Source organism: Zea mays, chromosome 6 (genome assembly GCF_902167145.1).
Source record: "Zea mays cultivar B73 chromosome 6, Zm-B73-REFERENCE-NAM-5.0, whole genome shotgun sequence".
NCBI lineage: Eukaryota > Viridiplantae > Streptophyta > Magnoliopsida > Poales > Poaceae > Zea > Zea mays.
Genome location: NC_050101.1, coordinates 119,193,605 through 119,265,693, shown reverse-complemented (window position 1 = coordinate 119,265,693; position 72,089 = coordinate 119,193,605). Strand labels below are relative to the sequence as shown.

At 44.1% G+C, this 72,089-nt stretch overlaps 2 protein-coding genes across 14 annotated transcripts; one reads left to right on the top strand and one right to left on the bottom strand.

Annotated features, from left to right (window-relative positions):
• Nucleotides 1-14,636: 14,636 nt before the first annotated feature.
• LOC103629871 (exportin-7-A) lies at nucleotides 14,637-37,797 on the bottom strand. 13 transcript variants are annotated; one of them, XM_020539441.2, is made up of 30 exons: nucleotides 37,542-37,733; nucleotides 36,620-36,649; nucleotides 36,031-36,340; nucleotides 35,286-35,446; nucleotides 32,669-32,734; nucleotides 31,633-31,750; nucleotides 31,452-31,561; nucleotides 31,249-31,344; nucleotides 29,734-29,857; nucleotides 29,319-29,386; nucleotides 26,311-26,397; nucleotides 26,065-26,217; nucleotides 25,878-25,973; nucleotides 25,199-25,258; nucleotides 25,010-25,131; nucleotides 24,840-24,927; nucleotides 22,477-22,581; nucleotides 22,150-22,251; nucleotides 22,033-22,085; nucleotides 21,887-21,950; nucleotides 21,664-21,798; nucleotides 21,469-21,581; nucleotides 21,292-21,385; nucleotides 20,837-21,056; nucleotides 19,766-19,896; nucleotides 16,244-16,390; nucleotides 15,986-16,114; nucleotides 15,774-15,872; nucleotides 15,625-15,663; nucleotides 14,638-15,262 (listed from the first exon to the last, which is right to left on the bottom strand). In XM_020539441.2, the coding sequence occupies exons 3-30, from the start codon at nucleotides 36,278-36,280 to the stop codon at nucleotides 15,125-15,127; spliced, it is 3,168 nt and encodes a 1,055-aa protein (XP_020395030.1). In that variant the 5' UTR covers nucleotides 36,281-36,340; nucleotides 36,620-36,649; nucleotides 37,542-37,733; the 3' UTR covers nucleotides 14,638-15,124. The 13 variants fall into 13 exon arrangements, with proteins under 13 accessions (XP_008649184.1, XP_020395030.1, XP_020395027.1 ...); XM_020539438.2 differs by having other exon boundaries at nucleotides 36,031-36,371; nucleotides 36,496-36,649; nucleotides 37,542-37,699; XM_020539439.2 differs by having other exon boundaries at nucleotides 36,496-36,649; nucleotides 37,542-37,699.
• A 27,947-nt stretch (nucleotides 37,798-65,744) lies between these two features.
• On the top strand, nucleotides 65,745-68,866 carry LOC103631328 (uncharacterized). Its single transcript, XM_020540014.1, has 8 exons — nucleotides 65,745-65,790; nucleotides 65,877-66,076; nucleotides 66,173-66,527; nucleotides 66,735-66,979; nucleotides 67,060-67,272; nucleotides 67,638-67,730; nucleotides 68,320-68,424; nucleotides 68,507-68,866. Exons 1-8 carry the CDS (start codon nucleotides 65,745-65,747, stop codon nucleotides 68,864-68,866), a joined length of 1,617 nt encoding a protein of 538 aa, XP_020395603.1.
• The last annotated feature ends 3,223 nt before the right edge of the window (nucleotides 68,867-72,089 follow it).

Sequence of the window (72,089 nt, the reverse complement as noted above, 5' to 3'; positions counted from 1 at the left end):
CTCGCGAAGAAGGCCTTCAAGCAGAACTCAACCAATGATAATCCAGAAGAAATTGTCTTTACTCGATCAAAGTAAAAATTAATTCAAACAAGCGACGAGAGTGGCAGGTTGCTAGACATTTGCGTCGAGCCGAGAGAGTGATGAGTCTCTTGTTAGTGGGTAGATCTATTTGTAAGATCTTGTGAACAATCGATGAACCAACCTTGTTTTCCTTGCTAGCTTCTTCTTGAATCTCGGGGCGAGATTCCTGTTAAGGGGGTTAGATTTGTAACACCCTGAATTTAGGGGTATAAAATTTCTTTTCTAATATTCACCAAATTCAGGTGTTACCCTCTTCTTTACCTGCTTTTCTTCTCTTTTTCTAAATGATGGAGAGTTATTTTATTATATATATATATATGAGTTTTTGGCGTAGTAAAATAAAATCCTAGAGAAACTTTGATTGTTGCATTCATGTCGTTGCATAGTGTTTATGAATGCAAAAGTTTTTCAAACTGTATTGAATTATCTTGACCATGTTTTTGGAATTTTTCGGGAACCTTTGAAACGTTTCTTCAAGTACTAAAATATGAATTTTAGATTTTCTAATAATAATTAAACACCTAAAATATAGTATTTGCGAAAACTACAAAATCTTGGAAACTCGATTATATATATGTGTGTTCCTCTCGTCGAACTCGTCCTATGTTTTGTGTCATTTTCGCGAGGTCGTCAAACCGCATTTCCTCCTCATGAACGTTGTGCTGCTCGCACACCTGTTACCTCTTTATTTCATCTACCATCGCCTGCCTCTGCCTAACTCAGTCTCCATCGTTTACTGTATCGTGCAACTCGTCGCGCAACCGTTGCTTTGGCTCGGCTAGGACGCAACCTGCGAGAAATTTTACAACCGCCTTCCACATCCTCTCTTTTCTATAAATACTGCTCTAGCCGTCGCAAAACATCCTGTCTTTCCCCAGATCCAGATCACAGGCGCCAATGGACGGCCTGGCACGGCTCGCAGCGCGCGGCCAGCGGCTCGCAGCGCGCGGCCAGCGGCTCACTCCCCTGGTCGAGCCCCATGGCCGATCCCCTCTCCTTCCTTCTCCCCCATGCCGTTCCATGCTCTTTTTCCTGAGGTTGAAGACGGCAGGAGAAACCGCTCCCTGTTTGTGCGGTTCGTGCGTCAAGGAGGAAGAAAAAGCTGACCACACCCACATTTAATCCTATCCGTCAAGATCTTTTGTGATTGTGCTCCTTGTGACCCTTTGTGTGGTAAGTGGTCGGCCATTAGGACTACGTCACGTCATCGTTAATCTGCTATTAATAAATATATATTGACTTTCGCGTTAAATATTTGTTCCATTTTGTTTCGGCTGCATTAAATTAGTAAGGATGCCGGGCACACGTTAAGAAATATCATTATGTCACGACACATATTTTATGCATTTAATTAATTGCTAATTTGTCCATTTGTTTTTAAAATATAGTCAAAACCAATCTATAGTTTTAAGTCACACTTTTATAAAATTACGATAACATGAGTAATACCAAATTAAATATCTTGATTCCATACCTGCATAGTGTAATAGTGATGTGTGTTTAGCAGATCGCGTATATTATGCTGTTTATAGTCTACAAATTGTCGATTATTCAATGGGTTATGCGTCATAAATCCATTTTGATTCATTTCAGTCGCGTCATCTTCGTATCAACATCAATTTAGTGCTAGTAATATTACTTGGTCGCGACGCGTGTATATAACTAATTAGTTTGTTTGTCGCGGCACTGGATGTTAGTTAGTTATTCTTGCGTGTCACGCGTGCCGATTTCGCGCGTGTCGCGCATGCCGTTTTCGAGCGCGCGCGCCATTCACGTGTGTCGTTTGCGTTTGTGCATGATAATAAATTGTTTTCGCTTATAAACACTCATGCTAATACGTTAATTCGCCAGGTCGCATATTTTAGATAGTTAATTTAAGTTTTCTCGACTAATAATTATTAGATTGATATTCTAATTAGAGTAAATGTGTAGTGTTCAACTTGCGCTTTTATGATAAACATTAACATGGCTAATATTAACCGAACTACTTATTTAATAATTGTTTAGCATAAACGCGTCACCTATTTAGTCTTTCTCGCCTGTCGCGCGAGTTGTTCCGCACGTGGTGTCATGCTGGTTCGTGTGTCGTTCGCGCTGACCGCGCGCACTATTTTCGTGCATCGTCAGCGTGCCATATCGCGCGTGTCCGCGCGTTGTTCCGCACGCTGTCGTGCTGTTTCGCGTGTAATGTACTCGTTGTCGTGCTGTTCGCGTACGTAGATCGCGCGCTGTCGCGTGCGTTGTTTCACGTGTCGTCTGCACGCTGTTCCGAAGTGTCGTGTGTCGTCGCGCGTCATTCGTGTGTTTCGCGCGCACCGCTTTTGCGTGTCACGCGCATGGCCGCGCATACCACGTGCTGTCTGTGCGTGATATTAAACGGCTCGCTTATAATCACTCATGCCAGTTGATTAACTATCCATTCAGTCGTCCACTATTAAAATATTAAGATTGGTCGAAACTAAGTAGTAGTTTTAGTTTACATTTGATATCGGTGAATTAAGATTGTTATGTCGAATTGAATGTTCTAATTAATACCTATTTAGCGTAAACACGATAGCCTCTCGACCGTAGCCCCGACTATCGCGCTTCCTTTCCTCGCGTGACCATAGTAGCGCGCTCTATTTCATTTTGCATGTTTTATTATGTTTTTATTTGAATGATGTAATGTTCTTATGCATATATATATATATATATATATATATATATATATATATATATATATATATATATATATGTTTGTTTGTTTGTTTGTGCCTGTTTGTATTCGTTGTGCGTCACGAATAGATTGTGATCCGGTTCCAAGCTTCAAGGGATCAAAGATCAAGCGTAGGCGACCAAGTGATCTAGCTCTTCGAGTTCTACAAAGTTGAAGACCCTGAGCATCTGTTTGGTGAAGGCAAGTGTCCTCTGACCCATTATGTCCCATTCACTTATAATTCACTATCCCGCATTACTTAATTGAAACTTAAGGATTGATTAGCTTTGTATTTACCTTGTCCTTGATTAACTTTTGGGTTATTATGGTTAGCTTCATGCTATTGCTTTACTTTAATCAATGAACATGATGTGATTACTTATGATACGATGATGTTATCCTGATGGTGGTCCTGTGACACTTTAGGGGACTCAGGCTGTTTCCTGAGTGCCTCTCCGTAAGGACCTGTTCGGGGAGCGACACCCCGGGAAAACAGTGCAACCATGAGGGTGGTATGGGATGCCCTTGGCCAAGTATTTAGGGAAGTCTTATGTTGGGTGCTGTTTTTGGTCATTGGGAAACGGAGGCATCTGTTATGGCTCCTATATTCTCGCTCAGGGATCTGGGTACGGGCATCGTCCCATGGCTTTTTCTTGAGGGCAGAGGTATAGGTTTTGGGACGTCAGATGGACTTTATGCAATGGTCATTTCCAACATTCGCATAGTGAGGACCCTAGAGAAAAGCCACGTAGTGAGACCCTGCTAGTTCACCTTGGAAGTGATCAATGGGGAGTCGCGATCCTCGGGCAGAAAGGGAATCACGGCTCATGGGTAAAGTGTGCAACCTCTGCAGAGTGTTATGAAACTGATATATCAGCCGTGCTCACGGTTATGAGCGGCCTTGGGATCCTCTTTGATTAGAGATACAGATGATCTGAGATTCAGTGGCTCTATTGATGGTTTTGGTTCGATGATGATAATGATGTTCCTCGATGAGGAAATGATTCACGGGTTGGTTATTGCTAAAACTTGGCTTCCATTAATAATAAATATCTGACCAACTAAAAGCAACTGCTTGAGCTTAACCCCACATAAAGCTAGTCCACCTCAGCCAAACGGGACATTTGCTGAGTACGTTGATGTGTACTCACCCTTGCTTTCACAAAACACCAGGTTGCCTTTGGTGCAATCTATGCTCAGGTAAAGAAGAAGGCGTCGAGGCGGATCTCCGGGAGTTTCAGGACTTCGGCGAGTTCGAGGATTAGGCTAGCGACCTCCCCCAGTCAGTTGCCTGTGGTGGGTTGTTTACGTTGGCTACGTTTCGATTCTGTGTACTTTGATTTATATGATGTAAATGACTCTAGTCTTTAAAATTATTACTTACTCTTTATTGTAATTCGAAGCATTGTGCTATGATGAGTCATTTATGTAATCGCTGTGTACGTGAATTTCTGATCCTGGCACGTACATGGTTCGCATTCGGTTTACCTTCAAAACCGGGTGTGACAAGAGTCTTTGGTAGCAAATGCTTTATTCTTGTTAAAAGAGGTAGAAAATCTAAATTTGCTCCTAAGACTGTAGAAGGCTTTTTACTAGGATATGATTCAAACACGAGGGCATATAGAGTCTTTAACAAGTCCTCTGGACAAGTTGAAGTTTCTTGTGACGTTGTGTTTGATGAGACTAACGGCTCTCAAGTAGAGCAAGTTGATCTTGATGAGATAGGTAATGAAGAGGCTCTGTGTGTCGCGCTAAGGAACATGTCCATTGGGGATGTGTGTCCTAAGGAATCCGAAGAGCCTTCAATTGCACAAGATCAACCATCCTCCTCCACGCAAGCATCTCCACCAACTCAGAATGAGGATGATGCTCAAGTTGATGAAGGAGAAGATCAAAGAGATGAGCCACCTCAAGATGACGGCAATGATCAAGGGGGAGATGCAAATGATCAAGACAAGGAGGATGAAGAACCAAGGTCGCCACACCCAAGAGTCCACCAAGCAATACAACGAGATCACCCCGTCGACACCATCCTCGGCGACATCCATAAGGGGGTAACCACTAGATCTCGTGTTGCACATTTTTGTGAGCATTACTCGTTTGTTTCCTCTATTGAGCCACATAGGGTAGAGGAAGCACTACAAAATTTGGATTGGGTGGTGGTGATGCAAGAGGAGCTCAACAACTTCACTACGAACGAGGTATGGCATTTGGTTTTACGTCCTAACCAAAAGGTTGTAGGAACCAAGTGGGTTTTCCGCAACAAGCAAGATGAGCATGGTGTGGTGACAAGGAACAAAGCCCGACTTGTGGCCAAAGGATATTCACAAGTCGAAGGTTTGGATTTCGGTGAAACCTATGCACCCGTAGCTAGGCTTGAGTCAATTCGAATATTACTTAGCTATGCTACTTACCATGGCTTTAAGCTTTACCAAATGGACGTGAAAAGTGCCTTCCTCAATGGACCAATCAAGGAAGAGGTCTATGTTGAGCAACCTCCCAACTTTGAAGATAGTGAGTACCCTAACCATGTGTATAAACTCTCTAAGGCGCTTTATGGGCTCAAGCAAGCCCCAAGAGCATGGTATGAATGCCTAAGAGATTTCCTTATCACTAATGGCTTCAAAGTCGGAAAAGTTGATCCTACTTTATTTACTAAAATTCTTGACAATGATTTGTTTGTATGCCAAATTTATGTTGATGATATCATATTTGGGTCTACTAACGAATCTACATGTGAGGAATTTAGTAGGATCATGACAAAGAAATTCGAGATGTCGATGATGGGGGAGTTGAAGTATTTCTTGGGATTTCAAGTGAAGCAACTCCAAGAGGGCACCTTCATTAGCCAAACGAAGTATATTCAAGACATTCTAAACAAGTTTGGAATGAAGGATGCCAAGCCCATCAAGACACCCATGGGAACCAATGGGCATCTCGACCTCGACACGGAAGGTAAATCCGTCGATCAAAAGGTATACCGGTCGATGATAGGCTCTCTACTTTATTTATGTGCATCTCGACCGGACATAATGCTTTCCGTATGCATGTGTGCAAGATTCCAAGCCGACCCTAAGGAAGCTCACCTTACGGCCGTAAAATGAATCTTGAGATATTTAGTTCATACTCCTAAGTTCGGACTTTGGTACCCTCGGGGATCCACATTTGATTTAATTGGTTATTCGGATGCCGATTGGGCGGGGTGTAAAATTAATAGAAAGAGCACATCGGGGACTTGCCAGTTCTTGGGAAGATCCTTGGTGTCTTGGGCTTCAAAGAAGCAAAATTCCGTCTTTCTACCGCCGAAGCCGAGTATATTGCCGCAGGTCATTGTTGCGCGCAACTACTTTGGATGAGGCAAACCCTTAGGGACTATAGTTACAAATTAACCAAAGTTCCTCTTCTATGTGATAATGAGAGTGCAATCCGCATGGCGAATAATCCCGTTGAGCATAGCCGCACTAAACACATAGCCATTCGGTATCATTTTCTAAGGGATCACCAGCAAAAGGGAGATATCGAGATTGCATATATTAACACTAAAGATCAATTAGCCGATATCTTTACCAAGCCACTAGACGAACAAACCTTTAACAAACTTAGGCATGAGCTAAATATTCTTGATTCTAGGAATTTCTTTTGATATTTTGCACACATAACTCATAAATATACCTTTGATCATGTCTCTTCTATATGCTATGACTAATGTATTTTCAAGTGGATTTCAAACCAAGTCATAGGTATATTGAAAGGGAATTGGAGTCTTCGGCGAAGACAAAGGCTTCCACTCCGTAACTCATCCTTCGCCGTCGCTCCGGTCAACTCTCCAACTTTGGTATAATCTTCACTCACATTTTGTTTGCCAAAGGGGGAGAAAGTAGTTGAAAGGGCTTATATTTCACTCAAAGTATCCGTTTTTGGCGATTCATGCCAAAGGGGGAGAAAGTATTAGCCCAAAGCAAAAGGACCGCACCACCACCTAATTTTAAACTATGATTTTCAAATTGGTATCTCATTGTGTTCAAAAGGGGGAGAAAGTAGTATTTTCAAAAATTGATATCTTAAAACCCTCTTGAACACTAAGAGGAGGAATTTATTGAGGGGGAGTTTTGTTTAAGTCAAAGGAAAAGCATTTGAGACAGGGGGAGAAAATTTCAAATCTTGAAAATGCTTCTCGAAATCTTATTCATTTACCTTTGACTATTTGCAAAAGGACTTTGAAAAGGATTCACAAAAGATTTTGCAAAAACAAAACATGTGGTGCAAACGTGGTCCAAAATGTTAAAATTTGGAAAAAAACAATCCATGCATATCCCATGAGAATTTCTATTGGCTCAATTCTAAGTAACCTTTGCACTTACAATACTTGCTTTGGTTTGTGTTGGCATCAATCACCAAAAAGGGGGAGATTGAAAGGGAATTAGGCTTACACCTATTTCCTAAATGATTTTGGTGGTTGAATTGCTCAACACAAATAATTGGACTAACTAGTTTGCTCTAGTCTATAAAGTTCTACAGGTGCCAAAGGTTCACAATAAGTCAATAAAAAGACCAAGAAAAGGGTTCAAACAAAAAGGAGCAAGGGACAACCGAAGGCACCCTGGTCTGGCGCACCGGACTGTCCGGTGCACCACCTGACAGTGTCCGGTGCACCAGAGGACTCCAAGCTAAACTTCTTACCTTCGGGAATTCTCTGAGGCGCTACGCTATAATTCACCGGACTGTCCGGTGCACCACCGGACAGTGTCCGATGCCCCAAGGAAGAGCAACTGTGAACTCGCCAGCTTCGGGAATCCGCTCCGCTATAATTTACCGGACTGTCCGGTGAGTCACCGGACAGTGTCCGGTGCACACCGGACTGTCCGGTGTGACAGCGGAGCAACGGCTACTTCACGCGCAACGGTCGACTGCAACGCATTAAATGCGCGCCTGCGCGCGCAGAGGAGTAGGGCACGCGCGGGTGGCACACCGGACAGCCTACAGGGCCTGTCCGGTGCACCACCGGATAGCCAGGCGGGCCCACAAGACAAAGCTCCAACGGTCGAACCCCAACGGTCTGCTGACGTGGCTGGCGCACCGGACTGTCCGGTGCGCCATGCGACTGCAGCCTTCCAACGGCCACTTTGTGGTGGTTGGGGCTATAAATACCCCAACCACCCCACATTCATTTGCATCCAAGTTTCTACACTTCTACACCTTACAAGAGCTATAGCATTCAATACTAGACACACCAAATAGATCAAATCCTCTCCCAATTCCACACAAGGCTTTAGTGACTAGTGAGAGAGATTTGTTGTGTTCTTTTGAGCTCTTGCGCTTGGATTGCTTCCTTTTTTCTCATTCTTTCTTGCGATCATCTCAATTGTAATCAAGGCAAGAGACACCAATTGTGTGGTGGTCCTTGCGGGAAGTTTGGTTCCCAAATTCATTGAGAAGAGAAGCTCACTCGGTCCAAGGGACCGTTTGAGAGAGGGAAAGGGTTGAAAGAGACCCGGTCTTTGTGACCACCTCAACGGGGAGTAGGTTTGTGAGAACCGAACCTCGATAAAACAAATCCGTGTGTCACACTCTTTATTCGCTTGCGATTTGTTTTACACCCTCTCTCTCGGACTCATTTATATTTCTAACGCTAACCCGACTTGTAGTTGTGATTAAGTTGTTAAATTTCAGATTCGCCCTATTCACCCCCCCCCCTCTAGGCGACTTTCATTTGGAGCCTTTGATCATGAGTTCAAAGCTCACAAACTTTCCTATCACTTCCTCGGGAGACATTAGTTTATATCTTGGATCACCACAAATTAATTGAACTTGAGTAGGATTAAGAAAAACGAGTGATCTAAGAATAACCTTGACCATCTCATGGTCATCCCATTTAGTGCTCCCGAGGTTGCGCACTTGGTTCACCAAGGTCTTGAGCCGATTGTACATGGCTTGTGGCTCCTCTCCTTGGTTGAGCATAAATCGACCGAGCTCCCCCTCGATCGTTTCCATCTTGGTGATCTTGGTCACCTCGTCTCCTTCGTGCGTGGTCTTTAGTACGTCCCAAATCTCTTTGGCACTTTTCAACCCTTGCACCTTATTATACTCCTCTTGACTTAGAGAGGTGAGGAGTATAGTAGTTGCTTGGGAATTGAAGTGTTGGATTTGGGCGACTTCGTCCGCATCATAATCTTCATCCCCCACGGATGGTACCTGTGCTCCAAATTCAACAATGTCTCATATGCTTGTGTGGAGTGAGGTTAGGTGATATTTCATCATTTCACTCCACCTAGAATAATCTTCACCATTAAAAGCCGGTGGTTTGCCTAATGGAACGGAAAGTAATGGAGTATGTTTGGAAATGCGAGGGTAGCGTAAGGGAATCTTACTAAACTTCTTGCGCTCATGGCGCTTAGAAGTGACGGACGGCGCATCAGAGCCGGAGGTGGAAGGCGACGAAGAATCGGTCTCGTAGTAGACCACCTTCTTCATTTTCTTCTTGTCACCACTCCGGTGTGACTTGACGCGGGGAGGTGATTCCTCCCTTTTGTTGCCGGACTCTCCCGATGGAGCTTTCCTGTGGCTTGTGGCGGGCTTCTCGCCGGTCACCATCTCCTTATTGGCGTGAGCTCCCGACATCACTTCGAGCGGTTAGGCTCTAATGAAGCATCAGGCTCTGATACCAATTGAAAGTCACCTAGAGGGGGGGTGAATAGGCAAATCTGAAATTTATAAAGTTTAAGCACAACTACAAGCCGGGGTTAGCGTTAGAAATATAATTGAGTCCGAAAGAGAGGACGAAAACAAATCACAAGCAAATGAAAGCGCATGACACGGTAATTTGTTTAACCGAGGTTCGGTTCTTGCAAACCTACTCCCCGTTGAGGTGGTCACAAAGACCGGGTCTCTTTCAACCCTTTCCCTCTCTCAAACGGTCACCTAGACCGAGTGAGCTTTTCTCTTTAATCAAACGGGACACTTAGTCCACTACAAGGACCACCACAACTTGGTGTCTCTTGCTTTGATTACAAGTGAGTTGAGAACAAGAATGGAGGAAGAAGAAAAGCGATCCAAGCACAAGAGCTCAAAAGAACACGGCAAAACTCTCTCTTCTAGTCACTAATTGCTTTGAGTGGAATTGGGACTTGGAGAGATTTTGATTCACTCTATTTATGTCTTGTATTGAATGCACTAGCTCTTGTATTGATTGTGTTGGCTGAAAACTTGGATGCCTTAAAGTATTGGTGGTTGGGGTATTTATAGCCCCAACCACCAAAGTGGTCGTTGGGGAAGGCTGCAGTCGAAGGGCGCACCGGACAGTCTGGTGCGCCAGCCATGTCACCCAACTGTTAGGGTTCGACCGTTGGAGCTTCTGACAACTGGGCCACCGGACAGTCCGGTGGTGCACCGGACATTCACTATTCACTGTCCGGTGCGCCTTCTAGCGCCTGCTCTGACTCTGTGCGCGCTGTCCGCGCACTGTTCACTTTTGCAGACGACCGTTGGCGCTGATAGCCGTTGCTCCGCTGGCACACCGGACAGTCCGGTGCGCCAGACCAGGGCAGCCTTCAGTTGTCTTTTGCTCTTTTTATTTGAACCCTTTCTTGGACTTTTTGTTGGTTTGCGTTGAACCTTTGGCACCTGTAGAACTCATAATCTAGAGCAAACTAGTTAGTCCAATAATTTGTGTTGGGCAATTCAACCACCAAAATCATTTAGGAAAAGGTGTGAGCCTATTTCCATTTCAATAATGCATAGTAAAACCTTCGTTGTTGTGTCATTTGAGTTTATCTTCCTCCAAAATTGTGGTTGCCTCTTAGTGTTGGTGGATGGCGAAAACCACCCTAAAGATTCTACATATGACCACAGGGGGGTTAAACTGACCTTGAGGTTGAATGTGTTTGTCTTCGGCTTGATATGGGTTCTGAATACTTGTAACATTCCTTGCGTCCCTTTCGAAGCTCATGGATACTTTGGTGTACTTGTGGGCTTTCTACTGTCGCTGCCAATAATCATTATCTACCTTGATATAATCATCCATATTAGGAAGCAACTTTTCAAGAGTGTGAGGTGGATTTTTAGCAAAGTATTACGATGCTAGCCTTGCCTAAAGCCCCTTGATCATGGCTTCAATAACAATGTCATTTCAGATACCATGTTCCTAGGCACAAATCTCTTCAGGCTCTTGAGTGCACTCAAACACACTTGAGCAGTTATTGGCTTGGTCTGAAAACCTTGAAAACTTTGTGAGCAATAAATCCATAAGTTTCTGTCAAGTAGTGATTGATCCTGGCCGAAGAGAGGAGTATCAAGTCTACACAACGCTTCTTGTTGCCATGACGAAAGAGTTCTGCTAACATTGTTGTATTCCCCCTAAGGAACCATTGGTTGCTTCCTAGCTCATCAAGAATTGCTTGGGGTCAAATTGACCATTATATGTGGGGAGTTGTGGAGGCATGCAACTAGCCATGGTGTTGTTTGCATATCAGCTGACAATAGGAACATGCTATCACGGACGAATGTGACATTATTTTTCTCTTCTGGACGAAGGTCTCTTGTGTCATAATAGCTTTGATGCTACACTTGCCCTTATTCTCTTCTCAAACAATACAACTCTTCTGATGCTTCATCAATTTGTCGCCGAAGAATGGAAACTCAAAGCATCTTTTGTTTTGTATCTCAACTTACCTCTGGATTGCCTTGAGATTCTCGATTTCTTCGTCAACATCATCTTGTAGACGTGGCTGCATTGGAGATTTTATTTTCTTCTGTCTTTGGTTCATGACTTAGGGTGGATGAACAGCTTCGAGATGCTCTTGACCTTCTTGGCTGAGAGTGGGCGACATTGCTAGCCCCAATTCTCTTCGGAGGCATAGTGGTTTGTGAATTCACCGGAGGTGGATGCCAAATGTTGGTCACCTGCTAAAGTCCTTCTGAGGATCCGCAACAGGGCAACACAATGTGATGAATCCTTCTCCCCTTATCCCCAAGGTTTCAAAGATTAGGGAAGAAGGGAAAGGATAACAAAGAGAACAACATGCAAGAATCATTAGAATGATAATGCGACAATGACCCATCAACTATTGACTTCTTTTTTATTATTCCCTTTTGAGTATGAGTACCTAGATAGTAAATTACAACATGATAAATACAAATATTTTCGAAGGTCTCTTAGGACGCTCGAAGGGGGTGGTTTGAGATCGTGCTTCGTAGGCAGAGCTCTTTGAAGGTAGAGCGGATCTACAGGTGCGGGTAATTATCGATCCCTATAACAGGTATTGTTCATGTATTTATAGGAGCACGTCGATGTGTAGCTTCGTACAAAATTACATAAATATCCTAGTTTCTACATACAAGATATATACAATCGCTAGAGTATATCTTTGTCTCTTCACAGACAAAACATGGCATGTATGTCTTCTCCTATCCCCTTCGTCCCTTCGTCTTTTTACGGGTCCGAAGGTGATGCTCCTTCGGCGATATGACTTCATCCCACCCTAAACATTGTTTCATCACTTGAAACAAGTGTTCGAAGTCCTCATAAAATGCTTTGTGAGACAAACTTAAAGTAGGTTTCATTATTTGAGGACCTCGTCAAACCTTTCTTCCCATCAAAAAATAACACTTCTACTATAAGCTTAAGCTCAAACAAAAAATAATGTATGATAATATATGCTAACATATATACAAGTATAATGAAGTATTATAGTATTACATTGTACATCCATGCTCCATACTCTACTATACATACATCCATAATCCAGTATTTGACTATCCAAAGTTCCAAACATCTAATAAAGACGAAGATTGAGAGTCAAAATAATATTAATTCAAAATTTATAAGGTCTAAAGTATAAGACATGAAATATTATAAAATTAATATAAGTTTAAGACCAACAACTTTGACGCTTTAGTCTCACAAGCCAACATGTGATCTAGCTCTTTAACTATACAAGTATTGAAATACTAATTTAGCTCGTTAAAAAATATAAACAAGTCCAAGAAAACCATTAACGAATAAGTCAAAACAACCTATCGGTTTTAAATCCAATCATCATAGGCATGATTATAAAATCTTAGCTGTAAGGATATCTTCAGCAGCTCTATCACATTCCTTATCGCACCTCTATTTTAAACTTCACTCTACAAATAGTGTTATCTACTGTACAAAATATTGTTCTGCGTGATATGTTGAACATAGCCTAAGTCTTCACAAGGTACAATAAGTTAGGATACAAAATATTATTTGTAAGCCTTTGTCGTACATATAAGAGTTGGTTGTTGGTAGTCAAATGCGTTGCACAAGTCAATTGGAAATGATCTAGGATACATTCAACAATTACAATGAGTTGTTTGGTTCGGCTTTTTTCTGATGAGTTTTTTTTTTTTTGAGAAGTTGGCTGTAGAGAAAAACTGACTGTGGAGAAAAACTAGATGGTAAGAATCTAATGACTTTTTTTGCTTTTTAACCCTTTTTGCAAAAGATTTTCACAACTACGCCCTTTTCGGTTTGAATTTAGGAAATGGACCATTATTTTCTGAATTCAAACTGAAAAGGATGTAGTTGTGAAAAATCTTTTGCAAAAAGGGTCGAAAAGTAAAAAAAAGTCAAAAGGTCAAAAAGAGTGTTTGGCAACGTGGTTGTGGAGAGAATATGCTGATTAGAATCTATGTATTTGACTGGCCGGGTTATCAGATATCTAGAGAAAAAAATAAAAACAAAACACTATATCAAACATCCATAAATACAACGAATAGAACTATATTTACCGTAGCATAGAATAGTACTTTATTTGTAACATGAACATAATACTGATTAAGTACGATAGCAGGACTAAATATACCAACAAACTTGAATATGTTGGGTTTGTTTAGGAGAGCTCCCCTTCATGATACTCTAGCTCCAAAAGCTAATTCTCTAATAAAGTGATTTCGAGTGATTCTCTAGCATAAGTAAATCTATTTGACGAAAATCATTTAGCAAGTAGTATGTAAAGTGATTTTTTAGGGATTAAAGAATAGGGAGCAGGTTGGAACGGAAAGCAGGTTTTTTAGCTTCCACCTAATACAAAACAAAGAATAGATTCACTCTGCTCTCTTCGTAGAGCAGTTCATTTTTTGTCATTTAGCTTCGTGGGAGTGATTCTCACTAAGAGCCGTGAGAGCTCTACCAAATACCCCTTAAATAATGCAATCCATGAATACAGCAAATTATTATTATTATCCCATGCAAGCACGGAGTATTGCATTCAAAACAGCAACGCATCGGTGATGGCAGATCAGTCGCGGCCTCACGGGTCTCGTTTTCTGGTGCTGCGGAGAGAAGTCGCCCAGCTTCCCAGGCAACAGCTGCGTAGGTGCTTCTCGTGGACCGCTGCCGCCAGCTTCGTGGGGAAGCGCTTGAAGAAGCCGGGTGAGAAGTTGACTGTTTGGTTCGGCTTCTAGCTTCTGGCCGCCACAATCTCCAAAGAAGCTGATCCAAACACAGCTGTCTCGTCGAATAAGTGCAAACATCAAAAGACCTAATTGACTGGGTGATCTGTTTTTACACCACCACCACCCGCCGGTCAACAGCAAACAGATTGCATGGGGTTTAAAGAGCATCGTAAAAACAAGAAATCAACATAATCAAACAAACAAAACATGACGATCTGACTATTACTCGTAAACACAGGAATGGCAATATGAAACCTCCACAGCTGGGGCCCTAGGCTCAAGAAATTCTCTGCTGCATTGCATGTCTGCACCTCCAGGTAGGCCAGTACAAGCTCCGGCAAGCAACAAGACCACTATCTCCTACCAGCAAGCAGCTACAATGCGCAGTGCCGCATTGCAATTGCACCACACAACCTGCAGAGTATCAATACCAAACAGAGACAAAAAAAAAAGAAATTGTTATCATTAACAGTTCAATCTGCACAGCGGATGCAACTGAGCCATCCTTCTTACTGTTCAACTTTCATATTCAGCAAAGCCAACGGAATCATTTACATCCTTTACCTCGTTGACTTCTTAACAAATGAATTATATCTGAGATGACTGCCTCCCACTTAACAAATTGGGCAAACAGCCACCCCTGTTCTAGCACCAATTTTGCTGTACATGCTAAAGGGATGCAATATAAAATAAAAAACAAAAGAAACAATCTCCACCTTTCACCATTCTGATTAAAATGACATGCTATGAAATTTACAGCTGCTTTCACTACCACATGCATCAACAAGACCATCTTCAGCCAATCCAAGGCAAACCTAAGGACAAGCTCTTCTTTTCTCAACCCACAGAAAGGTGGTTCCAAAAAAGAAGGTAACTGGAGTATTTACATCATGCAGGAACACCTTCAAACTGATAGCTGGTACCAAGGAGCTGTTACTTCAGTCGAAAATCACGTCTAAATGCTGTCAGGTTTTGAGTGAATCTGTCACGATTCTTAGGTTCCAAGTTCCTATTGACATCCGTCATCAGCTTATCGAAGCACTGTGAAAGGCGTTGTTGCTGGTCCACAGTCTAAATAAAAGATGCATTAGATCTCTTTAAAATAATCACCCATTTTGTAAAGCTAGTTGGGGCATCCAAAAGAAATAGGTCCAACAAATCTCAGCCTTCATTATAATTATATTGGCATTCTTAAGGTAACACGATTCAAAACCGTTAAGATTGCTAAATGCTAATGGAGGGGGAAAAAGCCCACTTAATATGTTCTTTCATATAAAGCCTACATTCCGAAGGTGATATACAATATTATGACACTAGCCCAATTTGTACCATAGGAGCAAAACAAAAGAACCAAGCAAATTATGATGTCCCGACCAAAAAAAAAATTGTAAGGCTCTAATGTAATATGGAACTTCAAGCAGGACTGCTCTAACCTGTGATGCTAATATGTGCGCTCTGAGTTCACTGAACATCTGTACAAAAAGCAAAACCAAATCAAAATAATAAACAAGCTTAAAACCATAAAGTAGAAAAATCAGTGTTATTAACTTATTATATTAAAATAAAAAATAAATGAAGGCACCTGTTCACTGGTCATTATCAGGCTCAGTATTGGTCGACTCAGACTCCACTGATTACCAGCATCCTCAAAGAGCATGATCTCAAAAAGAGTCTTCAGTATCTAGAGAAAAAAAGATTGTCCCAAGCAAGTTCAGTATCAATCACAAATAAAATACTACTATCTTATGTTACTTTGAAACATTTCATAATATGGTAAACAGAATCCAACAAAACCTGAGGAAACAAATTGGGACACTCTCCAATATGTCGTGCGAGATTTACTGAAGCTGGTGATGGAGGTGAGTCACCAGATGTAATGTTATTAAAGTAAAAGGCTGCCAGGTTGTCGATGGCAGAAGCGCACTGCCGATAAACATGATATAAATCAGCCCAAATAATATAAAAGCCAATACAGTTTCAGCCTAACTACTTCACTAAACAAATATCATATAATATAGCTTCATCATTCAAGATGGAATATTTGAGACAAACCTGTGATGATATCCCTGCATCTAGACCTTTTAAGCCAGATTCGAGTGAGCTGACAATATGTATGAATGTGTTTGTGTCCAAATTGAGAACAAACTTGATATGGTTGTTGAACAGAACTTCCATATACCCAAAGTACGCTTTCGACAGCTGAAAAACAATAACTCATTCTCACTAAGGTCAACAGCTGAAAAACAATAACTTTTCACTGATGTTACAGAAGTACAGATGAAACCAAAAAACAAGTGTTTTAAGTGAACAGAAGTGTGGGTTGACATAAGCTCTGGCTCATATTTTTCAGATTGCAGGTTACTATTTGACCAAGATTCTAGGAGAACAAGACTTGGACCAAGCAAAAACTATCCTGCATAGAGGTATCAGCATTAAGGCATAATAGTCAAGGGTATTAGTGCAATCTCTAGCATCTCTCATGTGTCCCTTATGTACTCTCCATATAATCCCCACTAGGCCTCAATAGCATTATCCAATTCAGTCTATTATACGTAACATGGTCCAAAGCTTTAGATCCTGCCACCACCCTCCCCACTGCCCCCCTCCCCCCGGAAGAATCCATCTCCGCTCCCAGGGGCAGCCTAATCTCGTCCATTTTTTCCTCCTCTCACATGGCTCTTCAGCGACAGTGCCACCATGGCTCGTAGTCCGCTCATCGAGGTTCCTTCAGCCCCATCCGCATTGTCTCCATGTCATCTGCACGTGTGTCCACAACTGGGCGCTCCCGCCCGCCCGCAGTCTTCAAGCACTGAATGGAAGCCCCACCATGCAGATACTCACCAGTGTCTCCCGTAAACAGCCACGACCGTGTGCAGCTCATCGTGCCTCTGCCCGCCCGCTCGTCATCGCTCTCAGCGGACAGCTGCGCCTGCCTCCACCCATCCTTGCCATGTGAGCCCTGCTCGTTGAGGTTCCACATCGGATCAATGTGGGGGCCCGCGGGGCCATCTGTCTTCCTCAGTGCAGAATCGATGCAGACGCCCAGGGCCATCTGTCTTCAACCGCACAGAATTGACAGTTGTCCATTAATGTCTCGTCTCCGTCCAGCCTGTTGCAGATCTGCTTGGCCATCATGCGGACTGGTAGCGACCTCACTGTGCCATCCGTGTGGCATCTGCGCAGAATTCTCCATGGTCTCGTTACTCCGCAGGCGGCTCCCTCCATGGAGGAATCCTATGCAGTGCTCGTCCATGCCACCTGTGTACCCGTCTCTGCCAGGTCTCAGGTCTGTGCGCTTGTGCCCACAACCATCCGTGGGCAAGTTGAGCTCCGTCCTTGATCCCATCCTCTTTCATCACAGACTTGATTCTACCATGGATTCTTCATCTATTATGTCAGTCAAGTAGAGGCAGCAGCAGAGAGTCACATTGTCCTGCTGCCATGATGCCTGTGGGGCTGTGGCTCCTTCCCTGCTGCATGCTCGGTCTGTTGTTGTGCTGGTACACTACACTTTGCGCTGCTACTTCTCTGTCCATACTGGGTGTTGTTCTGTGTATATTGAGGCCTATTTCCTAAATTCCATTGCATCCATGTCCGATTCTACACAACAGTTTGTCCATGCCATGCGTGTCTGACAAATTTATTGTCAGGTAAGCCAAGTTTTTTCTCTTTGGTTAGCTGAGTCTCGTCCATTTAGCAAATCATCATTGATGCAACTATACTCTCTTGGTCTCTTTTGTAGCTATTTTGCTACACTTCATGATCAATGGCCCTTTACTTGTCTTGGTCACATCACCATTCTGTCCTACTACTTGCCATCTTGCACCAATACTTTTTATTCTTCCTTTGGCTTGAATTGACACATCTCTTTATTCTCATTGAGTTCAAAGTCTCCAAAGCAAGGTTCATATTTGAAGAGTTTTTTCGAACAACGCAGGAGAGCTCCGTGCCATTTCATTAAGAAAGAAAAACACCACGTACAAAGGGAGGAGCAGACCTCCCTGAAGTCACAACAACACTTACAATACACCTCTAGAAAACGACCCTGCCCAGCTACCTAGCGGCTACGGGACAGGCACATTCCATGAGAAGATGCTGCAGCCCAGAGGCCCCGGCTAGACACCACCAGTGACTCTACAGCCACCTGGGCAAGAACCCTTTGTGTCTGAGGCCGGAGACCATCAAACACACAGACATTCCTGTGCTTCCACAATTCCCAGTAGACTAGGAGGACCAAGGAATTGAATCTTTTCCGCAGACCTTTTGTGAAGAGTTGAGGTACTTGCTGAAGCACGGGCTGTGAAGGCAGTATCCTCTTATAGAGGAGATGATTTTCTACAACAACATTGTTTAAGAGTTTTGGATAATGCCAACGACATTGCATTCAGACTACATTTGAGAGGGGGTGTTAAGGTATAACAGTCAAGGGTATTAGTGAATCTCCAGTCTGGGGTCTCTCTCGTGTGTCTATCATGTACTCTATATAGTCCCCATTGGGCCGCAAGAGGATTATCCAATTCAGCCTCTATTATCTGTAACAATCAGATGGTAGTTTCCTAGTCCTAGGGTTTAGCCTAAATAAATAAATTATTAAAAGAATTGAGCTATCGATCCATCATAATTAAAAAACTCGACCTGCGGGGGGTAAGACAGCCCCCGGGCATTGTATTAAGAAGAAGACCTTCTCACACAGGTCGAGAAAACCCCCGAACCCCTGCCCCACCCATACACAGCGGCATCGAAGCCCATGTGAGAACGACCACGACCGGGGCTGAGCCTTAGACTTGTGCTTTGGCGTGGGGCAGACGAGGGGATTTTTTTAACCACAGCCTGAAATTCGCTCCCACGGGGAGTCGAACCCAGGACCTGAGGAGTGCTACTCAGACCACCTAACCAACTCAGCTAGAGGCCCTTTCGCATCCATCATAATTAATACTCTCAAGATGTGTACATAGGGTACTGCTTACTATTATGATATGTGCCTATGTTTCAAGAATCAGAGTTCGAACACAGCTTGCACCTATGGTATGACTGACACACAACACAGCCCTCCTTATACATGGGGCTCCACAAGCAAGCCACTCAATGATAATAGCAAAACCCGTTTCTGATTAGTGAGCAATTATCTCCTAAATTAATTTGCTTGCATGTTCCTGCCCATGTTCTATTAAGAAAACTTTGATGCATGGAACTAAGTGAGAGAAGGAGATGTGCTGTGTAGGCAATGTATTGAATGAGTATGTAACCAGCCGGATACAGAATATATAGGGAGGAGGAGCTCCTATGGCTTATAGAAATAGCGCCACGAGTGATCTCCTCAATCAATCAAGGATCAGACCTTCATAATGTGTCTGATGTTGATTGATCCCTATATCAATCAAGGCATCTCCTACCATAACAGCCCTGGATCTAATACCAGTCAAGGCATCTCCTACCATAATAGCCCTGGATCCTATCTATGCAATCACACGCCATTACAGGAAGGGGATGATGCATTACAGGAAAGGAATGATGCACTGCTAACACTAAGAACTAGTATTAAGACATAAACTAAAATTGAATTGATATGAATACCTTTTTGAATGCCAATATATCAGATAATGGAACTGAGAGGGTCATCTTCAGAGATATATCAAGGGCATCAGCAAGTGCTCTGTCACCATAGAGCTCAAATACGCCAAAATTGACATAATTCCCACACAAAGCTTGAAGTTCCAGGTAAAATGGCAGTCAAAAGAACAATACATAATCAGCAATTACAAAACCTTAAGCCCACAAGAAATAAAATATCGTGACAGCATGTCATAGTAGAATCTTAAAAATGTGAAGAAATCTAAGAATCAAAAAGTAGCTAATGTTTACATGGCCAGAACCAAGATATATCCCAATGTGTAACAATTCCTTAGAAACCATCCAAGAACTGGTGATTCACAAAGTTTGCTTAAATTATTTGGAATTCGTTACTCATTGTGTAAGAAATCAAAAGCCATTTAGAAATATAAAGAGTAAAGTAGTTCTTTTCAACAGTTTTCAAAGCACAAACCCTAATGGAACAGCCAGCAAGTTTGCAGTTCAAAATGATAATTCAGCAGCAATAGTAACATCTGTTTTTGTTTTTGGTGGGGGGGTGAACATAAGATGAACCACATACAAGTGGGTCTGGTTTTTTTATTGTATGCATGTGAATATGTGATATGTTGACATACAATAAATATCATTGTTAGCATTTTTGGATTAGTGGACCTTGGGCAGATTAGATCAAATTTGTTAGTTTGTTAGGGTTATCAGTTAGACTTGAAGGCTATAAACATGGACATATCATTAGTTGTAACCAAGTAGGAACCCCAAAAAACAATCAAAGCCTCAGAGGATGAGCTTATTCTTCCTAATCCTACTATATTCCATCATGCCCCAACTAAATCCATGTCATTGAATTTGGGATAATGAACACTACAGTTGATTACAAGAAAGCCTATTACAAAAACCCTGACAATTAATCATGGTTCACATCCATGTAATCAAGTGATAATGAGCCTTCTGAAATATGGTACTGGTGAATGCAGCCAGCTATCCACTATCCTGATCCAACCTATAGTCAACTCAGTACATCAAATTAACATGTCGAAAGACATAATTGTTACTCACCCCTTGAAAGAACAGTCAGTGAGATCCATATGCCTTTGTATTTACTTCCATAAATGTCTGTGCCATTAGGAAGCAATAGAATTCGTGACCCGTAAGCCACGATTATCTTGCTAACCTCTCGGAATAAAAGGATCCCATTTGGTGATGATGAATCAAATGTCAGTCTTTGAGCTTTGTTCAAAACAAATTCATACGTGAACTTGAGCAAGGGTGTGGTGACCTGCATGCGGTGATATTTAGGGTGACTTAAGACAAATTAAGAAACCTCAGGTTATGAGTAGTTAAATTAGGCTTAAGCAGCTTATTTGACAAAAAAACATACAATAGGAGCACACGGATGCAAAGCTGTTTCTAAAAAGAAAGGCTTATACATAATAAAATCAGGAATGTAAAAAATGCAATATGTGCAGGGGCATAAAATTGTTCTAGAGAACAGACTGGGGACAGATGACAACCTCTGGTTCATCAGTGCAAAGTGAGATGGCTCTCAGCAGAAGTGGCATGCGAGATGGATACAACCAGTCAAATAGGAGGCCATATGTCTTGCGGCTGGACCACATCAGTAAATCAGTAAAGGTATAGTTAGTTTCAAAATAATAGGACCTCATAATGAACATTATCAGATAACACACCTGTTGGTTGCCATAGCTATGCCACGTAGATCTCTCATCCAACCAACAAATGCACGCTTAGCGACATCAGTCCGAAAAGCAGCATCAGGAGTTGCCTCCAGGTTTAATGCAACCTACAGCGAAAAGAGGATAAAACCCACATCAAATTTTAAAATGTACCAATGCTTCCCTCAAAAGGATTATATATCTACACACCTGTTGAAGTGGTTCCATGAAAGTCCTGAATTTCACAGGGCTATCTTCCATGAAGACTAAGGAGCCAAGGATGTAATAGAACGTAGTTCTACTACGTGAACATTTGTATTCTGCAAGAAATGGGAAATTCTCTGGCTGGAAGAATAATAAAAAAGAGTTATCTCTAAAACTGAGTGCAGCGATGGAAAATAAATAAAAGTTAGTGGGAAGCGGAAGACTTTACAGAATGATTTGCAATGATGAATTTTACACTCTCCAGCTTAAGCAGCAGCTTTCCAGTCATATAGCTGACTTGGCAAGAAAAAAAATATGAACAGTCATCACGCATAAATGAGAAAAAAAACTGGAAAAACATAGTCACAACTTTACCCAGTTGCCAAGTCAAGGAACAGGGACAGAGTATGATCAATAACATCCTCACTCTGTAACCACAGCAAAGGTCAGCAAAGCTCAAAGGTAAAGCTTAATCAGTAAATGAATAATCACCTCAGCATAGCACTTCATATTTGTAGCAATTTTGCCAACAATCACATTGAGTAGAATTAAATGGTCATTAAGTCCTAGAAGCTCAGACAATCTTCCATACAACTGCTGCAGCAAAAAAACACTGGTTTATGGAATTAACAAGCAGGTACATCTGCCACACTCGGCCAAATATTAGCAAGATAATATACAAGGAATAGACAGGGGCATAGGCTTCAAAAAAAATAGCAGCAATTGGCAACAGTGCCGAATTTTTGCAGGGCAGGTTCCGCCATAAACCAAAAGAAGCCCATCAAAAGAGAAAAAATAAAATAATAATTGTGTATTAACCTTTGAAGAATGCATAGCTTGGTCTCCTACATATGACCTTCTGAAACTTTGTACAAAAATGAGAATAGCTCGGTCAAGCCTTTGCTTACTTAATTCTTGATATCTCTGCAAAGACAATAAAGTCAGTTATTATGGGCCTGCGAAAAGACTACCGATTCCCAACAATTTCTCTGCAAACAAAGGTCTGTAGTATTTTGGTCAAGTATCTCTCATAATTTTGAGCAATTGTCTGTTGGAAATAATGATATTGGTAATCTGTTAAGAGTAAAAGATACCACAATACCAGTTGTCGGTACCCCGTGATTGTGGTACCCACTGCTACTGTGTCAAGGCAGATACCCACGCGGTTAGCTCTAACCGCGTGCCAAGGAACTGAGCAGGCCAGCCCCACAGGACTGGTTCCGCCTGCCGCTGGCCTCGGGCTAGTCCTCTGCTTCGGGACGAGCCCGGTGCTGCCACGTGTCCCTGATGAGGACCTGCTCAGGGGCTACACGTATGGGCCCAGACCCCCACGAACATCATCCGGGTCGCCTAGGACGGGTCCTAGACAGACACGGGTAATAACCGGACCTCCGACAATGGGTTTCGGACCTCCTTATGTACCTTCTAGACCCCGGTCGGTACAAGCCCAGTGCTTACAGCCAGCCTGCGCCCTTGGCGCGGGCTCTACGCTAAGATAGGGGTTCGATGCCACCACGTGGCCCCAGGGCGTGTGGCGCAAGCCTTCGGTTAGAAGCAAGCCCCCTGTCTGCAGGCTCACTGCCCGCATTTAATGCTGGGCGGCCGTGACGTGCTCTGCCACACGCAGACACGCAGAGCAAGGCACTGACAGTGACAGGTCGTACATGCCAACAAGACCGCTTCGCGCTTTACCGAGGCACACAACGGCGTGGCCGCGCCATGCGCATTTAATACCCGCTCAGGATAACGCAAGTTGTTATCTCGCATGTGTGGACGACGACATCATGATGCGACGCTCGGTCTGCGATGCACCTGATACAGTGTAGGCTGGAGGTGACAGCACGGAGATATCGCATCAACTCCTGCGCACGTCAGCTTGCCCAGCCCGGACGGCGTCAGCGTACCAGGTTTAGGGTTTAGGGCAGTCTGTACTATATCATTGTAGGATCTTTTGCTATTATGGATCCAAAAGATGCATTAAACTAATTGCTGCATCTAAAAGTATGTGTCCTTTTGAGCCACACAATGCCAAATGGAGCTTTAAACTTAGCTCACATATCGTTAGTGTCAATGCATCATATATGGTTATCATCTCAAAGAAACCTGCTGACTTGAGGCCTGCCAAAACCTAGTAAAGTGAATCCATCAAGTAAAAGAATATAATCTAGGCTGCTTTGCTTTTGGAACAAATAATAATAAGTCAAAAGTTCAAAAGCCATCTTGAACTGTAGTTTGCATTAGTTGTTTAACAATTCACATAATTGTGAGTAGACCAGACAACAAAGGGAAAACTAATAACAAGAATGTCATTTCTGCCATCCTGATCAAACTCATAAAATTCTGATGGGAAGCTGAGGGGGAGGTGTGCACAGAAAAAATGGTAGTTATATGTATCGAAAAGTTTAAAATAGCACATTTTGCATTACTGAAATTCCAATTTTCTTAGTGAATTGATAAATGAGTTTATATCATGTTACTGGCATAACAATGAACAGTTAAAGTTCAACAACAAATTGTCACAGTAAGGTAGTGTTTGACTCCAGAGCCAAGTTGGCCGGAGCGGCTCTGTTCTAAATTCTGATGATAGAATGGCTTCGTTCTGTGTTTGGTAGTCAAACTGGAGGTGCTTTGTTTTTTTTGTTTGGTTCCAGAGTGAAGCAGAACAGAGCAGCTCCATTCTGTGTTTGGTTCCAGAGTGAAGCAGAACAGAAGAGGAGGCTACTGACAGCAACATGGAAAGGAGCACTGGACTTGCGAGCGCCCAGGTACGATCGTTTTTGGGGAGGCTAGAGATGCAGTATATTCGAGGAATATTCCACTTTTGGAGCTGCTTGGTTCCATCTGGAATCAAACGAAACATGCTATATGTTGGAAAAGAGCGGCTCGGTTCTACCTAACTCTAGTACTCTACAACTAAACACTACTAAGAGGATTGTCTGACTCTAGACACACAACTTTCTACATTAACAAATAATTCTCAGGGGAATTATTTATCCTGCTAATACATTAGCTCATTATTCATGTTAGGGCTTGTTCGGTTACGAGTGGATTGAAGGGGATTGGAGGGGATTAAATCCCTTCCTAGTCATAAATGAATAAAAGGGGTTTTAATCCCTCTCAATCCCCTTCGATCCAGATGCAACCGAACAAGGCCTTAAGTGGATAAATCAGTTTCATCTAACCTGTGTGTGCGCTCCTGTATCAGTCACACTTATCAACTGTAGTACACGGGCAGAGAGTTCTGCGTCAATCAACTCTTGTGTTTCTTGACTGCAGAAGAACATGAAAAATCTCATCCATGAAAAGCATAGAAAAGAACAAAAACAACAAATATAAAAAAAACATTGCTCACCTAACACCTGTTACCTGCCTAACTTTGACAATGGCCGCAATTATGTGAACCATCCATGCAATTTGGCCTTCAATGACAGACAGCTCATCAGCATCACCAGGAGCGGGTAATCTGGACCTTTCCTGTAGTAGATTATTTTTTAATATAATTATATTAAAAAAAGGATTGTGTGAAACAACACAAACATACCGTATAAGCTTGCAGAAGAGGTTCCATGATGTTTATGATGTACAGACTACTACTTTGGTACTGCAATTCATTGAAAGAAAAGAAGAATCAGGTTGTGTAATGTAATATGAAACGTTGTAGGAAAATATTAAATGAAGTCGGAAAAAATAATAAGGAATCTCAGCTGTCCAATTGGTAGGAAGAGTACTTATAATTTTTTTGTTCATTTAATTAACTAAAAATTATCCATATTAAGTTAACATATACAAATTGGAGGCAAATTTACAATCCAGATTCAGAAAATTTTATTTATCATCATTTACCCTAATAAGGCCCTGTTCAGTTACAGGGGGATTAGAGGGGATTGAGGGCTTGTTCGGTTGCGTCTGGATCGAAGGGGATTGGAGTGATTAAATCCCTCCATAGTAAAATACGGGGAGAAAACAATGTGTTTCCTGCACTCGGTGGAAGTGGATTAAATCCCTCCCTAATCAAAATTGAATAGGGAGGGATTTAATCCCCTCCAATCCCCCTCAATCCACCCCTAACCGAACAAGCACTAGGCTGGAACAGAGCATAAGTACAGGAAGATCTCAAACTGATCAATTAAGAATTTAAAGGATCTTATTCCCTACTGTATTAAAAAAGGAGAACCAGATGAATAGTTTTTGAAACACCAAAAACCAAAATTAGGTAACACCTGGAATCTGCAAAGGAAAGGAAGAAACTCCAGCTGGTCCTGGAGAACTTCCACACTATCCAAAGGATTTTCCAGTGAGTTGTCAGCAAGGATGGCCTGAGAAGGGTAGAAACAACAAATGACAAAAATGGTAAAAACAAACTTTTTTGAACTGAAAAGAGCAGAAGCATCCCGTATGAACTAATACCTGAACAGAATTAATTCTGGAAGTGATAAAACCTTCTGTGATCTTGGGAACAGTTTCATCAAGAAGACTTGGTGTTTCACCTTTCAAGTAAGGCACGGATGTCACCAGCCTTGACCAAAGACTTAGAAGGTAGTAGACACTGTTGCTGGCCCACTACAGAAAGAATAATCAATAGTCATAAGCCTGACACAATACATACTTCAAAAAACAAATGGCCAGCAGTTAAGCAATAAGAGTAAGACAAACCTGCCATGACAACAAGGATCTAGTTGTAAATTCAGCTACTAGACCAATCCACTCACCATAAAACTCAACATTCAAAAGCTCTGCCAGCTGCACAGCACAATAATTTAATGCCTTAATTAACATATAATGATAAAAAGGGCTCATTCCTAGCATAGGCTAGTCAATTATAATGAAATATAGCAACCCCATCAGCAAAGGTCAACAGACATCAAATTATTTATCCAGTATTATTGTGAACAAATGACAACAGTCAAATATAAACCGAATCATCTGCAGTAAATGTTGTGGATAATTCTGGGGATGTCAAAACAAATAACAGAAAATAAAAAGGAACAAACATAGAACAGTTTGATTGATGCGTATATAGTTGTAACACAATAAATTTCCAAATAAAAAATAGGTGTGGGTGTGAGTCATTACACTTTTTTAACATTATACAGTTTCATAATATATAGCAGGTCCCAAGCCCTGGTAAAGGAGGAGGGTTGTGATAGGCTTGGTGAGCCAACGTTAAACCTAGCCATTCTAATAGGATGAACCCCAAAAGAAATCTGTTGGGGTGTAACACGTCATTTCAGAACCCTGGTATGGTGTTAAATGGGCAAGGGCAGGGTCAGGCGGTCAGCACCCCCTTGGTGACGCACCGTGGCATGATCTAGGCAGAGTGTCAAGTGAGCGAATCGCTGCTTCCTTGATGGCACGCTACATTGGCGTCCGGGTATAGTGAAAAATGTGCAAGGGTCTTTGCATCACCAATGGGTGAAAAGGGTAAGGAAGCTAGCCGAACCAACTTGGAACCGTTTAGGTAGTTGGAATGTAGGATCGCTTACAGGTAAGATAAGGGAGTTAATTGTGATAGCAGCTAGGAGATGGAAGGGTTAGGTGGACAACAACAGATTCAAGCTTTGGTACACATAAACAGCTGCAAATAGAAATGAAGTAGGATTTTTATTGATAAGAGCCTAAAAAACAGTGTGGTGAATGCAAGGAGGCAAGGAGATAGGATTATCTTAGTCAAGCTTGACGTGGGTGATTTGGTCTTGAACGTAATTAGCACGTACACCGCCAAGTAAGCCACGATGAGAGTGCTAAGAGACTTTTTTGGGAGACTTAGATGGCATGGTTAGAGACATGCCTATTAGTGAGAAGCATTTCATAGGAGACCTCAATGTGCATGTAGGTTCAACAAGTGCAGGTTTTGGGGCGGTTCGTCGAGGTTTTGGGTATGGTAGTAGGAATCAAAAGGGACCTCTAGTCTGTATTTTTAATTGGCATCATGGTTTTTAAAGCGGTAAGGCGAGCCAAGGCGTTGGACCACCGCCTGGACGCCTAGGCGAGGTAGGCGGGCAAGGCGCCTAGGCGTTGGACCTCCGCCTGGACGCCTAGGCGACGCCTTAAGAACAGTGATTGGCATAATAGCGTCTGAACCAGCTGAGAGAATCTGGAAGAGTTGGGGCACCCCCGCGGTGCAAATTCTTCATCTAGCTTGCATCTCTCAATCGGTGTTGGATGGACGACAATCTAGCTCGTCGAGGACTTGATCACCCTGAGAAATGCCTCCTTTGTGATCAGCAGGACGAGATAGCTCAGCATATATTGGTCTCCTGTGTTTTCTCTAGAGACACATGGTGGCAGGTTTTGTGCAAGGTGGGTCTCCAACATTTGGCACCAGGGCTGGATGATTTGGTATTCCAAGAATGGTGGAGTGGAGCTGAATGTCAGGTGCCAAAAACCCAGAGAAAAGGTTTTAATTCAATGGTAATTCTTGTGGCATGGTGGCTCTGGAGACATAGAAATGCTTGTGTTTTTTATGGAATATCCCCAAGCATTGGCACCATTCTTCAACACATCCAAGAAGATGCAATATTGTGGGGATTGGCTGGAGCTAGAGCCCTTAGAAGTTTCTGGCCTTGTTTTTTTTTGTTCTTTGTTTTTGTTTTTTTCTGTTTTGTTCTTTGTGTTTAGGTTTACTTTCATTTTTGTTTCTGTGTGTGCTTTTTGTTTGTGTTTTTCCCTTGCCTTTCTGGCACTTTGCATTGGGTCTAAAGGGTGTACCCAGTGTCGTAGGCTTCCTGCACTGTGCGGGGTCTGGGGAAGGGTATCTTTAAGTGTCAAGTCTTACCCGCATAATATGCAGAGGCTGGGGCTCGAACCCGGGACCTTCCGGATATAGACGGTAGGCTCTACCGCTGCACCAGGCCCGCCCTTCGCACTTTGTATTGGGTCTATTTTAGACATTTTTCTCTTCTTAATATATTGATGCGCAGTACTCCTGCATGTTCGAGAAAAAACTGTGGTTCTCATGGCCTAGCATGCTAGTATATTAGCAATTTAGCATGACCAATTAACTGGTTCTTTCCATTGGTATAACTAAAAGATTGGGAAAATTACAAAAAAACAATTCAGAAGGGTGTCAATTCTCTTATTATACTAGGAGCCTGGACCTTACGGTTGCACCACAATAGGTGTGTGTTTGATGGGGCATCTGCATCTCCTAGCCTGGCTAGAGCTCCTCTGCTCGCTAATGAGGTGCTGTGTTTGTGAGGTTTGGCTGGCGCGAAGCATTTCTGACCTCTTTGCGCTTCAGCCAGACGACAGTAGAGTTTAGTTCGTGTGTTCTTCTCTGTAATAGGTGTGTATGGCCAATTAGAAACATGGGTGTTTGTTATGTGTTTGTAAGGGCTCGCCCCTTTGACATGTATAAATAAAAAAACTACCAAGCAACACAAAAGAAGACATGAATACTTTGTTAGTCTATTTTTCCTATCACATGCTAAAATGAAAACAGATAACAGTTAGAGAAAAAACGATAATTGATAAAAAGAACATTTGTTGCCAAAACACCAATAAACCAAGTAGGGTCATTCTTCATTCAAGTAACAGGATTGCAACTTATACAAGTCCTTATTTAAAAAAAAAGAAGTACTTTTTAAGTCTAAACTGCTGTAATTTCACTGCTATGAAATAATGAAACTCAAATTATGCCGAAAAAGGAACAGGATTGCAACCTGGTAATTCACTTTGAAACGTCCCAAAAGACGGCAGAACTCATGGTAATTGTCATGATCAGCAAGTCCTGCAAATTGGAAACCAAAAAATGCATAACTACTTTGCCTGCATCAGTGCATCAACAAACTTATCTACTTGGTAAGAGTACCAACTGTAAGAATATCAAATCAAAAGAGACTTATCTGCTAACAGGTTTGCATTCTCTTACAGTACACAATGTGGTTGTGGCAGTCAATTCATCCGATTAACAGGGAAAAAAAGTATATTACTTCATGTACAGTGTCTTCAATCGATATAATTATGATTTTATTTTAGCAAAAGAGACTGTTATCTCATTAATCTGTGAAAATTGTGAGAGGAACAAAACCAGCATCTAACACTAACTTCAGAATGAAAAATCTTTGGGTAGTAAACCTTGGCCAGTTAGAAGTATCTCCTTGGTGCCTAGCATCAGATGAGAAAGAAACTGGGACCTTGCAGGATCCTCCACAAAAATACTGCGCCTGACAGAAGCAAGTCGAACCAGACACTCCAAGGCCTGGAAAAATCAAAGGGCTTGCACATATAAGTACAGAACGAAAGGGGAGAGAAAATATATGAAATGTTAAATGCAGCTACAACTTAAGGCATTAGCCAGAATTAATTTCTGAAGTAGAGAGTAGTCAAACATACTTCTAAGAGAATACGGCAAACATCAAAAAATATTGCTGCTGCATGTAGCAGCAAAAAATTACAGTTCTTGAGCTTCAAAAAACCCACTAACAATACTAAATTAGCAGGTTGCATGAACAACCAAGCCACCTGATAAGAAGGTAAAAAGTGATTGATCTATAAAAAATCAATATAGTGGTCCGCAGTGCTTTCAAATCGTCCGACTAATCGCGATTAATCGCAATTAGTCGGACTAATCGGTAGACTGCAACCGACCAGCTCCACCGATGCGACTAGATCGACTAGAACATTGGTCGTCCGATTAGTCGACGACTAATCACGATTAATCGTCCGACTAATCACGATTAGTCGTCCGACTTAGTATGGGACGACCAGTTTAGACAATAGAGACTCCTTTGTAAATAGGCTTTTAGAGCTAGGGTTGTAACTTGTGGGCTGTAATTTGCTTTGTGGGATTCTAGGGTTGGGAACACGGTCAGGCACAAGAACGCAGCAGCCGCTCGCCCACTCCTGAACGCAGCAGCAGCCAACGCCGCACAGACCGACAGGCGCACACGGACGCGGAGCTGCCGGCGCCGCACACGTCTGCAGCCGCTGCCACCTAAGACGCAGCACCGGAGCGCCCCGAGCCCTCAACCTTGTGCAGTAGCCTGCAGCACGAACGCAGGTACGCAGCAGCCCACAGCACCCTGCAGCAGTCGCCGCCGACGCACAACCACACACGAATGCAGCAGCCCGCAGCACCCCACCCCCTCTCCCCCCGACCACAAGCTTCCAGGCGCTCAACCCTGTGCAGTGTGTAGTGCTCGCCGCCTCAAGATGAGCTGTGTAAATTATATATACTATATCCTATTACTATATATTATATAAGTATATATGTCCAGAAAAATATGCACGGCTAAATGGGAGGATCGATTAGTCGATCTGGTCGACGACCAATCGCGACTAATCAACTGGTCAGTAGCTATACGACTAGACGACTTGAAAACATTGGTGGTCCGTCACTAGCAGGAATGCAGGATACTATAAAAAGACTGAACCAACCATAAACAGGATATTATACTTTAATAACCACTAACATGCTAGAGAAAATGTTGTTCCTGATCAATTCTTCACAGGTTTATCAAGGGCATAGAACTGCCATAATTATGTGCACATGAACATGGACATAACAAGGTAAATTCTTTTCAAACGTGGATCAAAACAAAACTCTCTTGAATTATTAATGAATTTACTCAAATCACCATGTCAGTATACCTCTTTTGAAACCCGTATGTCATTGACTTTGTAGTAATCAAAAAAGATTTGGAGTGTGGAAGGATCTTGAAGAAGAGGCCTCCAAGATGCAGGAAGCTGCACCAAAATAAAATATTCAATTATTCAATAAAAGGGAGCAATTAAGTGTGGTACAATGAAAGGTTAATCAATGTAAGAAGCTAATAATCATGTAAATGATATACCTGCACTGTTCCAAATTCTTCAGAGCTTTCGTCCACCGGAGAACCAACAAAGTCAAAAGATAAGCACTTCAAGGCAAGGTCAAGAGGAATATGTCCAAAGTCATCCGGAGCTGAAGTTTAAAGAGGGGACATTAGGCAATAATCTACTGGGGGAAATGCCAACAAGACATCTTACGCGTACCTTCACTCTTCAGTTGGTTTAGTGAGGTTAACGAAATTTGGAAGATCTGCAGAAGAAACTGATCCTTGAATGAACCCGCAATTTTCCTATGAAGCGTCAAAGGCATCGCGGGGTTTGGCTATATGATAAATCAACATATAAACATCAAATTAAAATGGGTATAACAATTCGAATGTACAAGAAAAATGAAGTCGGAAATAAAACCTTGATTGGAGGTGAAGTTAATTACATGAACCAAAAAGCACAAGGTCAGTCTGTAAATGTATACACTAGTACATTACATACTAAGAAAATTATTCATTCAAGAGAGGTGTTCCTTTAGAAAACAAAAAAGGAGATAGCAAGTATGGACACCGCTACAGTCCGCTATATTCACCAAACAACATATGTTACTCTTCATGTTAAGTAGTAAAGAAGCATATTGGAACTATCTCAAGTAGTTCATTAGCAACAGACACACAAGATCTTCACAACAGACACAATTATATACGACAGAATAGAATTACACAAAGAAACAGAGAAGCCTTTTGTGTGTCCATTTGTATACATGTTAAAAAGTCAAGCGCATGTAGACATATTTAATACATGTTAATATGCAGCATTTGTATAATTGTATGCATAGTTCTAGGCGCAACTTTTGTGCATCCATTCCACAAGATAGTGTCTATAATGTTCAGTTGTGCTTGTGCATAGTCAGCATTATGTATGGTGGGCAAAATAACCATTTCATTTTTTCTATGATGGTATGTCCCCACAACATAAACAAACAACAACATAATTTGCAGTGTGGTAGAAATGTTTTCAAGTCCCGATTAATCGTGATTAGTCGTAGAAGTCGGTTTGGACCAATCACGATTAATCGCCCTAGTCGGTCAGCTAGAACGACCAGCAAGTCGTCCGACTTGACAGCATTGGGTAGAACCATCCGATCAACATTATTTTTGAAGCAACACTCAAAATTTAATCAGTCCATGTTTTAATCAGTACAACCTACCACCTATGGAGCATGTACTGGCTTCACAAATAATTGTCTCACCTGATTCATTTCTGTAACGAGATTGTTTAGTATCTTCAAGCCTATGAAATAATGATCCTGGGAAGCCTGAAATGATGTAGGCACACCCAACAAAGGTAAGCAAAATGCATCGCATGCAAAAGAACTTGGAACCAAAAGTATGCCGCCTCTAGTCACAAAGACATGTCACTTTGAACACATGGTCTCCAAAACTGTATTTGCAAGACCAATACTGTTGTAATATTATGAAAGTTATAATCCCATGACAAACCTGAACATATGGGTATGCATGGTCTCAAGTACAAATATTTCAGAAATTAAAATCTACTGACAATTGAAATTTTGGAAACATGTCAAAATGACATCGGACAACAGGAGTATAATATTCCTACAACTGCTTCATTTAAAATTTCATTAAACAAATTTGAGTAATTACTAATGTTGCAAAACGGTAAAGATGCCTACATCTTAGCTTAAACACAAAATTTTTACATATATAAGAAAGAAAGAAAAACGTCTCTTGTTACTCCATTTCTTCCCACTACAAATGATTGAGGTCTTAAGACGTTGTGGACACCTAGGTGCTTTCATGTGCAGGTCCCTGAGTGTATTATTGTTCACAGGAAAGGTACTCTAGCCTTATAGCCAATTTAGCTATTTGTTATCTATAGCTAGGAAATAAAAAATTGGGTAGCAAAGAGCCAAAGATAAGATTAGTTCAGATCTCAGGGGTTTGTTACCAGTAGAAATAAGGTTATATTTGAACTGTTAGGGCCATGGTAGCTTTATAAAAGGAGCAGCTGGCAACCATTAGGGGAAAGCAAAAAAGATAAGCAATCCATTAGGCTTAGCCCCCTTCTACCCCTGTCTTTGTGCTCTGGCTGCCTGATGTCAGGCTGCTTGGCTTAGGGCCATCCAGATCAAAGTTCATGGCAGGTTCCATCAAGTCAATGCCAAGGAAATAGTGTGCCTAGAACCTTGTAATGTTCCATCACCCCACCACGCCAGGTGTACGCCTGGACACTTAATTGTTGTCTCATAAATCATTCAAATGATATTTAACAGACAGAACAGTTCATTTACAAGTAATGTTCTCCTGTTTACAGGACAAATATAGATGTTCTCAAAAAAATCTGGAATACACTAGATGTTCTCAAATCGCTATGCAATTGTGCATACTATCACTGTAAGAGACCATTAACCTGGTAGAGACTCTTATGTTGTTATTAACCGGTCCCTTAACTATAGACTAACAGGCTGGTGTTAGAAAAAAAACAAAAAAAATTAGGGAACAGTAGAAGAGGTATTTGTTGGTAGGGATGGATTCTAAACATCCGAATTATAGGATAAATTTAATAATTTAAAATAGATATGCATAGAATTTGACGCTAATTTTTAGTTATGTTGTTAAGCACATTATGTCAAACAAGAATAAAATTGTGTATAATCTTTTTGTGCATTATCTGCTCGCTACAACGAAAAACGTGAAAAAACAACCGTGTCCGAACCTGTATCCGTATCCGAATTTTATATCTATTATTTGAGAAGATATAGGACAAATTTAAGGTTTACTTGTATGAATCTTAACAAGTTCGATGCTAAAAACAAGAATATTGATTTGCATAGCAGATTTTAGATCTTATTTATTCGCAATCGAAGAAACAGACCAAAAAAATTAACATCCGAATAAGTATCTGGATCCATCCATATTTGTTGGTGTATGATAACATCTTAATCTAGCACACGTTACCTTAATATGTGCATGCGATATAAAAACCCATTTATGGAAGAACAGTGGGGGTCTATATTAAAGATGACAAAAGGCATGCAGAAGGAATAGACATATAGTATAATGAGCAGCAGTGTGACTGTTGTAAAAAGTTCAAAATAACATCAGAAAAACTGAAAGGAAATGTTTTTCTTTTTCCATGAGATGAGGGTTCCATCAAAAAACAAGAAGCCTAGTTTGAATAGTTATGCAACAGTACATCAACGATTCGATCAAGTTACTCCATAAAGTATTTTACTACTTTAACCTATATAAATAGCATAGCAAAAAAAAATCCTATCTAAGTTTCAACTGAAATACCAACTTCCAAATTTTACTGGCATATTTGGCACAGGATCTTACAACCTGCTTCCCATATGAAACTTAGACCATTAAAATGGATATCACCACGAATAAAAAATTGAAACAACAGGTTCTCTGTTAAATTGCTAACATATTATCAGAGCTCTTAATCATACCGCCCAAGTGCTCGATGATTTTTTTCAAGGATTTAGGTCTTATGAACATGAAGTCATGAACAAATTCATGTATGGCATCTATGCATCTAAGAACAGCATGGGCCAGTAGGGTGGCAACAAACAGTATGTATTTTCCTTACAAGTTACATTTCTCTATGTTCAAAAGGTTAAAAAGTTCAAACAACTCATTGGATAAGTGTGTATAAAAACAGGAACGGTGTGTGGAGATTTATTCGGTGCAAATAGCTACATTGTGATGTTTAATTAATTTCAAAAACATGTTTCAGTCATCAAACTGGCAAGGTCTTATGTGATAACAAAATTCTTAAATACGTGGCAAACAATCACAGAATTCCTATCTCAACACATAAAGCATGCAAGACATACTTACAAGACCTAAAAAATCAGTCGCTTCCTTGACAGTCTCTCTGAATCTGTCATCATCAAACCATCCAAATTTTGTAATTCGACAGACCAGCTGAATTAAGGACACAATGACAAAGTTCTGCAATTTAGGCCCCCTTGTGCCAAGATAGTTTATGACATAATTCCCTTCACACAGATTACAAAAAAGGTTAGGTGTAAACAACAATAAGAGGTATTGAAAAGCATGTAAGAAAGAAACAGACACAAATATTAATTTCATCTATGATGACACATACAGAACAACAAATGGAAATAGTTATCTTTCAATGTCATGAAAGCAGACAAAGAAAACTAAGGAGAATATGAAACCATATAATTTTAATTTTGTAATATGTGTAATGAAATTTGGTGGCGGACGGTGTGGAAAATGAAACTATATAATTTATTACAATCTTTACAAACATCTCAAGTATACGAAAATGAGTCGAGAAGAAATAACAAGAGTTTGTTGAAAGTTATATTGGGACTACTCTGTATGGTTGCATGCCGCATATGTCACAGGCTAACAGCTCATATTTATTCAACATAGAGAGAGGCAAATGTTAAAAGGTTGCAGATGCAACTGAACTGTAGCAACAGAGCTAAATTTGATAGACATAAATGGATTTTAATGCTAAAATGACATGTGGATCAGGATGCAACAGAACAAAAACAATAAAACCTTAACTATAGATGATGCCATGCAATAAGTGTACAGAAAGAAACATTACGTATATCGAGACGGAGCATCAAAGAAAGACTGCGGTCAGAAACTTGCTTCAGCAAGCTTGAACTCGCCAGCATCAGGGCATATGGAGTTGAGGCATTGTCCAATATGTATTGGCACTGCGAAATGTACTCGCTGTTCTCTGAGAAGCACTTGAGGGTGCTTTCTGCATGCGCTCGCTCAGCCGAGTCTCTAGAATTATAAAGCTTTTCACACAACACCTCTAATTGCGCTAGGCTCTCCATTGATTGCATGAAAATGAATCTTCAAGTTTGCAGTTGACCAAGTATCCAAGATTAATATGCCACCAGGTTCTGAATTAATATCCACGAATTTGCATGAATGCTTGTCACAAGCACCGAATTAATGCATTAGGTATTCGGTTGAATAAGAAACTTGTAAAGAACTGTAAGGAGCTTAGAAGCTAAAATATGTGATTCTAGCATAGGATGAAGGATTGTCACAGTACATTCATATTACAGGAGAGAAACGTTTGAACAAAAGAGTTTTCTCATGACAGCCTTTCCAATGACGCTTAATCAAAGACAAAAGACACAATTTAAACAGCTAACGAATGCTTATATCGCCAATACCAGCCACAATTCAGCCTGGATTACAGTGATCTGCAAGAATGGAAATGCCAAACTTAGCAACGGCCAAACCAGCAAAAAATAGCATAATAACAAAACAAAGGTTGCTTTTAGCTTCATTTGCTAAGCAATTCCACTTGATGACACATGCAAATAGTTACAGCAATCTACATGATACCATAATAATCAACTAATGATAGCTGCATTTGCTGAGCCATTGTATTTTGGTAGTTCATGCAATAATGATAAAATCTACACAGGTACTGCACAGCATAGGGGATTATTTATAGAGACTTAAACAGGTGTCACATAGCACAACAAATAGCATAAAGCGACATGTAACGCAAGAAAAAAGATCAAAGCAAGTTATGTGCTGCACTTTATAAGACAGTGTATTTGATGGATGCTGCATTCCTCACTGGATAGCCTACCGTCAAAGATCAAAGACATGGAAATCACTCTAGGATGATGCTCATCCCAGGGGTTCACCATGCATGGAAATCGCTCTAGCTGTCTAGCATGATGCTCATCCCAGGGTGGAACCAGCTAGTCCATGGGGCATGGGTTGGAGCCGATTTTACTTTTTGGTGGGGAAACAAGCAGCATCCGTTGATGGGCAGATTGATCGTGCGCTTTGAAGAGAAGGAGCATGTGGCGGACCGAGTATAGAACATGGGTAGACATGTACAGCCGATATTTTTTTACTAAAATGTCGAAGTTAGTAGCCAAAATACGTGCGCACACACCTGCGATTAGATCGGATCCGAATACAGCTGGCTTAGGGTTTGGGTGCTCTGTTACGCGCAGCGGGAAGGGAAGATACCGGATGGGCGATCAGATCCGAATACAGATAGCCATTTAGCCAACTAGCTTAGCTAAGGGTTCGTGTGCTCAGTTTTGCACAGGCAAGAAGGGACAAACGTACCTGGTGTGGTGGGTGCTCGTAGCCGGCAAAGGGCGCGACGAAGACCTGGGCTGCTGGGCGTAGGGCGGCGGCGGCGGCGGCGGTCGCCCTAGATGTCGCGCACGCAAGGTGAACGGAGAGAAGAAAAACAGCAAAGGAGTGAGCGCACGCACGGGACCATTTCTTCCGGGGATGTCTACAGCTATCTTTTCTGCGCGCTACCGGGCCGTTTGGTCTCTTTCTTTCCTCCAGGTTTCGTCAGTCGAAGCCTCAGACGGCCCATGAAACTGGTTTAGTACTGTTTTTGTCCGTCATGTTCTACTGCTTGTTTCACCGGTTGCCTGGACCGTCATTGTGGATGTTCAGCCCAGTTATTCGGCAACCCAAAGCTCAGCCGTTCGGCTACAATGCAAGAGCAAGACACTTTTTTACCATGAACCATAAATCAAACTGAACGAACTAAACCGAAATTTTGATTTTTTTTAGTTTAGTTCGTTTCGGTTTTTTATCTAAAAAGTTCGGCGTTCGGTATCGTAATCGGTTTTCACCGTATACCGAACCAAAGTACCAAAACAACCTAATACCAAAGTTCATCAATTCTAAAATTTGACTATTTAATTATGTGAACTAAATGTGTGATGCGATTAAATAATTATTCACTTATTTATATATGATGTATTATGTATATCTAAATATTTGTATCTATATGATTTTATTTTTAAAAAATTGTGTGTAATCTATCATGTAAATTTGTTCTATGTGTTATTGTTCGGTTTTTACCAAAAATCGAAGTAAAAATCCGAAACCGAATTTCTCGGTGTTCTATTTTCTAGAAAATCGATTGATTCCTAATGTCTAAAAAACCAATGTTTTTTAAAACCAAAAAATTGAACTGAAGTTTCAAAAAACCGAATGCCCAGCTCTAAATGTCGCCCTCTTTGTTTCAGCTTCTTGCAGTCAAGTGTTTTGCTTCTCAGACCGCTTATGTAAGAATCACTCCCGTAAAAATCATCCAAATCAACATAAATACAGAATCCACAGAGTCGTCACGATTGAAGACATCCACCGCTTCCTACACCCTAAACCGTGTAGACCACTTCATCTTTCTTCCCACACAAGTCACGTGATATTCAGATTATCGTGACAGCTATATTATCCAGGAATTCAGGTTCTTGTAAAAGCTATTCAGAAAAAAAAATCTATTCCAAACAATCATGTTATTGTTGGCTAGCCATAGCTACTTTAATAAATAGGGATGGCATCGAGCTTAGCTTGGGTGGAGCGAAAGCCCGACCGCGCCTGTATCGCGGAACATGTCTAAACACGTCCACAACCATGCCCATGAAATCTTGCTACTAGTAGATTTTTGGTGGGTTTTGGATCAGCGCATAGATTTGATAGTACCAGTTCAATATTTCATTAATGTCGGGGACCATAATTAGGGGTACCACAAGACTCCTAATCTCAGCTGGTAACCCTCATCAGCACAAAGCTGCAAATGCCTGATGGGCACGATTAAGGTTAAGGCTCAGTCCACTCAAGTGACACGATCTCGCCTCGCCCGAGCCCAGTCTCGGGCAAAGGCAGCCGATCCCGGAGTATTCACGTCTCGCCCGAGGGCCCCCTCAAGCGACGGACACACCTTCGACTCGCCCGAGGCCCAGTCTTCGCGGAGAAACAACCTTGGCCAGATCGCCACGCCAACCGACCATATCGCAGGAGCATTTAATGCAAAGATCGCCTGACACCTTATCCTGACGCGCGCTCTTCAGTCGACAGAGCCGAAGTGACCGCAGTCACTTCGCCGCTCCACTGACCGACCTGACAAGAAAACAGCGCCGCCTGCGCCGCTCCGACCGTTGTGCCACTCGACAGAGTGAGGCTGACAACAGCTAAGTCCAGCCTCGGGCGCTATGGGAAGCTCCGCCTCGCCTGACCCCAGGGCTCGGACTCAACCTCGACCCCGGAAGACGGACTCCGCCTCGCCCGACCCTAGGGCTCGGACTCAACCTCGACCTCGGAAGACGGACTCCGCCTCGCCCGACCCCAGGGCTCGGACTCAGCCTCGACCTCGGAAGACGGACTCCGCCTCGCCTGACCCCAAGGCTCGGACTCAGCCTCGACCTCGGAGGAGCCTCCGCCTCGCCCGACCTAGGGCTCGGACCGACCACGTCATAGGAGGGCCATCATTACCCTACCCCTAGCTAGCTCAGGCTACGGGGAACAAGACCGGCGTCCCATCTGGCTCGCCCCGGTAAACAAGTAATGATGGCACCCCGCGTGCTCCATGACGACGACGGCTCTCAGCCCCTTACGGAAGCAAGGAGACGTCAGCAAGGATCCGACAGCCCCGACAGCTGTCCTTCCACAGGGCCCAAACGCTCCTCCGACGGCCACGACATTACATGAACAGGCTATCAAAACCTCTCCGACTGCCACGACGGCATGTACTTAGGGCTCTAGCTCCTCTCTGCTAGACACGTTAGCACACTGCTACACCCTCCATTGTACACTTGGGCCCCCTCTTTACGCCTATAAAAGGAAGGTCCAGGGCTCTCGTACGAGAAGGTCGGCCGCGCGGGAGAACGGGCTGGCGGACAGTCTCTCTCTCTCTCTCTCCCTCGCGGACGCTTGTAACCCCCCTACTGCAAGCGCACTCGACCTGGGCGCAGGACAACACGAAGGCCATGGGTTTCCCCTTTGCCGTTTCTCACCCCCTTTCGTGCTCCGTCTCGCGCCGACCCATCTGGGCTGGGACACGCGACGACAATTTACTCGTCGGTCCAGGGACCCCCGGGGTCGAAACACCGACAGTTGGCGCGCCAGGTAGGGGACTGCTGCGTGTTGACGAACAGCTTCCCGTCAAGCTCCGGATGGGTAGTCTCCAGCAACCTCTTCAACCTGGGACGATGCTTCGTTTCGGGAGTCTGGAGTTCATGTCCCTCGACGGCAGCTACGACATGATACTCCTTCCTCCGCCGCGCGACAACGACAATGGCGGCCATCAGCCCGCCGCCAGCGGCGGAATCGATGACGTCTTCCCCACGTGGCGGAAGAGCAACATCTGGGTCTATCCCGTCCCCTTCCCCGCCGACGGAGGAGGAGGCGGGGCAGGCATGGCCAAGCAGGAGGCGACACCTCGTCGGCTGTCGAGCGAGTCGACGGCGCCGGCGCCCCAGCGGGGGACACGTCGGGCGTCGACCTCGCGTCTGAGACGAAGACGAGTGTCGTTTCCCCGCAACACGCCAACTCCAAGCGGACGAACGACGCCAGCACGCTCGCGAAGGACATGCTGGGCGTTAGCCTCGTACCTGAGACAACGGTGCAGTCCGTTCCTGACGCGAATTCGTCACCACCCGTCGATCAAGAGGTACCGTCTGTTTCCCGTTCCATGCCTTTTAGATCCAGCTGCGACCCACCAAGCGACCCCGCTTCGGTGGACGCTTTCGTAAAGGCGTGTCCAAACCCTCCGGGGTACCGTATGCGGTCACCCTGGGACCGGCTGACGGCCGTCTCGACCTACGGGCCTCTGGGTTCCGAGGAAGATGATGAGCCCGACTATGGTTGGGATTTCTCCGGGCTCGGTAACCCCAGTGCCATGCTGGACTTCATGACCGCATGTGACTACTGCCTCTCCGATTGCTCCGATAGCAGCCACAGCCTCGGCGACGAGGACTGTGGCCCAAGTCACGAATGCTTCCACGTCGATCTAGGGGGTCTCGACGAAGGCAACCATCTTGGTATGCCGGAGAACGGTGATCCCCCTAGGCCTGCGCCTCGCGTTGACATCCTTCGGGAGCTAGCTGTGGTCCCAGTCCCTGCGGGGCGTCAGGACGCACAGCTCGAGCAAATCCGCGAGATACAGGCCATGCTCGAAAAGGAGGCAGGACAACTTGTGCAGCTTCGGCAAAATATCGGGCAGGAGTGGGCAGGCCGAGCACCGGCCGGAGAAGCACGTCACCTGGCCAAGGACGTCCAGCACCGCATCGCCGACGATGCCAGGCAAGGCTGCCTCCGGCTTCCAGTGGGGTCGGCCAGAACCTGGCTGCGGCAGCGATACTACTCCGAGCGATGCCGGAACCATCCACCACCGAGGGGCGGCGTATCCAGGGAGAGCTCAAGAATCTCCTGGAAGATGTCGCGGTCCGACGGGCCGAAAGCTCTGCCTCCCGAAGGCAGGGGTACCCCCGGAGCATCGCGTCGCGACTTCCCGGTTCATGCGGGAAGCCTCGGTCCACACCGGGCACACGCGGAACACCGCGCCTGTGGCCTCGGGTCGTCTCGGCAACGAGCACCACCGCCGTGACCGTTGAGCCCACCTCGACGAGAGGATGCGCCGAGGCTACCACCCCAGGCGTGGGGGACGCTACGACAGCGGGGAGGATCGGAGCCCCTCGCCCGAACCACCCGGTCCGCGAGCTTTCAGCCGGGCCATACGACGGGCGCCGTTCCCGACCCAGTTCCGAACCCCGACTACCATCACCAAGTACTCGGGGGAGTCAAAGCCGGAGCTGTGGCTCGCGGACTACCGGCTGGCCTGCCAGCTGGGTGGCACGAACGATGACAACCTCATCATCCGCAACCTTCCCATGTTCCTCTCCGACGCTGCCCGAGCCTGGCTGGAGCATCTGCCCCCTGCGCAGATCTCCAACTGGGACAACCTAGTCAAAGCCTTCGCCGGCAACTTCCAGGGCACATACGTGCGCCCTGGGAACTCCTGGGATCTCCGAAGCTGCCGCCAGTAGCCGGGCGAATCCCTCCGGGACTACATCCGGCGATTTTCGAAGCAGCGCACCGAGCTGCCCAACATCACCGACTCGGATGTCATCGGCGCGTTCCTCACCGACACCACTTGCTGTGATCTGGTGAGCAAGCTGGGTCGCAAGACTCCCACCAGGGCGAGCGAGCTGATGGACATCGCCACCAAGTTCGCCTCTGGGCAGGAGGCAGTCGAGGCCATCTTCCAAAAGGACAAGCAGCCTCAGGGGCGCCAGCCGGAAGACGTCCCCGAGGCGAACGCTCAGCGCGGCGCGAGGAAGAAGGGCAAGAAGAAGTCGCAAGCGAAACGCGACGCCGCCGACGCGGACCTTGTCGCCGCCGCCGAGCATAGGAACCCTCGGAAGCCTCCCGGAGGCGCCAACCTTTTCGACAAGATGCTCAAGGAGTCGTGCCCCTACCATCAGGGTCCCGTCAAGCACACCCTTGAGGAATGCGTCATGCTTCGGCACCATTTCCACAGGGCCGGACCACCGGCGGAAGGTGGTCGAGCCCACGACGACGACAAGAAGGAGGATCACAAGGCAGAGGGGTTCCCCGAGGTCCACGACTGCTTCATGATCTACGGTGGGCATGTGGCGAACGCCTCGGCTCGGCACCGCAAGCAAGAGCGCCGGGAGGTCTGCTCGGTAAAGGTGGCGGCGCCAGTCTACCTAGACTGGTCCGACAAGCCCATCACCTTCGACCAGGGCGACCACCCCGACCGTGTGCCGAGCCCAGGGAAGTACTCGCTTGTTGTCGATCCCGTCATCGGCAACATCAGGCTTACCAAGGTCCTCATGGACGGAGGCAGCAGCCTCAACATCATCTACGCCGAGACCCTCGGGCTCCTGCAGATCGATCTGTCCTCGATCTGGGCCGGCGCGACACCCTTTCACGGGATCATCCCCAGGAAGCACATCCAACCCCTCGAGCAACTCGATCTGCCTGTCTGCTTCGGGACTCCCTCCAATTTCCGAAAGGAAACCCTCACGTTCGAGGTGGTCGGGTTCCGAGGAACCTACCACGCAGTGCTGGAGAGGCCATGCTACGCCAAGTTCATGGTCGTCCCCAACTACACCTACCTCAAGCTCAAGATGTCGAGCCCCAATGGGGTCATCACCGTCGGCTCCACGTACCGACACGCGTACGAATGCGACGTGGAGTGCGTGGAGTACGCCGAGGCCCTCGCCGAATCCGAGACCCTCATCGCCGACCTGGAGAGCCTCTCCAAGGAGGCGCCAGATGCGAAGCGCCACGCCGGCAACTTCGAGCCAGTTGAGACGGTCAAATCTGTCCCTCTCGACCCCAGCGCCGACGCCTCCAAGCAGATACGGATCGGCTCCGAGCTCGACCCCAAATAGGAAGAAGTGCTCGTCGACTTTCTCCGCGTGAACGCCAAAGTTTTTGCATGGAGTCCCTCGGACATGCCTGGCATACCGAGGGATGTTGCCGAGCACTCGTTGGATATCCGAGCTGGAGCCCGACCCGTGAAGTAGCCTCTGCGCCGATTCGACGAAGAAAAGCGCAGAGCCATAGGCGAGGAGATCCACAAGCTGATGGCCGCAGGGTTCATCAAAGAGGTATTCCATCCTGAATGGATTGCCAACCATATGCTTGTGAGAAAGAAAGGAGGGAAATGGCGGATGTTTGTAGACTACACTGGTCTAAACAAAGCATGTCCGAAGGTTCCCTACCCTCTGCCTCGCATCGATCAAATCATGGATTCCACTACTGGGTGCGAAACCCTGTCTTTCATCGATGCCTACTCAGGGTATCACCAAATTAGGATGAAAGAATCCGACCAGCTCGCGACTTCTTTCATCACACCTTTTGGCATGTACTGCTGCGTTACTATGCCATTCGGTTTGAGGAATGCGGGTGCGACGTACCAAAGGTGCATGAACCACGTGTTCGGAGAGCACATTGGTCGAACGATCGAGGCTTACGTCGATGACATCGTAGTCAAGACGAGGAAAGCCTCCGACCTTCTTTCCGACCTTGAAACGACATTCCGGTGTCTCAAGGCGAAAGGCGTAAAACTCAATACCGAGAAGTGTGTCTTCGGAGTCCCCCGAGGCATGCTCCTGGGGTTCATCGTCTCCGAGCGGGGCATCGAGGCCAACCCAGAGAAAATCGCGGCCATCACCAATATGGGCCCCATCAAGGACTTGAAAGGAGTACAGAGGGTCATGGGATGTCTTGTGGCCCTGAGCCGTTTCATCTCGCGCCTCGGCGAAAGAGGCCTACCTCTGTACCGCCTCTTGAGGAAGACCGAGCGCTTCACTTGGACCCCCGAGGCCGAGGAAGCCCTCGGGAACCTAAAAGCGCTCCTTACCAGCGCGCCCATCTTGGTGCCCCCCGCTGCCGGAGAAGCCCTCTTGATCTACGTCGTCGCTACCACTTAGGTGGTCAGCGCCGCGATCGTGGTTGAGAGACGAGAAGAGGAGCATGCATTGCCCGTCCAGAGGCCGGTCTACTTCATCAGTGAAGTACTGTCCGAGACCAAAATCCGCTACCCGCAAATCCAGAAGCTACTGTACGCGGTAATTCTGACGCGGCGAAAGTTGCGACACTACTTCGAGTCTCATCCGGTGACTGTGGTGTCATCCTTTCCCCTGGGGGAGATCATCCAGTGCCGAGAGACCTCGGGTAGGATTGCAAAGTGGGCGGTGGAAATCATGGGCGAGACAATCTCGTTCGCCCCTCGGAAGGCCATCAAGTCCCAAGTCTTGGCGGACTTTGTGGCTGAATGGGTCGACACCCAGCTTCCAGCAGCTCCGATCCAGCCGGAATTCTGGACCATGTTTTTCGACGGGTCGCTCATGAAAACAGGAGCGGGCGCGGGCCTGCTCTTCATCTCACCCCTCGGGAAGCACCTTCGCTACGTGCTGCGCCTCCATTTCCCGGCGTCCAACAATGTGGCCTAGTTCGAGGCTCTGGTTAACGGGTTGCGCATCGCCATTGAGCTAGGGGTCCGACGCCTCGACACTCGTGGCGACTCGCAGCTTGTCATCGACCAAGTCATGAAGAACTCCCATTGCTGCGACCCGAAGATGGAAGCCTACTGCGATGAGGTTCGGCGCCTGGAGGACAAGTTCTATGGGCTCGAGCTCAACCACATCGCCCGACGGTACAACGAGACTGCGGACGAGCTGGCTAAGATAGCCTTGGGGCGGACAACGGTTCCCCCGGACGTCTTCTCCCGAGACCTCAATCAACCCTCAGTCAAGACCGACGACACGCCCGAGCCCGAGAAGATCTCGGCCCTGCCCGAGGTGCCCTCGGCTCAGCCCGAGGCACCCTCGGCCCCCGAGGGTGAGGCACTGCGTGTCGAGGAAGAGCGGAATGGGGTCCCGCCTAATCGAGACTGGCATACCTCGTACCTGCAATATCTCCACCGAGGAGAGCTGCCCCTCGACCGAGCCGAAGCTTGGCGACTAGTGCGGCGCACCAAGTCGTTCGTCTTATTGGGGGACGGGAAGGAGCTTTACCACCACAGCCCCTCAGGCATCCTCCAGCGATGCATATCCATCGTCGAAGGTCAGGAGTTATTACAAGAAATACACTCGGGGGCTTGCGGTCACCACGCAGCACCTCGAGCCCTCGTTGGAAACTGATAGTCGCCTAGAGGGGGGGTGAATAGGGCGAAACTGAAATTTACAAATATAAACACAACTACAAGCCGGGTTAGCGTTAGAAATAAAATCGAGTCCGCGAGAGAGGGTGCAAAACAAATCGCAAGCGAATAAGTAAGTGAGACACGCAGATTTGTTTTACCGAGGTTCGGTTCTCGCAAACCTACTCCCCGTTGAGGAGGCCACAAAGGCCGGGTCTCTTTCAACCCTTCCCTCTCTCAAACGGTCCCTCGGACCGAGTGAGCTTCTCTTCTCAAATCAAAGCCGGGAACAAAACTTCCCCGCAAGGGCCACCACACAATTGGTGCCTCTTGCCTTGATTACAATGGAGTTTTGATCTCAAGAACAAGTGAGAAAGAAAAGAAGCAATCCAAGCGCAAGAGCTCAAAAGAACACAAGCAAATCGCTCTCTCTAGTCACTATGGCGTTGTGTGGAATTCGGAGAGGATTTGATCTCTTTGGTGTGTCTATAATTGAATGCTAGAGCTCTTGTAGTAGTTGGGAAGTGGAAAACTTGGATGCAATGAATGGTGGGTGGTTGGGGTATTTATAGCCCCAACCACCAAAAGTGGCCGTTGGAAGGCTGTCTGTTCGATGGCACACCGGACAGTCCGGTGCACACCGGACAGTCCGGTGCCCCCTGCCACGTCATCACTGCCGTTGGATTCTGACCGTTGGAGCTTCTGACTTGTGGGCCCGCCTGGGTGTCCGGTGCACACCGGACATGTACTGTTTGCTGTCCGGTGTGCCAGTATGGGCGCGCCTGACTTCTGCGCGCGCTGCGCGCGCATTTAATGCGCCGCAGGTAGCCGTTGGCGCCGACTAGCCGTTGCTCTGGAGTCGCACCGGACAGTCCGGTGCACACCGGACAGTCCGGTGAATTATAGCGGACTAGCCGTTGGAGTTTCCCGAAGCTAGCGAGTTCCTGAGGCTGATCTTCCTTGGCGCACCGGACACTGTCCGGTGTACACCGGACAGTCCGGTGAATTATAGCGCGAGTGCCTCTAGAAATTCCCGAAGGTGGCGAGTTCGAGTTGGAGTCCTCTGGTGCACCGGACACTGTCCGGTGGTGCACCGGACACTGTCCGGTGTACACCGGACAGTCCGGTGCTCCCAGACCAGAGGGCCTTCGGTTGCCACTTTGCTCCTTTGTTGAATCCAAAACTTGGTCCTTTTATTGGCTGAGTGTGAACCTTTTACACCTGTACAATCTATACACTTGGGCAAACTAGTTAGTCCAATTATTTGTGTTGGGCAATTCAACCACCAAAATTATATAGGAACTAGGTGTAAGCCTAATTCCCTTTCAATCTCCCCCTTTTTGGTGATTGATGCCAACACAAACCAAAGCAAATATAGAAGTGCATAATTGAACTAGTTTGCATTATGTAAGTGTAAAGGTTGCTTGGAATTTAGCCAATATAAATACTTAAAAGATATGCGTGGATTGTTTCTTACTTATAACATTTTGGACCACGCTAGCACCACATGTTTTGTTTTTGCAAAATCTTTTGTAAATCTTTTCTAAGTTCTTTTGCAAATAGTCAAAGGTAGTGAATAAGAGTTTTGCAAAGCATTTTCAAGATTTGAAATTTTCTCCCCTGTTTCAAATGCTTTTCCTTTGACTTAAACAAAACTCCCCCTAAATGAGATCCTCCTCTTAGTGTTCAAGAGGGTTTTGATATGCCTTTTTGAAATGCTACTTTCTTCCCTTTTTGAACACAATAGGATACCAATTGAAAATATTCAACACTAAGTTTTTGAAATTGGTTGGTGGTGCGGTCCTTTTGCTTTGGGCTCATTTCTCCCCCTTTTTGGCATGAATCGCCAAAAACGGAACCATTAGAGCCCTTGAAGTGCTATCTTCCCCTTTGGACATGAAATAAATGAGTTAAGATTATACCAAAGACGAAGTCCGGACCTTTTGCCTTGGGCTCCTACTCTCTCCCCAAAAGACAAAGTCCTTTTCTTGGTGCTCATGCTTTCTCTCCCCCAAGGATGAAGAGATGCTTGGAGTGATGGCGAAGTATGAGTTACGTAGTGGAAGCCTTTGTCTTCGCCGAAGACTCCAATTCCCTTTCGATATACCTATGACTTGTTTTGAGATAGACTTGGAAACACATTAGTCATAGCATATGAGAGAGACATGATCAAAGGTATATAAAAGAGCTTATGTGTGCAATCTAGCAAAAGAAATTGCGCGAATCAAGAATATTGAGCTCATGCCTAAGTTTGTTAAAAGATTGTTCATCAAGAGGCTTGGTAAAGATATCGGCTAATTGATCTTTAGTGTTAATGTAAGAAATCTCGATATCTCCCTTTTGTTGGTGATCCCTAAGAAAATGATACCGGATGGCTATGTGTTTAGTGCGGCTATGCTCGACGGGATTGTCGGCCATTTTGATTGCACTCTCATTATCACATAGCAAAGGGACTTTTGGTTAATTTGTAACCGTAGTCCCGCAGGGTTTGCCTCATCCAAAGTAATTGCGCACAACAATGGCCTGCGGCAATGTACTCGGCTTCAGCGGTGGAAAGAGCGACCGAATTTTGCTTCTTTGAAGCCCAAGACACCAAGGATCTTCCCAAGAACTGGCAAGTCCCCGATGTGCTCTTCCTATTGATTTTGCACCCCGCCCAATCGGCATCCGAATATCCAATCAAATCAAATGTGGATCCCCTAGGATACCAAAGCCCAAACTTAGGAGTATAAGCCAAATATCTCAAGATTCGTTTTACGGCCGTAAGGTGAGCTTCCTTAGGGTCGGCTTGGAATCTTGCACACATGCATACGGAAAGCATAATATATGGTCGAGATGCACATAAGTAAAGTAAAGAGCCTATCATCGACCGGTATACCTTTTGATCCACGGACTTACCTCCCGTGTCGAGGTCGAGATGCCCATTGGTTCCCATCGGTGTCTTGATGGGCTTGGCATCCTTCATCCCAAACTTGTTTAGAATGTCTTGAGTGTACTTCGTTTGGCTAATGAAGGTCCCCTCTTGGAGTTGCTTCACTTGGAATCCTAAGAAATACTTCAACTCCCCCATCATAGACATCTCGAATTTCTGTGTCATGATCCTACTAAACTCTTCACATGTAGACTCGTTAGTGGACCCAAATATAATATCATCAACATAAATTTGGCATACAAACAAGTCATTTTCAAGAGTTTTAGTAAAGAGTGTAGGATCGGTCTTTCCGACTTTGAATCCATTTGCAATAAGAAAATCTCTAAGGCATTCATACCATGCTCTTGGGGCTTGCTTGAGCCCATAAAGCGCCTTAGAGAGCTTATAGACATGGTCAGGATACTTACTGTCTTCAAAGCCGGGAGGTTGCTCAACATAGACCTCTTCCTTGATTGGTCCATTGAGGAAGGCACTTTTCACGTCCATTTGATAAAGCTTAAAGCCATGGTAAGTAGCATAGGCTAATAATATGCGAATTGACTCAAGCCTAGCTACGAGTGCATAGGTTTCACCGAAATCCAAACCTTCGACTTGGGAGTATCCCTTGGCCACAAGTCGAGCTTTGTTCCTTGTCACCACACCATGCTCATCTTGCTTGTTGCGGAAGACCCATTTGGTTCCTACAACATTTTGATTTGGACGTGGAACTAAATGCCATACCTCATTCCTAGTGAAGTTGTTGAGCTCCTCTTGCATCGCCACCACCCAATCCGAATCTTGGAGTGCTTCCTCTACCCTGTGTGGCTCAATAGAGGAAACAAAAGAGTAATGTTCACAAAAATGTGCAACACGAGATCGAGTAGTTACCCCCTTATGAATGTCGCCGAGGATGGTGTCGACGGGGTGATCTCGTTGGATTGCTTGGTGGACTCTTGGGTGTGGCGGCCTTTGATCTTCATCCTCCTTGTCTTGATCATTTGCATCTCCCCCTTGATCTATGTCGTCATCTTGAGGTGGCTCATTTGATTGATCTTCTTCTTCATCAACTTGAGCCTCTTCCTCATTTTGAGTTGGTGGAGATGCTTGCATGGAGGAGGACGGTTGGTCTTGTGCATTTGGAGGCTCTTCGGATTCCTTAGGACACACATCCCCTATGGACATGTTCCTTAGCGCGATGCACGGAGCCTCTTCAATACCTGTCTCATCAAGATCAACTTGCTCTACTTGAGAGCCGTTAGTTTCATCAAACACAACGTCACATGAGACTTCAACTAGTCCAGTAGACTTGTTAAAGACCCTATATGCCCTTGTGTTTGAGTCATAACCAAGTAAAAAGCCTTCTACAGTCTTAGGAGCAAATTTAGATTTTCTACCTCTTTTAACAAGAATAAAGCATTTGCTACCAAAGACTCTAAAATATGAAATGTTGGGCTTTTTACCAGTTAGGAGTTCATATGATGTTTTCTTGAGGATTCGGTGAAGATATAACCGGTTGATGGCGTAGCAAGCGGTGTTGACCGCCTCTGCCCAAAACCGATCTGAAGTTTTGTACTCATTAAGCATGGTTCTTGCCATGTCCAATAGAGTTCTATTCTTCCTCTCCACTACACCATTTTGTTGTGGCGTGTAGGGAGAAGAGAACTCATGCTTGATGCCCTCCTCCTCAAGGAAGCCTTCAATTTGAGAGTTCTTGAACTCCGTCCCGTTGTCGCTTCTTATTTTCTTGATCCTTAAGCCGAACTCATTTTGAGCCCGTCTCAAGAATCCCTTTAAGGTCTCTTGGGTTTGAGATTTTTCCTGTAAAAAGAATACCTAAGTGAAGCGAGAATAATCATCCACAATAACTAGACAGTACTTACTCCCGCCGATGCTTATGTAAGCGATCGGGCCGAATAGATCCATGTGTAGGAGCTCCAGTGGTCTGTCGGTCGTCATTATGTTCTTATGCGGATGATGAGTGCCAACTTGCTTCCCTGCTTGGCATGCACTACAAATCCTGTCTTTCTCAAAATGAACATTTGTTAATCCTAAAATGTGTTCTCCCTTTAGAAGCTTGTGAAGATTCTTCATCCCAACATGAGCTAGTCGGCGATGCCAGAGCCACCCCATGTTAGTCTTAGCAATTAAGCAAGTGTCGAGTTCAGCTCTATCAAAATCTACCAAGTATAGCTGACCCTCTAACACTCCCTTAAATGCTATTGAATCATCACTTCTTCTAAAGACAGTGACACCTACATCAGTGAATAGACAGTTGTAGCCCATTTGACATAATTGAGATACGGAAAGCAAGTTGTAATCTAAAGAATCAACAAGAAAAACATTGGAAATGGAATGGTCAGGAGATATAGCAATTTTTCCCAAACCTTTGACCAACCCTTGATTTCCATCCCCGAATGTGATCGCTCTTTGGGGATCTTGGTTTTTCTCATATGAGGAGAACATCTTTTTCTCCCCAGTCATGTGGTTTGTGCACCCGCTGTCGAGTATCCAACTTGAGCCCCCGGATGCATAAACCTACAAAACAAGTTTAGTTCTTGACTTTAGGTACCCAAATGGTTTTGGGTCCTTTGGCATTAGACACAAGAACTTTGGGTACCCAAACACAAGTCTTGGAGCCCTTGTGCTTGCCCCCAATATATTTGGCAACTACCTTGCCGGATTTGTTAGTCAAAACATAAGATGCATCAAAAGTCTTAAATGAAATATCATGATCATTTGATGCACTAGGAGTTTTCTTTCTAGGCAACTTAGCATGGGTTGGTTGCCTAGAGCTAGATGTCTCACCCTTATACATGAAAGCATGATTAGGGCCAGAGTGAGACTTCCTAGAGTGAATTCTCCTAATTTTGCTCTCGGGATAACCGACAGGGTATAAAATGTAACCCTCGTTATCCTGAGGCATGGGAGCCTTGCCCTTAACAAAGTTAGACAATTTTTTAGGAGGGGCACTAAGTTTGACATTGTCTCCCCTTTGGAAGCCAATTCCATCCTTGATGCCAGGGCGTCTCCCACTATAGAGCATACTTCTAGCAAATTTGAATTTTTCATTTTCTAAGTTATGCTCGGCAATTTTTGCATCTAATATTGCTATATGATCATTTTGTTGTTTAATTAAAGCCATATGATCATGAATAGCATCAATGTTAACATCTCTACATCTAGTGCAAATAGATACATGCTCAACGATAGATGTAGAGGGTTTGCAAGATTTTAGTTCTACAACCTTAGCTTGTAGCATGTCATTTTTAGTTCTAAGGTCGGAAATAGTAGCATTGCAAACATCAAGATCTTTAGCCTTAGCAAGCAATTTTTCATTTTCAATTCTAAGGCAAGCTAGGGAAGCATTCAACTCATCAATCCTAGCAAGTAAATCAACATTTTCATCTCTAGGATTTGAAGTTGAAACATTGCAAACATGTGAATCAACCTTAGCATTTAAACTAGCATTTTCATTCCTAAGGTTGTCAATCATCTCACGGCAAGTGCTTAGCTCACTAGATAATTTTTCACATTTCTCAATTTCTAGAGCATAAGCATTTTTAACTTTAACATGCTTCTTATTTTCCTTAATAAGGAGGTCCTCTTGGGAATCCAAAAGGTCATCCTTTTCATGAATAGCACTAACTAATTCATTCAATTTTTCCTTTTGAGCTATGTTAAGGTTGGCAAAAAGGGAACGCAAATTATCTTCTTCATCACTAGCATTATCATCACTAGAGGATTCATATTTAGTGGAGGATTTAGATTTAACCTTCTTTTTGCCGTCCTTTGCCATGAGGCACTTGTGGCCGACGTTGGGGAAGAGAAGTCCCTTGGTGACGGCGATGTTGGCGGCGTCCTCATTGTCGGAGGAGTCACTAGAGCTTTCGTTGGAGTCCCACTCTCGACAAACATGGGCATCGCCGCCCTTCTTCTTGTAGTACCTCTTCTTCTCCTTTCTTCTCCCCTTCTTGTCGTCGCCTCGGTCACTGTCACTTGATATAGGACATTTAGCAATAAAATGACCGGGCTTACCACATTTGTAGCAAACCTTCTTGGAGCGGGACTTGTAGTCTTTCCCTCTCCTTTGCTTGAGGATTTGGCGGAAGCTCTTGATGACGAGCGCCATTTCCTCATTGTCGAGCTTGGAGGCGTCTATTGGTTGTCGACTTGGTGTAGACTCCTCCTTCTTGTCCTCCGTCGCCTTGAATGCGACAGGTTGAGCTTCGGATGTGGAGGGATCATCAAGCTCGTTGATCTTCCTCGAGCCTTCGATCATGCACTCAAAACTTACAAAATGCCCGATTACTTCCTCGGGGGTCATTTTAGTATATCTAGGATTTCCACGAATTAATTGAACTTGAGTAGGGTTAAGGAAAATAAGAGATCTTAGAATAACCTTAACCATTTCATGGTCATCCCACTTTACGCTCCCGAGGTTGCGCACTTGGTTCACCAGAGTCTTGAGCCGGTTGTACATGTGTTGTGGCTCTTCCCCTTTGCGAAGCCGGAACCGACCGAGCTCCCCCTCGATCGTTTCCCGCTTGGTGATCTTGGTGAGCTCGTCTCCCTCGTGCGCGGTTTTGAGCACATCCCAAACCTCCTTGGCACTCTTCAACCCTTGTACCTTGTTATACTCCTCTCTACTTAAAGAGGCAAGGAGTATCGTTGTTGCTTGAGAGTTGAAGTGCTCGATTTGGGCCACCTCATCCTCATCATAATCCTTATCCCCTACGGACGGTACCTGTGCACCAAACTCAACAACATCCCATATACTTTTGTGGAGTGAGGTTAGATGAAATCGCATTAAATCACTCCACCTAGCATAATCTTCACCATCAAAAGTTGGTGGTTTGCCTAATGGGACGGAAAGTAAAGGTGCATGTTTAGAAATGCGAGGATAGTGTAGGGGGATCTTACTAAACTTCTTACGCTCTTGGCGTTTAGAAGTTACGGAGGGCGCATCGGAGTCGGAGGTCGATGTTGATGAAGTGTCGGTCTCGTAGTAGACCACTTTCCTCATCCTCTTTTGCTTGTCCCCACTCCGGTGCGGCTTGTGGGAAGAAGATCTTTCCTTCTTCTCTTTGTGGTGAGAAGAAGATTTCTTCTCCTTCCCTTTGTTGGAGGAGCTCTTCTTCTTCTCCCTCCTTTTGGTGCGGGACTCTTCCGATGAAGTGCTCCCGTGGCTTGTAATGGGCTTTTCGCCGATCTCCATCTCCTTCTTGGTGTGATCTCCCGACATCACTTCGAGCGGTTAGGCTCTAATGAAGCACCGGGTTCTGATACCAATTGATAGTCGCCTAGAGGGGGGGTGAATAGGGCGAAACTGAAATTTACAAATATAAACACAACTACAAGCCGGGTTAGCGTTAGAAATAAAATCGAGTCCGCGAGAGAGGGTGCAAAACAAATCGCAAGCGAATAAGTAAGTGAGACACGCAGATTTGTTTTACCGAGGTTCGGTTCTCGCAAACCTACTCCCCGTTGAGGAGGCCACAAAGGCCGGGTCTCTTTCAACCCTTCCCTCTCTCAAACGGTCCCTCGGACCGAGTGAGCTTCTCTTCTCAAATCAAAGCCGGGAACAAAACTTCCCCGCAAGGGCCACCACACAATTGGTGCCTCTTGCCTTGATTACAATGGAGTTTTGATCTCAAGAACAAGTGAGAAAGAAAAGAAGCAATCCAAGCGCAAGAGCTCAAAAGAACACAAGCAAATCGCTCTCTCTAGTCACTATGGCGTTGTGTGGAATTCAGAGAGGATTTGATCTCTTTGGTGTGTCTATAATTGAATGCTAGAGCTCTTGTAGTAGTTGGGAAGTGGAAAACTTGGATGCAATGAATGGTGGGTGGTTGGGGTATTTATAGCCCCAACCACCAAAAGTGGCCGTTGGAAGGCTGTCTGTTCGATGGCACACCGGACAGTCCGGTGCACACCGGACAGTCCGGTGCCCCCTGCCACGTCATCACTGCCGTTGGATTCTGACCGTTGGAGCTTCTGACTTGTGGGCCCGCCTGGGTGTCCGGTGCACACCGGACAGGTACTGTTTGCTGTCCGGTGTGCCAGTATGGGCGCGCCTGACTTCTGCGCGCGCTGCGCGCGCATTTAATGCGCCGCAGGTAGCCGTTGGCGCCGACTAGCCGTTGCTCTGGAGTCGCACCGGACAGTCCGGTGCACACCGGACAGTCCGGTGAATTATAGCGGACTAGCCGTTGAAGTTTCCCGAAGCTGGCGAGTTCCTGAGGCTGATCTTCCTTGGCGCACCGGACACTGTCCGGTGTACACCGGACAGTCCGGTGAATTATAGCGCGAGTGCCTCTGGAAATTCCCGAAGGTGGCGAGTTCGAGTTGGAGTCCTCTGGTGCACCGGACACTGTCCGGTGGTGCACCGGACACTGTCCGGTGTACACCGGACAGTCCGGTGCTCCCAGACCAGAGGGCCTTCGGTTGCCACTTTGCTCCTTTGTTGAATCCAAAACTTGGTCCTTTTATTGGCTGAGTGTGAACCTTTTACACCTGTACAATCTATACACTTGGGCAAACTAGTTAGTCCAATTATTTGTGTTGGGCAATTCAACCACCAAAATTATATAGGAACTAGGTGTAAGCCTAATTCCCTTTCAGAAACGCATTCCGGCAGGGTTTCTACTGGCCAACCGCGGTGGCCGATGCCACTAGGATTGTACGCACCTGCCAAGGGTGTCAATTCTACACGAAGCAGACCCACCTGCTCGCTCAGGCTCTGCAGACAATACCCATCACCTGGCCGTTTGCTGTGTGGGGTCTGGACCTCGTCGATCCCTTGCAGAAGGCACCCGGGGGCTACACGCACTTGTTGGTCTCCATCGACAAATTCTCCAAGTGGATCGAGGTCCGACCCCTGAACAACATCAGGTCCGAACAGGCAGTGGTGTTCTTCACCAACATCATCCATCGCTTTGGGGTCCCAAACTCCATCATCACCGACAACGGCACCCAGTTCACCGGCAGAAAGTTCCTGGACTTCTGCGAGGATCACCACATCCGGGTGGACTGGGCCGCCGTAGCTCACCCCATGACGCACTACAACCTTTTATGCCTTCTATGACGAATATACAATGACACCACACACATTTGTCACAAATTAGTTCTGTTTATGACGTTTTCTGAGAGCTAACCCAACATAGTGACGCAAAAAATATATTCGTCATTAAAGTCGTCATAATTTGGAAGAATCAGACCATTGTGACGATATTTAATGACAATACTGAATTGTCATAAGAGTGAATCGTCACAGTACCCTTTTATGCCATAACTATGACGATATAGTGTGTCATATCATGTTTCGTCATAACTTTTATTATTTTAATACAAATAATAATATAAAATCTATTTTTACATGCGCAAGTATTATGTGCATATTTGGACGCATGTGCCGGTGCTGTGTTTCAAAAAATACTTTAAAAAACAAAAAAATAAAAATAAAAACGCCTGGTCAAGATTCGAACCTGACACGTTACAAATACAGATAATAATCCAAACCACTGCAATAGAGTCGAAATTATGATATATGGTCGTCTGTTGGTCTTCATATATGGTCGGCTGTTGGTCTTCATCTTCAGGAGCAGGCCTTCGTACGAAGAATTGTTTGGGACACCACGACGTGCGGCTCCATCCCAGATTGCTGCGCGCGCGAGACCTTCATACGAAGAATTGTTTGGGGAAAAAAGACACCACGACGTGCGCCCCCATCCCCAATTGCTGCGCGCGCGTTCATCTTGCTACTCGCTAGAGGTATTACCTACCATCTTCCACCATGCATTCTCTGTTCAGGGATTTCTGTTTGTTAGGGTTTTGTGACTATCCAATTCAGAAATTTCCATTCGTTAGGAAGGGCTCAGCGCATGGCACTTGATCGATGGCGGAGCAGGTTAGAATCCTCTTTAGATAAAGGTGTTGTCACCATGCTTCAGAGCTGTTAGCTTGGATAAAGGTGTTGTCACCATTAATCTTCAGGTCCTTAATCTTCTGTAAATCTGACGGAGGAGATGCCCACAGACGCCTACCTATCATCAAATTTCTAGTTGATGCAAGATTTTTTGCTTTCTGTGTACTTCAGTAACCACCTTCATCACATTGTTTACAAACCAGGCAAATAGTGTCAATTAGAACTACTATACGCTTCAGGTTCATTTTAACAGCCAAGCTACAGTGCATCAGGCGCCACACAAACTGCCTTATGCTTTCAGGGGATAAGTAAGTTTCAAAATCTTCATCCATAAATTCCAATTGGTTCGCCATCACTTACTCTCCATACAATGTCATCCTTCTGTTTTCAACGCAAAGAATAACATGAGGCTGACATGTTTAAAATAGCTACTAATAATATGTAATTGCTTTAAAAAAGAGCAAGGAACGCCTTTGGTACAAGCCAATGGATTAAAAAAGCTAAGAAATTCAGAACACATTGATACACCAAAGTATATTGAAAAACTAATCCAGAAAATTTATAAATATATAAAAAAAGGCGCGCTGAGCGCGCTTTAGACACTAGTATCCATGAAAGACAGATACGAGCATCTAGCCATGCTAAACATGATTCCATGAAACACTAATATGAGTAGCCGAAGTGTTGAATAATTATTTTTTGCACAATTTATGAACAAGATACATCTAACACATGTGTTTTTAAATTTCTGTGTTTGTAGATGGACAAATCTTGGATCAACAGTAGGCTTTTTAGCGAGCAATATATCACAGGAGTGAGGGGTTTTATGAAGTTAATTTCAGAGCGATTTGATGATAGTGAGGAGGTACTATGTCCATGTAGAAAGTGTTTGAATCGGCTTGCCAAACCTAAGTCACAGATACAGGATCATTTATATATTCATGGAATGGCGAGCACATACACTACGTGGATACATCATAGGGAAGAACAATTGGATGCTGAACTGAGTGAACAAGTTGGCCATCTACATGAACATTATAGTATGAATGAGGATGTTTGTATGAATGAGCCTGAAAACCCTGAAGATAGATTGCCTGATATGGTACAAGATTTTTTCAGAGCTGAAGAGGGAGGTGCACAAAATTCTATGTTTGCAGTTGTATTGGATGAGATGAAGCAAGAACTTCACCCAGGTGCATCATACACAAGATTTTCTTTTGTAGTGAAGTTACTTCATATCAAATCTCGTTACCGGATCAGTAATGTTGCCTTCTCTGCTATTCTAAAGTTGTTGTCATTGGCTTTCCCACATTGTTCTGTACCAACATCTTATAAGGAAGCTAAGAAACTTATTAAAGCATTGGGACTTGGATATGAGTCAATCCATGTGTGTCCTAACAATTGTGTTTTGTTTCGAAAGGATTATGCAAAAAATAATGAGTGCCCAGTGCGTGGTTCATCAAGATGGAAAGATGGTGAACAAAGAAATAAGAGACCTCAGAAGGTGTTGCGGCATTTTCATTTGATTCCTAGATTGAAGAGGATGTTTGCTTCAGAAAAAAACTCTGAGGATGCACAATGGCACAAGTTGAAGAGGAAAGAAGTGGAAAATGAGCTTAGCCATCCAGCTGATGGTCAGGCATGGAAAGACTTTGATAGAAAACATAATTGGTTTGGAGAAGATCCTAGAAATATAAGGCTTGGGCTTGCCACAGACGGTTTTAATCCCTTTGGCAAAATGAGCTCCTCTTACAGTATGTGGCCAGTTTTTGCTATCCCTTATAACTTTCCTCCATGGGTATGTATGGAGCAATGGAACTTCATGATGTGTCTACTCATCCCTGGTCGGGAATGTCCGGGAAAAGATTTTGATGTATTTCTACAACCACTAGTTGATGAGTTACAACAACTTTGGTTGGGTGTTTCTACTTTTGATGCATTGAGTAGAAGGGATTTTGATCTACATGCTGCTGTAATCTGGTGTATTCATGACTATCCTGGTTTGAGCACTTTGTCTGGTAGAGTTACAAGTGGATACTATGCTTGTGTACATTGTGACAAAGATCCTTGCTCTAAAAGAATAAGAAATAAAATATGTTATATAGGTCATCGACGTTGGCTTCCACATGACCATCCATGGAGGAAAAAGAAGGATTATGATGGCCAAATTGAGAAACGTGAGAAGCCGCATCAATTTAGTACCAATGAGTTGATGCAGCAATTGGAAAGGGTCAAGGAAGTTAAACCAGGGAAACATCCAAACAACAATAAGAGGAAGCGAGATGCAAATGATGGTCAATGTTGGAAGAAACGGTCGTGCCTGTGGGATTTGCCATATTGGACAGATTTGAAGCTGCGCCATAACCTTGATGTAATGCACATTGAAAAAAATATATGTGAGTCTTTGCTTGGTACATTTCTTGCTCTTCCAGGAAAGTCAAAGGACAGTATTAATGCAAGGCTTGATTTTGAAGACATGTGCATAAGAAAAGATTTACACTTGAAGCATGATGGAGGTTCCTATGTGGTTCCTCATGCCCCCTATACAATGGATAAAAATCAAAAGGTAGCATTTTATGATTTTTTGAGAAGTGTAAAGTTTCCAGATGGTTATGCTTCTAACCTAGCATCATGCATCACTGCTGATGGATGCAACCTCCAAGGCTTGAAAACTCATGATTGCCATATCATACTTCAACGGATTTTACCAGCTGCTCTCCGAGGAATAATGAACAATGAAATATATGTAGCAATTGCTGAACTAGGTAACTTCTTCCAGCAACTATGTGCTAGGACCCTTAAATTAGATGTTCTGCACCAAATGAAAGAGAATATCCCAATTGTCCTATGCAAGCTTGAGAAAATATTCCCCCTCATTGTTTGATGTTATGCTCCACTTGTCGATACATTTACCTGATGAGGCAATACTTAGAGGACCAGTCCAATATGGTTGGATGTACCCCGTAGAAAGGAGGTTATACACCTTGAAACATTCTGTGAGGAATATGGCACGACCTGAGGGTTCAATTGCAGAAGCATATGTTGCTAACGAATGTTTGCATGCATCTTCAAGGTATTTTGATGATCTTGAGACAAGACACAATTGTGAGGGAAGGAATAGAGAGCATGTTGATATGAGTAAGGGTGGTATATCTGTTTTCCAACATGGAGTACAATTACTTGGAGCCCCAAGGATTACATATCTAGATAAGGATTATGATAAGATGGTTTGGTATGTGCTTAACAACTGTGTAGAGGTTGATCCATATATGGAGTATGTATTCCCATTATTCCTCTTGCTTGCTCTTGCTATTTTAGTATTCATTGCATGCTAAATGATGATTTTAATATATTTTACAGTCTATACAGAAAGGAGTTACAAAATGAGGGAGGATTTCCTGATGTTGAAAAACAAGTAGAAAAACAATTTTCTTCCTGGTTTAAAAACCATGTGAGAACATGTTTTATATTTCATGTTAATCCTTTATTACTTGAAGTTTTTCTCATTGTGTACACATTTGATATGTACAGATTGGAACACTTTGGCATGCGCAAGGAGAAGATGTCTGTTCTGATCTATTCGCTTTGTCATGTGAACCTGATATGCGAATAAGAATTTATTCAGCATGTATTGTTGATGGTGTTCGATACCACACTATCGATCGTGAGAAAAATAGGAGGACACAAAATAGCGGTGTAATGGTAGAAGGCACACATAATAGTGAAGATATTGAATTTTATGGTTCCTTGAGAGAAATAATTCAGTTGCAATATAATGCAGACAAGAGCGGGCATCGGTCAGTGGTTATTTTTCGATGTGATTGGTTCGACACAGAAAGCAAGAAGGGAAGAATAAAAGATGACAGATTATTCAAAAGCATCAACCATTCCATATGTTGGTACAAAAATGATCCTTTCATTCTTGCCCCACAGGCAACAATGGTTTTTTATTTGCAAGACACCAGATATGGGGGTAGCTGGAGGGTAGTTCAAAAATTTGCGCATAGGCATATTTGGAATGTTGATGAAACTTGTAGTGATGAAATACCCAACGGTGTGTCGCTTTCTTACCAAGATGATGAGTGTACAGCTTGTAATATTCAACATACTGAAGTGAATGTGAACAATGATACACCTAGGGTAGAAAATGTTGATATTATAGATGCAAGTGTAGTTGAAGATCTACATAGACAAAGGGAAATGGAGCAGAAGCAAGATTATTTCGAAGATGAAGAAGATGAAACAGGATGGCAATATGCTAGTGATAATGACGAGAGCAATACCCGAAATGTTGTTGATGATGATAGCGATGATGACTAGATGAGTGTTAAGGAAAAACTTGAAGCGTGCTGCGCCAAGGGAATAGAACTACAGATGGTCCAAGAAACTTGAAGCGTGCTGCGACAAGGAAACAAGTTCCTGTATGTCCCAGAAACCTGAAGCGTGCTGTCTGTTTGTGCTCCCAGACTAAACATTCTGTTTGTGCTCTCAGTGTGTGTGTTGCTGTCTGTGTAATGTTTAGAACCAGAAATTTTGTTAGTGTCCAGAAACATTTCAGAATTGTGTATGTGCTCAGTTATCTGTGCATGTGCTCCCAGAAATGTGCCCAGAAATGTGAACATAAATAGCTGATGTGAACAGAAATCTTTTGCGACAGAAACAGAATTAGTGCCCAGAATTCCGTTTAATTCTATTTGTGTATGTGTATGTGCTCAGTTTAATTCTGTTTGTGTGCCCAGAATCCCAGAAACAGAATTAGTGCCCAGTTATATGTGTATGTGTATGTGCTCAATTTAATTCTGTTTGTGTGCCCAGAAACATTTCAGAATGTGAACAGAAATGATGTGAGTGCCCAGAAATGTGCCCAGAAATGTGAACATAAATTGCTTATGTGAACAGAAATTTTTTGCGACAGAAACAAAATTAGTGCCCAGAATTCCGTTTAATTCTATTTGTGTATGTGTATGTGCTCAGTTTAATTCTGTTTGTGTGCCCAGAATCCCAGAAACAGAATTAGTGCCCAGTTATATGTGTAAGTGTATGTGCTCAATTTAATTCTGTTTCTGTCCCAGAAACATTTCAGAATGTGAACAGAAATGATGTGAGTGCCCAGAAATGTGCCCAGAAATGTGAACATAAATAGCTTATGTGAACAGAAATCTTTTGCGACAGAAACAGAATTAGTGCCCAGAATTCCGTTTAATTCTATTTGTGTATGTGTATGTGCTCAGTTTAATTCTGTTTGTGTGCCCAGAATCCCAGAAACAGAATTAGTGCCCAGTTATATGTGTAAGTGTATGTGCTCAATTTAATTCTGTTTCTGTCCCAGAAACATTTCAGAATGTGAACAGAAATGATGTGAGTGCCCAGAAATGTGCCCAGAAATGTGAACATAAATAGCTGATGTGAATAGAAATCTTTTGCGACAGAAACAGAATTAGTGCCCAGAATTTCGTTTAATTCTATTTGTGTATGTGTATGTGCTCAGTTTAATTCTGTTTGTGTGCCCAGAATCCAAGAAACAGAATTAGTGCCCAGTTATATGTGTATGTGTATGTGCTCAATTTAATTATGTTTGTGTGCCCAGAAACATTTCAGAATGTGAACAGAAATGATGTGAGTGCCCAGAAATGTGCCCAGAAATGTGAACATAAATTGCTGATGTGAACAGAAATCTTTTGCGACAGAAACATAATTAGTGCCCAGAATTCCGTTTAATTCTATTTGTGTATGTGTATGTGCTCAGTTTAATTCTGTTTGTGTGCCCAGAATCCAAGAAACAGAATTAGTGCCCAGTTATAAGTGTATGTGTATGTGCTCAATTTAATTCTGTTTGTGTGCCCAGAAACATTTCAGAGTGTGAACAGAAATGATATGAGTGCCCAGAATTGTGCCCAGAAATGTGAACATAAATTGCTGATGTGAACAGAAATCCAATCCAGTTGATGTGAACATAAATTGCCCATGAATAAGGGCAAGGAATCCAATCCAGTTGAAAACAAACAATTGCCTGATGGAAAAGTCAGATGAAAGGCAAGGAGTGTAAACCACGTACGAGCGAGCGCAGAAAGCGAAATGTTTTGCAGCGAGTCAAGCGTAATACGATCAAAAGGAACTGTGTCAATGCTAAAACTCAAACAGTTCCGCAGAGGGTTGAAAGAGCGAGCTACATTCTTTCATAGAAGACAGAAAAAAAGAGGACTGATGCTTTCTTACTTCGTCATAATATAGGGATGCTTTATGTAGCTTCCAATAAATAGGAAACAAGATGACCCATGGGGCACTCAGTGACGTATCTAAACCGTCTATCCAGTACTGGCTTTTCACACTCGGGAATAGAAACTGTCGGCACTTGAAGATGAACGAAGCGAAATTACCCCCCCCCCCAAAAAGCCCTTAGACCCACCTTGGTGGGGACTGACTGCTCTCCCCTACGAAAGTAGCATCGCGATGCAGAGATCAACAACACATATTCGCATACCATGCTTATCTATTGATGTCGCAGATCAGCGGCAACTCCCATACTAAGTATGATGTCGCATATCGGTTGTCTAACTAGAAGGGTGGAACCTTTTCTTTTTAACTAGTCTTAAAGTGGATGTCGCAGCCTTGAGTTCTATCCTGGGCTTATTCAATAGAGCTTTCCTTCTTTTCATTATTCGATACTGCTGTGAGATACTACGAGATCTCGTAGGCAATATGAGATAGAGCTGACTAAGAGAAAGAAGTAAGCGAATCTTGCAGCTGTTTTCATTCCTTTATTTAGGTCTTGAACAGAACTCCCAGAAATGTGCCCAGAAACGAGCAGCATCAACAGCCTCTGCAACAGCGACGACGGGAGCAGTTCGATCCATGGGGTTTTTAGTGCGGCGGCTCTGGTGCAGCAGCTACGGTGCGACAGCTAGGGTTTGGTTGAGATCTCGGTTTGGTTGGGCGTGAACGACAGCTAGAGCGAGCAGCAGGCCTCACGTATAGTCTCCTATTAAAGGCAAAATGACGGCGTGCGTATGATTTATATCCCATGGCTGTAGGAGGCAAATCGTAGAACTCCACACAGCGCGTTCCTCCCAAGGCCATGAGAAACTTCCAGGCAAAAATCGAAGCATCGCGCCACAATAAAAGTAGAAAAAAGCAGGCATCGTCGTGTCCGCCGTGGTGGAAGGGGAAAAGGAGAGCAGTCCACAACAACCACGGCGGCGGGTACTCATTGTCCCTTGATCTATGAGCGCTTCATCTATGGTCTGTGTGGTGCGGACCAGACATCGTCGTCTTCGTCAGGTCAGCACACCGTCGATGTCGGTTACCATATGATTGTGTTTGCAGCCATCCCTCAATGTCATCTGCTTCGTCGCGTGTATATTATTGTTCTCTCCGATTACCATGACAGGTCGTCGGAGGCTGACGTGCAGGCGTCTCTAGCAAAGCAGCTCACCCACATCGAGGTTGTCGTGGTCATGGCGGTCAGAGCCGTGTCGGGCATCGTAGTCGATGGGCTCATGGGCACACTTACGCCCGCCGACAGGGCCAATTCTTCGCATAATCATTTCACAGACTAAACTGCCATTCAGAAACACATCATTTTAATTAATATTATTATAAATTTGTTTAGAACCTTAGGAAATTATTACCTATTTTTTAATGAGACGTTGTTTATAACATCTAATATGAAATACGAACAGGGTTTACAACATCTTTTTGTTGAGATGATAAATTTTTAGTTTACCTCGGAAACAAGCAAACACTGTCTTTATTCAAGAACAAAAACGAAATATTTTTTATTCTATGCAATAGAGGACATTTTTCTTTATGAACGACAAGCAAATGCTCTTCTTTCTACATAATCAAAAGTGTTCTAGAGAATCCCTTGCACATTATTCTTTTTGCACATGCGCATGTATTATTTTTTTAAAAATATTTCCTTGTGACGGCGTACCTATTTTCAGATAATTATTCTTCTTTTTTAATCAAAATTGAACCAATATAATCCCTAAAAAAAATAGACTGCTCCCCTGGTATATCCTTCCGTAATTGAACCAATAGCTTTTTTAATCAGTTTTCAGCCCACGAGAGTCCAGATTCTAGAAACCGGCCTAATAATGTCCATTTTTATTCCCTATTACTGAACCCTATTCTCTCCTCTCTGGCTCTCTCACGCGTCTCTCTCTCAGCCGCCTGCCCGCCCAGCCACAAGCAGCCGCCACCCGCCAGAAAGCAGAACCGCAGAAACCGAGCGCCCTGCGTCCGGCGTCCCTGCCATCCAGCGGTCCAGGCCCGTTTCTTAACTAGAGACTTCGTCGCAGAGAGAGAGGGAGCCGCTGCACCCAGAATTCGCCGAACGCCGCCAGATATTTTATCTCGCCGCCGCCGTTCCACACCGCGACGTGGACAGCCAGCGCCGCTGTTATTCTAGAACGTAACGTAGCCACGGTATGAGTTCGTTTGCTTGCAATTGCAATAGTCCAGCTTCTAGTTTGTTCGATCTATGTGCGTATTGGCTTGTGGTAGTTTCTTAGGCCGTCGTTTGGCCGGGGCGTGCCAGGACCAGGACTAGATATACTTTCATAGACAGCAGCAGGACATCCAATTCAGTATATACAATTCTTCTTATACCCGCAGGTTCTCAAATCATTTGTGTTTTATTTGTGTGGAGTGTAATTATATCCACAGGTTCTCAAGTGACGACGTGGACACGCCGGGAGCACGTCTTTGCTCCCAGCTCTATTATATAGAATGGCTTATTTTTTGTAGGGTCCTTTTTCCTATGCATGGATACATTTCTGCTATCTATTTTATCTTGCCATCCATAACATGATCAAGCTAAAATGGTTGAACATCAATGCTTTGATGTTATTTTATCTATTCAACAACACCATTTCTGTTCATGATGGGGTTATAACCTGAATAGTGAATGTGTGCCTAGCTGCATATATTGCTCTAGTATACCTTCTTTAGACAGTTTTTATATAATACCTAGGTCCACCCCTGCATCTGGTGGTTGTTGATCCGGTGACTAAGATGGCTCCAGGGAAGAGGTCCACATGGACCTCACGGAAACCCGAAGGTAATTTACTCTTTATGGCAATACCTTCTTAATTTATTTTGTTTTAGTATTGTATGCCTTTATTTTACTTTGTGTTACATTAACAGAACCTATGCCAACTGATTACGAGAAAATAAGGGCTATGAATATGATGAAGAACAATCAATTGTTTCAACGGCTAGGCCTTGGACAATTGAAATCACTGGTGACTGCTACAGCTGCAAACAACAAAGAAGACTGTCCTCAACAATCAGAGAGTTTATATGATGGTGAAAACACTGATAATTCTAATGAAGAGGTCACTATAGTACTTATTAATTCTTAGCTTCTCAATTATCTATCTTTAGTTTTGGGTTCACAATGAATTTGATATGCATATCCTTATTGTATTCTACATATTCAGGAATCCCAATGTCGTAACAGTGGTCGTGCCAACATATCCGATGATGGTCATCAGATCTCAACAAAAGTAACAAGAGGAAATAAAAGAATTGTGGCACCTGCACAGGAGCGAACAATTAGAGTCACTAGGCAAAGAATTGCTGAAATAAACCAAGAAAATAGCCACAACCCGTCTGTTCATAAACAACTCAGTTCATGTCCTGCTACAAACCATGATTCGATCGAAACTCTTGTTGTTCCTACACAACCTAGTGCAAATGCCACCATAGACAATAACCCAACACATCACATAGACAATGCTATAGAGCCTAATTCTCTGATACAGGAGGAGAGTGATAACCACAATGCAGTTGAAGGTAACTAAACATTTTAACTATTTAGACATTGAACTATCCTTGAGCAAATAACTTTTATGTTTTCCAGCATTAGTTTAGGTAACTAGTATAACTTAAATTTAAACAAAATTACTCATATGTTTTAGTATGATTTATGGCAACTAATTCTTAGTTATATGCAGCATCACACATATCAAAAACTTTTTGTGTCCTGACCAGGAACAATAGATATCATACCAAGGAGAAAAAGTATGGGCAAACAACTTGAATCGTTAAGCAGAGGACTAGGAATGAAGATTCCAATCCAAATTACTGAAGGGAGCAAGAGGCCAGAGCCACCCATTCAAGCTGCTAAGTTTGCATCAGAGGGGGGAATCACATTGAGGCAGCACATTCCAATATTTCACCACTGGAAGGAGTACAAGAGGAAAGAGAATGAACCTACAATAAAAAACTATATTGGAAAAGTTACTGTAAGTTACTTTTACTCATTTGTCAAGTTACAGTTCATCGACATTTTCAATTATTGTTGAAATTGTTTCTTATTTACCAGGCTCAATTCACCATGGAAAATGATAGCAAGGCAATGGAAGTTGCATGTCTAGATATGCTAAAGGTTGGACAACGCCAAATGAGGTATAGACTAAAACAAAAGTATTTCAATGGGATGCCTGCTAATCAAGTGAGGACTACATCGCCTATTTCAAGCATGTCTGATGAGGACTGGAGAAAGTTGGTGGAGAAGTGGTCTACCCCAAAACACAAGGTTTTTGCAATAAATCTCCACTGACTTGCACTGTACTATCTTTATTGTTTGAAGTGAAATCATGGATATCCTTATGAATTTTACCTTTCCTATTTTGACATTTCGTCCCAAATAATTTATGCCTACATTAAGTGTCTACCTTTTAGATAATGGAACATTGATCTAGCTTTTGCACCATCCTTAGTGAATGCACCCAATAAAAGTACATATAGTTCAGATTCTACAACATAACTAAAAACATCAAATAAAGTAGCACATAGAGAAAACCAATGCAATAATTAACTAATGTAGACTCTGAAAACTGCTATACTATTTCACACTACTTATTGTACATATTATTTCTAACATGTTGATTTAATGTACAGGATAGTTGTATGAAGAATAAACTTAATCGTGAAAAAGTACAGTATCAACAATGCACAGGATCCCAGTCATATATTGCAAAAGCTTATTTACTGGTAAGAAAAGCATCATTGGTTACTGAACTACATGGTTGCCAAATCTCTGATTGTTTACTGCTGCCAATAAATTCAATATTAACATCTCTATTTACTCATGAAGTTGTCCCCTAATTTATTGGTAAGAAAATGATCATTGGATGTCAGAGCAGTTTCATAGGCCTTCAAAGAAGTTTGACTAGCTTTCAATCAATATGTCCACAATTATATGTTGTAAATTATAGATCATTTTGATAACAGTAGCAAATATGTATTCTAGTTTTATTTATTGGAGTTTGCTTCCTCTGTTCATTGTGGCTGCATTGCAACACCTACTGCAGAGAAAGCAACCCAATGCCAAGCTATAGAGAAAGCAGCCTGCTGCCATCACTGTCTTTTATCTTTTTAGATGATGAATTAGCACTGCTCATATATCTACTAGAAATATTATTTCATTCAACCGATTTAGTACTATCCATATCTAAAATGTATTGTAAACCTTTTAACAAATGTTCAACCTTCAATATACGTCATATTGAAATTTATAAATCTGACTTGTACATTATGTGCCAAGGTCTCTATTCTCACCAGATTCATTTCCTCACTTTAGAAACAAGAGAAATATAAGGATGCTGAACCGAGTGCAATAGATCTTTTCAAGGACATGCATTGCAGCAAGAAGAAAGGTTTTTCTGAAAATGTAAAGAAAGCAATTGTGAGTACTCGTTTTCTTTTATGTTTGTTCTGAAAAATTACAACTACGACTATGTTATACTAACAAATAATATTTATAATAGGTTGACATGGAAGCAATGGTGACAACACCAGTTGAGGATGAACAACAGCAGAAGTCTCCTATGGAAGTTGTTTCTGAAGTGCTAGGGGGCTCCAGTTTATTTCTAAAGAATGTTGGTCTGCAAGATAACTCCAAGAAAAGCTCCACAACAACTGTTTCTGCAATGGTTCAAGAACTTCAGAATCAATTGGAGTTTGAGAGGCTAGAAAAAGATGGACTTCGGGAAGAAGTAGAAACCTTAAAGGCTCAGGCACAGGCCTCAAAGGAGACCATGGACAATATGAAGAGATCGATGGAAGAAAATAATAGTCTCCTCCATCAACTGTTGAGCTTCAGTCGAAGCCAAGTGCCCCCATCTTAAGTCTGCTATAGTATCATGTTATATTAGTTCTGGATTCAGGTTTTATAAATTTGGAATATGTTTAAACTTTCATACTTTGAGTTGAAGTTATAGGATTTCCTTTGTATTTTAAGTTACATGATCTACAATCATACGATTTGAAGTTATAAAAGTATCTCTTGTATGAATTGTGTGAATGTTGAACTAAATAATTCAATGTTTTGGTTATTAGCATGTGACCATGACGCTATGAATTCACCACGCCTTATGATGAAAAATCCATCATAAATATATTACAACGCCATCGTACTTTGTGATGAACAAAAATCGTCACAAATATATTGCCACATCAGCTACCACATCATTGATATTTATGACAAATATTTTTGTCACATCATTTTGCCACATCATCTGCCATGTGGCATGCCACATCATAACATTTGTGACGAATGAAATCGTCACAACATTTTTGCCACATCACCTGCCACGTCAACTGCCATGTCATCTCGCCACGTAATCAGCCACGTGGCAAGGCACAAATACATGAATTGTGACATATTTAAACATAATTAGTGACAAATTCGATTGTCATAGAAGTAGTGACGTTTGTAGTTTGTGTCATAAACTATTATGACATTTTTTGTTATTCATCATAGTACTCCATTTAACATGCACCTTCTGTGACGATGTAATTTTCGTCACAATGACGTCACCAACATGTAAGGTATGACAAAAATACTGCTGTTTGTGACGTAATGTTAATGTCACAGAAGGCATAGAAGGTTGTAGTGACGAATGGGCAAGTAGAGCGTGCCAACGGCATGATTCTGCAAGGACTCAAGCCACAGATCTACAACGACCTCCACAAGTTCGGTAGGCGATGGATGGAGGAACTCCCCTTGGTGGTCTGGAGTCTGAGTACAACGCCGAGCCGAGCCACGGGCTTCACGCCGTTCTTTCTAGTCTATGGGACCGAGGCCATCTTGCCCACAGACTTAGAATACAGTTCCCCCGAGGACGAGGGCGTACGACGACCGAAGCAACCGAACCAACCGAGAAGACTCACTAGACCAGCTGGAAGAGGCTCGGGACATGGCCTTACTACACTCGGCACGGTATCAGCAGTCCCTGCGATGCTACCACGCCCGAGGGGTTCAGTCCCGAGACCTCCAGGTGGGTGACTTGGTGCTTCGGCTACGACAAGACGCCCGAGGGCGTCACAAGCTCACGCCTCCCTGGGAAGGGGCATTCATCATCGCCAAGATTTTGAAGCCCGGAACATACAAGCTGGCCAACAGTCAAGGTGAGGTCTACAACAACGCTTGGAACATCCGACAGCTACGTCGCTTCTACCCTTAAGATGTTTTCAAGTCGTTCATATACCTCGCTTACATACAAAGTCTAACCATCAAGGAAGGGTCAGCCTTGCCTCGGCAAAGCCCAACCCTCCCTCGGGGGCTAGAAGGGGGGCACCCCCTCTGTGTCAAAATTTTCCTCGGAAAAGGTCTTTCTGCCAGAACGTCTTTCGTGTTTTTCGACTACTTCGAAAGTGGGATCTTGAAAACGACAGAGTACACGTAAGCAGCCAAGGCCGACCGAGCCGAGGGACTCCTACGCCTCCGGGATACGGATACCTCACTCATCACCTTCTGTGATAAGTAACTCACGCTCGGATAAGCGGTTCCGCTGACCGAACAAGTCTTAATGCTCGGAAACTTTTCTGCCGAAACAATTTTCTGTGCCTTCTCGACTATATCGATAGCAGAATCCTACGGACGAGTAAGAGTACACGTAAGCGGCAAGGCCGACCGAGCCGAGGGACTCCTACGCCTCCGGGATACGGATACCTCACTCATCACCTTCCATGAAAAGTAACTCTCGCTCGGACAAACAATTCTGTTACCGACAAATAAGTCCTGACACTCGAAACAAGGGGAAAAGAAACACAGCTTTACAACACGACGATGATATGTTTGGGCCTCGGCGGCCGCAAAAAACATACGCACACTACAAGATAAACTGTTCCTGCAGGGTCAGACAACAGTGGGGGAGCAGCAACACCCTCGGCGTCGACTCCACCTTCGGCGGAATCCGACCCGGCCTCGGACGGCAACACAGTCGGAGGATCTCCACCTCGAAGGAACCTGTTGGCACCACGCCTGGGCCATCGTCATCGGGGTCTCCTCTGGGAACCCGGCCCGAGCAGATGGCTCGGCCGGCCGCTCCGTAGCCTCAGCCAGCTGTCCCCCGAGGACATCAGCCCGGCTCGTGGCCTCGGCAACCCGACTCCGGCGTCGGTCCCGCCAGTGGACGGCCCGGCCAGGCTCCGGCCGACGAAGCTTCTTTTCGAGCCATCTCTGCCTCTGTCTGTGCTGGCACCGCTGCCTCCGGCTCCGGCTCATCGTAGAGCGGCCGAGGGTTTTCTTTAACTAAGCAAGAGAAGCCTCGGGCGGCAAGGCCGACCGAGCCGAGGGACTCCTACGCCTCCGGAATACGGATACCTCACTCGTCACCTTCGCACGAGGCAACTCAAACTTGATTAAGCGGTTCTGTTAGCCGACAGGCGAGTCCTAGCGCTCGAAATGAGGACGAAACACGGCTTCATGCCAAAATACATACATGTTCAGGCCCCGACAACCATGATGAACAGACACCGGCACTCAAGGTGCCATTACAAACGGAACTCCGGTTCCGCCCCCGCAGGTACGAACAACCCCCCACATTGGAAGGCCTGCGGGGCGACGAAACCCCAGGTGGCTCACCGCCGCCCGCTCCGGCAGCAGCGACAACGACCTCCGCTCCGGGCGGCCAAACAGCAGCAGCGATGACCTCAGGGTAGACGCTGTTGCGACAAGGCCCTCGCCCATGACCCCACTCGAGGGGCGAGGACAAGCTACCAAGGCCGTGGAGTCGGAGGTCAGTCCGCGGGTGGCTCCGACTATCTCGTCGGCGGAGAAACGTCTTTCGGCTGCCTCGGTGGGAGGTGGCACCGGAAGCAGCGCCGAAGCCGCTCAGGCCGGAGAGCCAGACATGCGGCAGCTGCCAGCGCCACGAACGGCGAACGCCCTTCCCCCCGATCACTGAGGGAAGGAGCGGGCCGCTGCCTGCGCGGAGACAGGCCCCAACTCGGCGCACTCCCCTCCCCAGCACTGATGATGAAAATCCTTGAAGCTGAGGGAGGGGCAGAGGCCGCAGCCCGACTCGCTTCTCCCCACCATCGAACTGGTGGTCACCGTCTTGGGTG

Coding starts and splice junctions, on each gene's coding strand:
- LOC103629871 (XM_008650962.2), bottom strand. CDS start 36,280: ATGCAATCAATGGAGAGCCTAGCGCAATTAGAGGTGTTGTGTGAAAAG. Junction 21,057..21,291: donor TTTGCACTGATGAACCAGAG/GTTGTCATCTGT, acceptor CACCGCATGCAG/GTCACCACACCCTTGCTCAA. Junction 15,263..15,624: donor CGCACATATTAGCATCACAG/GTTAGAGCAGTC, acceptor TCTTTTATTTAG/ACTGTGGACCAGCAACAACG.
- LOC103631328 (XM_020540014.1), top strand. CDS start 65,745: ATGGCTCCAGGGAAGAGGTCCACATGGACCTCACGGAAACCCGAAG. Junction 66,077..66,172: donor CTAATGAAGAGGTCACTATA/GTACTTATTAAT, acceptor CTACATATTCAG/GAATCCCAATGTCGTAACAG. Junction 67,273..67,637: donor GGTCTACCCCAAAACACAAG/GTTTTTGCAATA, acceptor TTTAATGTACAG/GATAGTTGTATGAAGAATAA.